Consider the following 72,089-nt stretch of genomic DNA (forward strand, 5'->3'; position numbering starts at 1 on the left):
GCACTAGTTCTAATTAATTAAAAACTACTTCAATCCTGTTTAAACTAGTTCACAACAGCTTATACCAGTTCAAACTAGTTCAACTAGTTTAAACCAGTTGATGCTTTCTTTGTGTCATTGATCTGTGAGTGATGAGAATCTAGAAAATCCTGAATGACTGGAGACCAAAAAATAATTTAATGCTGATTTTTTCCCCCTGATAATCCCTTGAGAGCAGGCACCTGCTCTATTACTCAGCACTTAGTAAGTATTCCATTCACATATATATATATATATACCTTTAGCTTGCTTATTACAATAATAATTACTTAGGGCAGCTAGTTAGTACAGTGATTAGAGCACCAGTCCTGGAGTCAGGAGGACCTGAGTTCAAATCCAACCTCAGACTCTTGATAAGTACTAGCTGTGTGACCTTGGGCAAGTCACTTAACCCTGACTGTCTCACATCCAGGGCTGTCTCCAGACATTCTGATTTATATCTCTGGTCACTGAACCCCAATGACTCCAGAAGAGAAAGTGAAGTTGATTTAACACAGCACCCCTTCACTCAAATCCAATACATGTGCATATCATGGCATCACCTCCCTGATGTCATTGTCTTTTTAGAGAATGCATTGTTGGTGAAGCTGTGAACTGATCCAGCCTTTCTGGAGAAAAATTTGGAATAAAGCCCAAAGGGCGATAAGACTGTGCCTACACTTTGATCCAGTAATACCATTACTGAGTCTGTATCACAAAGAGATCATGAAAAAGGTTTAAAAAACCCACACATATAAAAATATTTATAGCAGATCTTTTTCATAGTGGCAAAGGATTGGAAATTGATGTCCATCAATTAGGGAAAGGCTAAGCAAGTTGTGATATATGTATGTGATGAAACACTGTTGTTCTAAAAACAAAAACACTATTATTCTAAAAGAAATCTTGAAGAACAAGACTTTAGAAAAGGCTGAAAAGACTTGCATGAATTGATACCGAGTAAAATGAGCAGAACCAGAAGAACATTATTACAGCAACAGCAACATGGTGAGTTGATCAACCCTGATGGACTTGTTCATTTCAGCAGTACAATAATCAAAGACAATTATAAAAGATTTGTGATGGAAAATACCATCCATATCCAGAGAAGAAACTGTGAAGTTTAAATGCAGACCAAAGTTTACTATCTTCAACTTTTAAAAGATATCTTTAACGGGGGCAGCTAGGTGGTATAGTAGATAGAGCACCAGCCCTGGAGTCAGGAGGACCTGAGTTCAAATCCAGCCTCAGGTATATGATGCATACTAGGTGTGTGACCCTGGGCAAGTCATTTAACACCACTCCCCCACCCCCCAAAAAAGAATGAAGGACAAATATCATTAATACTATAATAATATTGGTTAACACTTTTTATAGAATCTTGAGGTTTGTGTAGTACTTTACATATATCTTGTTTAACCATATAAATGCCCTGTGAGTTAGGCATTACAAATATTATTATTTTCTCTTTATAGATGAAGAATTTCAGGCTCAAGGAGATTGTGAATTGCTTATGATGATAAAAATTAATATAATGGAGTAAGACTCTCTATAGAATTCAAGTTTAATGTGCCTCTAAGCTCAGAGTTCTACCTCTCTCGTTCTCTTTGTCTATCTGAAAAAGGAAAGGATTGAACTGGTTTGTAACTAAGGCCCTTGCCAACCATGCATCCAATACTCTTCACTAATCTGTGACATGTCATCCCTTTGTTACTTCCAAGTTGGACCGTACAGCAAATAAAACTCACTGAGTATCTTATTTTGGCACTGAGAGCTGGAGTAAGGGCGGGGGGAATCAGGGAGGATGTATGAAATGTGGAAACAAAAGGCTCATCTCAGTCTGCACTCAAGTACAACACAGGAATCAATCAAAATGTCCATTTGGGACTGATTTCGTGGTTCAGAGAGGGGATTTTCAGTCTACCTTTGTTTAGCTTTGAAGTCTGGAAAGGAGAAGAAAGAGAAGAAGAATAAGGAGGAAGAGAAAGTGGAGGAGAAAGAGAGGAAGAAAGGAAGGAAGGAAGGAAGGAAGGAAGGAAGGAAGGAAGGAAGGAAGGAAGGAAGGAAGGAAGGAAGGAAGGAAGGAAGGAAGGAAGGAAGGAAGGAAGGAAGGAAGGAAGGAAGGAAGGAGAGAGAGAGAGAGAGAGAGAGAGAGAGAGAGAGAGAGAGAGAGAGGGAGGAAGGAAGGAAACCACTTAAATGCTTTGTGATTGAATGATTGATCGGTGGTTGATTAACAAGATCTGACTGTTTTGTACATTGTGCCCCAATGACACAGAGCACAAAATGAGGCAAGATTAGGAGTGGGAAGAAGTATCACAGGAAAATTCTAGGGTATGGTTTGCTTCCACCGAAATACAAACCCTAGGAACTGTTTTCAAGTGCTACTATGGAGTTTAGATTCCTATAAGAAAGAGGGCAGGATCAAATTCTTCATGGACCAGCTTCTTACAACCTATTGGAACAGACTAAATGAGGAAGCTTTCTTCTTAGTCTCTATGTACTCTTGTTTTTCTTCACAGTCCTTCTCCAGCATCAAGGACATTGGCACTGCCTCGAAAGCATCACTACTCTTACTGGACTCCAAACACAGTTATAATGAAGAAATAATTTTCTCCAAGTGCATGTGGAATTCTCTTTCTGTTCTTTGGAAGACAAAAGGGTTTTAAAAGTTGTGATGAAACCCACTTACTCCCAGGCAGTACCCTTGACTGAGAAGCCAGTACAGAAGAGATCTAACTTAACAGATTCTATGAAAAAATCAAATCTCTTCAGTGCTGCCCCTTGCCCTTTCAGACTTCATGAAATGCTCAATGCAAGACAAAGAAGAACAAATATTTTATCAAAAGATTAATTAGGTGAACAAAATATCATTTCAATAGTAAAAGTCATTGTAAATAATAACAGGATCAATCTCTATGAGGATGAGGAAAAGGGTTATTTGAGTATTGCATGCAATACTCAATCATTTGACTTAAGTTGATGGGAAAGAGGGAAGGAAAGATAAAGGAAAATCTGTTAACACTGGGGCTACAATTCTATCTGTGTCTGCCCTTCTGCTGGTCCCCTCTTCTGTTGAGGTTCTTCCTCCCTTGTCCGTCTGTGCCACTAAATTTGAAAGCAAGATTTCATAATTCCCATCCCCAGTAACTGGCAACTATCCCTTCAAAGAGAGCTATACAATCTATATCTGGAAGGTTGTGGAAGGGGCTACAATATTATAACAGGAATTTGAGACTTGAAAGAATATTAGGAACCATTTAACTTTAGAGATGAGGAAACTAGGGTACCATGGGGTGAATTAATTTGTCCTAGGTAACACAGTAAATGACTAGATAAATTGCCAATATCTGTCAGAAACATGACCCAAACCTAAGTCTTCCTTTCTCTGAGCCTTTCTCTCTATCCACTATACCAGAAGGGTCCAACATGAGGCTCACAACACTCCTAAATATGATCTGAATCACATTAAAATATAATTGGGAGGCATCTAGGCAGCTCAGAGAATAAAGCATCAGCCCTAGAGTCAGAAGGACCTGAGTTCAAATTTGATCTTAGACCCTTAATAATTACCTAACCCAGTGACCTTGGGCAAGTCATTGCCTTACCAAAAACATCAAAACAAAAACAAAAAAAAAGCTAAAAAAATGTAATTAGGAAATACTTAGCAATATAAATGAAATACAATTAAGATAGATTCACTTAAAAACTAAGACAATACATATAATATATATATATATATATAAACTATATGGTTATATAAGATTTTTTGCTGTTGTTCAGTTATTTCTGCCTCTTCATGAACCCAGTTGAAGTTTTCTTGGCAAAAATTCTCAAGTAGTTTGCCATTCCCTTCATATTACTGATGAAGAAATTGAGGCAAATAGGATTAAGTGATTTGCCCAGAGTGTCATACAGTTAGTATATATATATATACATATATATATATATATATATGTATATATATGTCTGAGTTCAGATTTAATTCAGGAATATTAGTCTTTTTGACTTCAGATCCAGCACTCTATTCCATGAACCACCTGGCTGACCAGTGTGTATAGTGGCCCTATTTGTTTCTATTTGAGTTTGACATCCCTGGCTACACCATGTTGCTTTTCTACCCTTAATCTATATCCTTCCATAAGTCTTACACAATGAAGTACTTCTGTGTACCACAGAGAGATCTTCTTCTAGATCTTTTCATATTTTATGGATTCTGGTACAGCATTTAGGCTTGTTACATGAGAAATTAGTTTTGTTCTGCTCAGCTCCAAAGAATTGAAGTAGGAACAATCACCAAGATAACTTTTTCTACAACTAAGATCTCAGTTTATACTGACAACCAAGAGGATGAGAGGATGACACAATGAGAAGATCAGATGTAGAAAATCAAATTGTTTAACATGGAAAAGATTTGAAAATGTGATGAGATTGGGGCTATATGTGCAGAAGGAAGAGGGTATGAGAAATGGTCTTCAAGTAGTTGAAACCTGTCAGGTGTAAAAGAAATAGAAGAAAAATAGACTTGTTCTGTTTGTCCAAAATGAGCATAGTAGAAGAAATTCTTGTTCAGATCAAGATGGACAAAGTGACTGTTACTGTCCTTTCTAAACTGCTCTGATTTAATAATAATAATCATGATAGCTAGTATTTAAATAGTCTTTACTATGGCACTATGCTAAGCACTTTACAATAATTCTCTCATTTGATCCTCAAAAGAACCCTAGGTTGTAGATGCTATTATTATCATCCCTATTTTACAAATGAGGAAATTGAGGCAAACAGATTAAGTGTCTCACCCAGTGTCATACAATTAATAAGTGTGTCTAAGTCTAGATTTGAACTCAGCTCCACCTACCTACCTGGTGATCAGATTAAGAGCAAACAGTGAGTTCTTCTGTTGGAATGAAAAAGATAAGTGAAGAGTTTGATATTTAAGCCTTGTGTTATTTGCAAGGACTTCTCAATGGGTACAGCTTGTGAGAAACAACATGGGCATATGTGGATATAAAATTAATTGATAGATGTGACATTTATCAAGAAAATGGAGCAATTAACTTTCCAAACTATTGTAAATATAATAGGTTCTTCATATTTGGCTTTGAAACTATGCTGTCAAATTATCTGATAGAAAAAAAGGCAATATGCCAGGAATTCTGTAGTAATCTCCAAATTCCAAGCAAGCTCTCCCCTGCTTATCCAAATATTCTGATCAGGATGCCAAATTACATTTTCCTAAAACCTAAAAATCTTACTTGACTCCTCCTTGCTAATAGGATGAAGTTCTTTTCTAGAAATATAACCTCCCCCATCCCATAATATTCTCTTAATTTGTATTTTCAGACTTATGTTCAACTACTTTCCCAACTCAGACCTTGGTCTCCTACCAGATTTGTCTCTTCATATTATCCTGTATGACCATGTAGTTTATAGATAGATTATCCATCTATCTATCTATCTATCTATCTATCTATCTATCTATCTATCTATCTATTTATCTATCTATATGGATATATGTAATTATATATTGTCTTAGTTTTAAAATGGATCTATTTTAATTATTTCATTTATTTTCTTATTTCCGAATTACATTTTTTAACTTTTTTTTTAATTTTTGCATATTTTGAATATTCCCACCTTGCTATGGTCCTTTCCACAACCATTTTCCTGGCCTCCACCCCACCTCCAACCCATACCTGTTCATCTTTCTATGAATATTAGATTTGTCTTTTGATATTCTGAGTTCAAACCCCAGCTTTGTCACTTACTATATGTCACTTACTATATGGACCTTGGAAAATCATTTCATTTCTTAATTCTCCAAGTTTCCTTAACTAGAAATCTAGAGAAGTGTTTAAGAATCCTTAAGATTCTTTCTAGCTGTATTTTCTATGAGCCTAGGAATCTCATGAAACTACTCAACTCTTACTCATTCTTCAGGGTCCATAGGAAGTCCCAGTCTTCTATGAGAAGTTTTCTTTGTCCTCCTAGATTGGCAATATCTGCCTCCTCTGAGTTCACATTAACAGTTAATATTAGCACTTTCTATACTGTACTCAAACTTTACATTTGGGGATGTCTTGTCTTCTGAATTAGTGTGGAAAATCAAGACAGCAGGAATATATATGGTGTGCATCCTTCACAGTCACTAACACATAACTGGTCATGAATAGATAGTAAAGTTAGGAGTTTTTATAAAGTTTTATAATGTGCTGGGTATCATATAAAGTACTGGGAATTTGAAGAATTCCTTCAAAGTGTTGAAAAGGAAAGATTGGAAGTTCACTAAAACTCCAGATGTTTTTATTTCCAACTTCCTGCAGGAACCCTCCATTCCAGCCATTCATTTTCGATATGTTCAAAACTGATTCCATGTTCTTTTCCTGAAAATCAGCTTTCCCTGCTGACTTTCCTATTTCTGTCAAAGACATTACCAATTTCCAATTACTCACACTAGAAATTAGAATGATATTCTCTTCTTCTTTGATTCTACATCAAAAGTTTGCTTCAGATCCTTTTTTCTTCTCCTCCTTCCCCTCTGCCATTACAGTTGTTTTCTAGTTGACCTCTCTTCCTTCCTGCAGTCTTTTCCAACACACATCAATCCATTTTTATATACTATTGCTAAATTAAGTTTTCTAATCCATGGTTTCCATTTTTTTAACCCCTTGCTCAAAAGTTTTCAATGGCTCCCCATTATCCAAAGACTTAAGTCTTTAGCTAGGTGGGTAGCTAGGTGGCACAGTGAATAGAGCATCAACCCTGGAGTCAGGAAGACCTGAGTTCAAATCCAGATCCAGACACTTAATTGCCTAGCTGTGTGACCTTGGGCAAGTCATTTAACCCCATTGTCTTGCAAAAAGAAAGACTTAAGTTCAAATTCCTTAACATGACATTCAATACTCTCCTTGATCTAACCACAATCTACCTTTCCTATTGCTGTTACCCCAGAAACACTACCTGCATTTCATATGGTGAGTCCATATTTATTTGCAGATATATTATCTCTCCTAGTAGATAATGAGCTACTTGAAAGTAAAGTAAAACTATTTTTTTTAATCTTCTATAGTACCCAACACAGGATCTTATACATAATAGGTCCTCCATAAAAGTTTATTGAAATGGAATATCTGAGGGGAAAATCACTAAAAGAATTGAATAAGAAGACATCAAACAATAACAAGCAAGTTTAAAGTTTGCAAACATTATCACATTTGATCCTTATAACATCCTTCCTGGGAGGGTAGTTACTATTATTGTACCCTTTTACATATGAGGAAACTGAGGCAGTCAAAAATTATGAAGAATGTCTACCAACAAGGTTAGTCTCAGGGGAATGTGGTTGAGCTGGAACAGAGAGCAGAGAGCCAGCACAGAGGTGGTGGGGTGAGATATAGATTAACCTAAGATCAGCTATGGAAGCTTTTGGCTTTGTAATCAGTGAGGAGAACTCCATCAAGGTTAGAGGCAGAGTTCTAGCACAGTTAGACATCAATTCACTCAGCCCTGCTGGCCTGGAAGACCAGGGCTACAGCTGAGTACCCCTGTTTCCAGTTAAGCCACCCCACCCCATCCCTGTGAGAGAAAGGGACTCTTCCCAGAACAAACACAGTAACGACCTTCCCATCCCACCAAGATTAAGGTATGGGCAGCAAATCTCTTTCAGTACTGAGAGTGCATACTACTACTACTACTACTACATAGTACTGAGTACTGAGTACTGAGTACTACATAGCCTGAGAGCACAGCCTACATTGTTCTAGAATAATTCAGACCCTGCTGCTCCCCTCAACCACCCCCAGGCCTAGGGAGTGGGCAACAAATCAAGGTTATAGACATTCCAGAGAAAGCCTCTAGCATCTCTAGTGGCCAGTCCATTTGGACTAAACCCAAGCAGCAAAGCCTCTAGGGTTTTCAAAACCAAAGGTTCTGTGAGCCAGCCTCTCCCCCAAACAAGAGCCTAGGAAAATGAAGAAAGACCAGCATAATGGGGGTTCACTGAAAACTACCTTGAAGACAAAGACCCTAACTTAAAAAGAGCTAGAACTTGTGAGGAGATTATATGAATTGGTCTCCAGCTCAGAAAGACTTCTTAAAAGAGCTCAGGAAGGAGTTTAAAAACTAATTGGAAAAATTAGGAAAAGAAACCCAAGAGAAAATTAACACCTTACAAGAGAAGATTGATATTTTGCAACAAGAAAATGGAAAACTCCTTCCAACTGGAAAAGGAGTTGCAAAAGGTAAATGAAGAAAATTCTTCTCTAAAAAAAAAGAATGGAATCTGTGGAAATTAATGACTTCATGAGATGACAAGAATCTGTTAAACAAAACCAAAATGGAAAAATAGAAGAAAATGTAAAATACCTCATCAGCAAAACTACTAGATAGTGGAGAGACAACTTAAGAATCACTGGGCTTCTTGAACACATTGAGGATAAAAGAAGCCTGGATCAAGATTTCAAGATCTTTTGAAGGAAGATTGCCCTGCTATCATGGAACCAGAGGGCAAAATTGTTACTGAAATAATACATCGATCCCCTCCTGAAAGGGGATCCCAAAATGAAAATACTAAGGAATATTGTGGTCAAATTTCAGGACTATCAGATAAAAGAGAAAATCCTGTAAAAAGCCAGAAAGAAACAATTTAGATACCAAGGAGCCACAGTAAGGATTACAGAAGACCTGGCAGCATCAACATTAAGGAATTGAAGGGCCTGGAATACTATATTCTGAAGAGCAAGGGAGCTTGGAATGCATCCAAGAATTCACTATCCTGCAAAAATAGCCTTCTCTTCCAGGGGAAAAGATGGATGTTTAATGAAATAGGAGACTTCCAATTTTTCCTGATGAAAAGACCAGAGCTAAATAGAAAATTTGGACTTCAAACAGGAGACTCAAGAGACATATGAAAAGGTAAAAAGGGAAAAGAAAAAAATTGCTATCCAATAAGATGAAACTGGCTATGTCCCCACCTGGAAGAAAGATTCTCATAACTCTTGAGAAATGTAACTCTATTAGAGAGACTATACTTAACCAGAAGTAATGGACACTCATGACTTGTCTGTGACTCATAATGATTTAAAAACTATATCTTCTTAAAAAGGAGGACAGTAAAGGGACAGGAAGATGGAGGATATTGGATGGGGAAAAATCACATTACATGAAAAGGTACAAAGGACCTATTGGGAAGAAGGGAAGAAGGAGAGGGGTAGATGGGAGGATGTGAAAACTGCCTGAATCTTTCTCTCATAAGACTTGGCTCAAAGAAGGATTAGCATATACACATTCAGTTAAGTTAAGAAACTTATTAACCTTTCAAATATTAAAAGGGGAAAGGTGGGGGGAGGAAAAGGGGAACAGATGGAAGTGAAGGAAGAAGGGGCAAAGGGAAAGGGGAAAGATGGGGAGGGGTGGATATAAAGAAGCAAACACATTGAAGGAGGTGGTATTCAGAAGTAAAATACTGGGGAATATGTATAAAGTAAAAAAAATGGAGAAAATACAAACAAAGGGAAGAAAACATGGAGGGCAATAAAGAGTTAGTAATTATAACTTTGAATGTGAATGGGATGAATTCTCCCATAAAACATAAGTAAATAGCACAGTGAATTAAAAACCAGAATCCAGAGGCAGCTAGATAGCATAGTGGATAAAGCACTGGCCTTGGAGTCAGGAGTACCTGGGTTCAAATCTGGTCTCAGACACTTAATAATTACCTAATTGTGTGGCCTTGGGCAAGCCACTTAGCCCCATTTGCCTTGCAAAAATCTAAAAAAAAACCCAACAAACCAGAATCCTAATATATGCTGCTTACAAGAAATTCATCTGAGGGGTGGCTAGGTGGTGCAGTGAATAGAGCACCAGCCCTGGAGTCAGGAGTACCTGAGTTCAAATCTGGCCTCAGACACTTAATTACCTAGCTGTGTGGCCTTGGGCAAGTCACTTAACCCCATTGCCTTGCAAAAAAAACTAAAAAAACTCATTTGAGCAGAAAGATACATATAGAGTAAAGGTAAAAGTTTGGAGAAGCATATATTTTGCTTCAGCCAAAGGGAAAAAGGCAGGGGTAGCAATCCTTATCTCAGACAAAGCAGCTGCTAAAATAGATTTCATTAAAAGAGATAAGGAAGGAAACTATATCCTCTTAAAAGGTACCATAGACAATAAAGCAATTTCAGTACTAAATATGTATGCAACAAGTGGTATAGCATCCAGATTCTTAGAGGAGAAGCTTAATGAGCTACAGGAAGACTTAGACAGTAAAACTCTACTAGTGGGAGATCTCAACCTCCCTCTCTTAGATTTAGATTAATCTAACCATAAAATAAACAAGAAGGAAGTTAAGGAACTAAATAGAATGTTAGAAAACCTAGACATGATAGACCTTTGGAGAAAATTGAATGGGGAACGAAACAAATATAGTTTGTTTTTTTTCTGCAGTATATGGCACTTACACAAAAATTGACCATGAACTAGGACATACAAAAACCTCATAATCAAATGCAGAAAGTCAGAAATAGTGAATATTTCTTTCTCAGATCATAATGCAATAAAAATCATGTGCAATAAAGTGCCATGGAGAGAGAGAGACCTGCAACAAATTGGAAACTAAATAACCTCATTTTAAAGAATGAGTATGGGGTGGCTAGGTGGTGCAGTGGATAAAGCACTGGCCCTGGAGTCAGGAGCACCTGGGTTCAAATCCGGTCTCAGATACTTAATAATTACTTAACTGTGTGGCCTTGGCAAGCCACTTAATCCCATTTGCCTTGCAAAAAACCTAAAAGAAAACCCGAGTATATAAAACAACAAATCATAGGCAGAATTAATGATTTCATCCTTGATAATGACAATAACAAGACAACATATCAAATCTTATGGGATACAGACAAGGCAGTTATTAGGGGATAAATTATATCTTTGCAACTAACAAAATTAGAGAAAGAACAAATCAAAACCCCCCAATTAAATACCAAATTAGAAATTCTAAAAATTAAAGGAGAAATTAATAATATTGAAACCAAGAAGAAACAATTTATTTCAATTTTATATAGACTCTTTGGAAAAATAAGTGAAACCGGAATTCTACCTAACTCCCTTCTATGACACCATTTTGGTGCTGATACCTAAACCAGGAAGAATCAAAACAGAGAAAGAAAATTATAGATCAATTTCTCTAATGCATATGGATGCAAAAATCATAATTAAAATCCTTGGAAAGTGATTACAGCAAGTTATTACTAGAATAATACACTATGACCAAGCAGAATTTATCCCAGGAATGCAGGGTTGGTTCAATATGAGGAAACCTGTTAGTATAATTGATTATATCAATAAAAAACCTAACAGAAATCATATGATTATCTCAATAGATGTTGAAAAAGCCTTTGACAAAATACAACACCCATTCCTACTAAAAACACAGAGAGAGTAGGAATAAATGGATTGTTCCTTAGAATGATTAGCAGTATCTATCTGAAACCATCAACAATCATTATATGCAATGGGGATAAGTTAGAGGCATTCCCATTATGATCAGAGATGAAACAAGGATGTCCATTATCACCACTGCTATTCAATATCATATTAGAAATGTTAGCTTCAGCAAGAAGAAATTGAAGGAATTAGAATTGGGAAGAAAGAAACAAAACTTCCACTCTTTGCAGATGACATGATGGTATACCTAGAGAATCCTAAAAAAAAAAAATCTAAAAAACTACTAGAAACAATTATCAACTTTAGCAAAGCTGCAGGACATAATAACATAAACCCTCATAAATCCTCAGCATTAAGAGCTAGAAAGAGAAATTCCATTTAAAGGAACTTCAGACAATATAAAATACTTGGAAGTCTGACTGCCAAGGCAGACTCAAAAACTCTGTGAAAACAACTCTGAAACACTCTTCACACAAATAAAATCAGATTTAAATAACTGGGCAAATATCAATTGCTCATGGATAAGCTGAGCTAATATAATAAAAATGGCAATTCTACCTAAATTAATCTACTTAATTAGTGTCTTTCCACTCAAACTTCCAAAAAATTAATGAACAAGAAATTGTAGCTAAATTCATATGAGAAATAAAAAGTAAAAAATATCCAGGGATTTAATTTTTAAAAAGTGCAGAAGAAGGTGGCTTAGCCTTATGAGATCTAAAGTTATACTATAAAGCATGAGTCATCAAAACTATCTGGTACTGGCTAAGAAATAGAGTGGTAGATCAGTGGAATAAATTAGGTGTAAAAGAGACAGCAGGAAATGATTATAGTAATCTGCTAATGATAAACCCAAAGAGTCCAGCTTCTGGGATAAGAACTCTCTCTTTGGTAAAAATTGTTGGGAAAATTGGAAGTTAGTATGGCAGAAAATTGGATTAGACTGATACCAAGATAAGATCAAAATGGGTACAGGATTTAGACATAAAGACAATATTATAAGCAAACTAGATCAAGGAGTAGTTTACCTGTCAGATCTACGAAAAGGGAAACAGTTTATGACCAAGGAAAAGATAGAGAACAACATTAAAAACAAACTAGATAATTTTGATTACATTAAATGAAAAAGCTTTTGCACAAACAAAACCACTCTAACCAAGATGAAAAGAAATGTAGTAAATTGGGAAACAATTTTTACAACTAGTATTTCTGACAAAGGACTCATTTCTAAAATATATAGAGAACTGAGTCAAATTTATAAAAGAAAAACAAGGCATTCTTCAACTGACAAATGGCCAAAGAATATGCAAAGGCAATTTACAGATGAGGAAATCAAAGCTATTTGTGGCCATGTGAAAAATTGCTCTAAATCATTACTGATTAGAGAAATGTATTTTAAAGCAGCTCTGAGGTACCATCTCACACCTATCACATTGGCTAATATGACCAGAAAGGACAATGTTCAATGTTGGAAGGGATGTGGAAAATCAGGGACACTAATACATTGTTGGTGATGCTGCAAATTCCAACCTTTCTGGAGAGCAATCTGGAATTATGCCCAAAAGACAATAAAAATGTGTATACCCTTTGATTCATCAATACCACTACTAGGTCTATACCCTGAAGAGATCATGCAAAAGGGTAAAAACATCACCTGTACAAAACTATTCATAGTAGCTCTGTTTGTGGTAGCAAAGAATTAGAAATCAAGTGAATGTCCATCAGTTGGGGAATGGCTGAACAAATTGTGGTATATGTATGTCATGGAACACTATTGTTCTATTAGAAACCAGGAAGGATGGGAATTCAGAGAAGCCTTTCAGACTTGCATGAACTGATGATGAGCAAGATGAACAGAACTAGAAGAGCAATGTACACCCTAACAGCAACATGGGAGTGATGATCACTCTTACTGGACTTATTCATTCCATCAATGTAATAATCAGGGACAATTTTAGAGCACCTGCGACAGAGAATACCATCTGTATCCAGAGAAAGAACTGTGGAGCTTAAAAAAGACCAAAGCCTATTACCTTAAATTTTTTTTAGGTTTTTGCAAGGCAAATGGGGTTAAGTGGCTTGCCCAAGGCTACACAGCTAGGTAATTATTAAGTGTCTGAGATCGGATTTGAACCCAGGTGCTCCTGACTCCAGGGCCAGTGCTTTATCCCCTACGCCACCTAGCTGCCCCTACCTTAATTTTTTTTATAAAAAAAAAAGTCTTATGTGCTACATAATTTTGCTATCTCTAATATTTTATTTTTTCCTCAAGGATATAATTTCTCTCCCAACACATTCAATTTTGATCACTGTATAGCATGGAAACAATGTAAAGATTACTAGACTGCCTTTTGTGGGAAGATGGGGGAAAGAAGGGAAGGTGGAGGAAGGATTCTAAAATTCAAAACTTTACAGAAAAGGATGGGCAGAAACTACTTTTGTATATAATTGGAAAATAAATAAAATATTAATAAAAAAGAAAATAAATAAAAATATATTAAAACAAAAAAGAAAAAAGAAATGATGCTTTTTGTTTCCTTAAAACAAAGAATGGGACAACCTCCTCCCACTCCATTATTTATTTGCTTCTTGGAATATGAATAAAGGTCTCCCTCTCAATACTCTAATAGCCTTTGAATTCTCTTCACTCCTCACATTATTTACTACTTATGGTCAGAGTATTTAATGAATAGAAATTGAGCTATTGTAATGAAACACAATTATGTAAAGAAAGTATTGTATGTATATTTTTTCCCAGGGAATTGATTGTTAAACCTTTACCAACCCTCCCTTCCAATTTCCAAGATTATGATCAAATCCTATCACACTTCAATTAGTAAGAGCAAGCCTATGAGAATAATCAATGCTGAAATTCAAAATGTGCTCTGTTGGAAGCTCGTACTCAACATTTCTAGGTAGGTGCTGGTGCAGATGCTTTTATACCATTTGGCACTGTTACCCATTCTTTTTATTTTATTTTTTCGGTCAACACACTCTTTTCCCTTAGCTTCTATAACAATATATTCTTACTGCTCTGCTGCCTTTATGATCACTCCTTCTTTATCTCCTGTCTGGCTTTTCATTTTCCATTTGCTCCTTAAATATGGATGGTCCCTACTGTTCTGTCCTTTTTTCCTTTTTCTTCCTTCCTTTTTCTACCTTCCCTACTTGATAATCTAATCCAGTCATATGGTTTTGTTAATCACATCTATGCAAATCTATATGTCCAGCTTCACATTCAAGTATCTATTTCTAAATAAATCTCTATTGTTTCAACCCTCTATTTTTGTCAACCTTTCCTGATTCCTCCAGGTATTTGTGCCTTTTCCTCAAGAATTTCTTTATATTTATTTTGGCAAAGAACTAGGCCTCTGATATTATTGGAATGAGGACCTCCCAAGCAAGAAAACTTCCTTTAGTAATTAATGTAGGTCACCACTATTTCTCCAATTTAAAGAATAGTACTAGATGATAACTAACTTGCCATCATAGTATCAGTACATGTTTGAGGTAGGTCTCAAATCTAGGTTTTTCTGACTCTGAGGACAGTTCTACACACTATCCCATACTGCATCTCCATTTTTTAATTTACTTATATATTTAGATTATGAATCCCTAGGTAGAATATAAGCTCCTTGAGGACAGGGATTGTTTAATTTTGGTTTTGTATTCCTGATAGCTATTATAGTACCCAGGCCACTTGAAAGCAAATAATAAATGCTAATTGATAGATGACTGATTGTCTATTTTCAGGAATATCAAAGCCTCTCTTTTTAACTCAGAATAACTTATGATCATAGTCATACAATTCATTTCTCCTTTCAATCATTCACCAAATAAGTTTGTAGCAGAGGGTATATATTTGTTGTTGTTCAGTCATTTTTAGACTTATCTAACTCCTCCTGACCTCTTTTGGGGTTTCTTGACTGAGATACTTCTCAAAGATATGGGGTGTTCAGGAGGACTAGCAGCTCTAGTATGAGAACTACCCAGCCCTGTTCATGACTGTCTACTACTTTGGTGTCTACCTATAACCAACTCTCTTTCATGGCTCCAAGCAATTATAGCATGAGCAATATCTATACCCCAATTAATTAACTGAGCAGATGGGTTAAACCAAGTTGAGAGCAACCAACCTGTCAGCGAGTTAGGAGAATATCTAGCATATGAAGACTTTCTCCATGGAATCTGTTCCAAGGCCTTGAAGGTAGCTGAAGCAAGCTATATGGAATGTTTAGAGATTGGTCAAACATCAAAGATGTCAAAGTCATGCACTGTATCCTGGGTCATCATAAGCCATCCTGACTTTTGTCTTGCCTCTGGACTTTGATGACTAAGAAAGAGAGAGTGGGCCTGATGATTTTATGCAACTATACTTCATGTAAATCCAATTTATTTGAGAATAAAGGTATCATTCATAATGTCATGGGTCCACTTCAAAAAATGAAGGGCCAACAATAAAGAATTGATTTTTCCATATCCTTCTCCAGTTTATTTTACAGGTAAAGACACTGAGATAGATAGAGTTAAATGACTTGCCCAGTGCCATACAACTAGTATCTGAAGCTAGATTTGAAATCTGGAAGATAAGTCACCCTGACTCTAGGCCCAGCACTCTATTCATTATGTTATGTTATATATAGAAAGAGTTTAATAAATAATTTTTATTTAGAAGTCTTCAGGAAGGACATTAACTAGCTGTTGAGTATCCAGAGAAAGATTATCATAATTGGGGGCAGCTAGTTGATAGAATACAGACTCTGGAGTCAGGAGGACCTGATTTCAAATCAGACCTCAGATATCTAATAATTAGCTAACTGTGTGACTTTGGGCAAGTCACTTAACCCCATTGCCTTAAATAAATAATTTTTTTTTAAAAAGAAGAATAATCAGAGGCAGCTAGGTGGCACAGTAGATAGAGCACTGGCCCTGGAGTCAGGAGTCAGGAGTACCTGAGTTTAAATCTGGCCTCAGACACTTAAATACCTAGTTGTGTGGCATTGGGCAAGCCACTTAATCCCACTGCCTTGCAAAAAAACCTTTAAATAAAAGGATAATCAGAATGATGATAGAACTTAAGAAATTCTTTTGAAGGAACTCAGAATTTTTAATATGGAGAAGAGATAGTTTAGAAAGGCCCAAAAGGTTGTCATGGGGAAGACTGATCTGATATGTCATCATCTGCAGAAAAGGGAAGAATTAGGAAAAATAGTCAGATATTACAGATTATTCAAATTTGTTTGATATGAGTAAAATCATTGTAACAATTCAGACTGCTTGAAATAGAACAGGTTACATCAATAGGTAATGAATTTTCCACAAACTGATGTACTGAAGTAGAGAATGGATGACTACTTGTTGGAATGCTGTGGAACAGATTCCTATTATGTGGTGATTGGATTAGATAACTTCTCAGGTCCCTAATTTTCCTGAGACTCTGTGATTTTATTATTAAAAGGTAGATTCTGTTGAGTGAGGAGTAAGAGATAAAAAACCAATTCTGGGCCCCGATGAAGGATCTAGAGAGAAAAGAACTAAAGATAAACTTCAACCACTCTACAATTTTGTCTAAGGCTTCTCAGAAAGCAGACTAAAGGTCTGCTATAGCCTGTGTTTTACTGCCCTCTGCTGGAAATAAGAAGCTACTACCATGCCCATGCTTAGTATATCCACTTGGTTTCTGAGAATTGGGGCTACAGGAGTCCCTTTCAATTGAACACACATTTTCTAAACATCTCCTCTGCATTAATAGCAAATTGCTGTGCCAAAGGGAGAAATGACATGTATAAATAATATGACATGGTAAAAAGATCCTGGGCTCTAGGTTAAGAGAACCTGGTTCAAATTTTCCCTTTGATCCTTACTAGATAGCTTGGAATAGGTTACTTAAATTTTCTGGGTATTGGTTTTGATAAAATAGGATACTAGACAACCAGGAGTATGGAAAATTTTAAATAAAATATACATGCAATGCTTGCATTCATCAGAATGGCTGAAAGTAGTCCAATTTGATTTTGAGCTGAGACCTCAAGGAATACTGGTGTGAAATATGACTTTTCTTTTGCTATCTTTTGAAAAAATAAAAGGGGTAGAGATGGGGAGAGAAGACTGAACATGAGATTCCTTTCCCTGAATGCCAAAAGGATGGGCAGGGTTCCATGCTGATTGTGTATGGGGAATAATATAAAACCTCAAGTGTTTGCTTGCAAAGGCAAAGAGATGGAAGAGATAGAATAGGAAGAAGAAACGAAGAATAGGGAATTTCCTTGTGATATATGGTATTGGAACTCTGAAGAATTTGAAAAATATTTACAAATGGAGACCCCTTAATAAATACCTAGCTGTGTGGCCTTGGGCAAGTCACCTAACTCTATTACCTTGCAAAATAAAAATTAAATAAAGTAAAAAAAAAATGGAGACCCAAAAGTAGAGCTGGAAATAAAAATTTGCATAGATATGATTAATAAAGTCTGTTAATTAGCAAGAAATATTTGAAACAGAACTGATGAACAGGTAGTTTGGAAAAGACTGTGGAAGGACCTGAATGTTACAATAAAGATTTTTGAACTTGAGTTTGTTAATGAGGAGCCACAGAGAGCTTATGAAAAAAGGAGTAACATCAGAGCTGTGAATTACTATGATAATTTAGATAAAATGGAGGAAAAGATGAATTAGAAAGGGAAGAGTTGAGTAAAGAATTAAGATCCTGCCTCAATGGAAACCATATCCTCCCCATCCCTAAGTTTCTGCTCAAGTAGAGTTCCATTGTAGAAATAGAAGCTTTAGTAAGCAAGAGCACTAGAAAATAAAGCAATAATCATAATAATCACTCATATATATGTAACATATTTAGAAAAAGGAAGCCTTTGGAGTCAATAAAAGCTGGGTTCAAATCCTACATCTGACACGTAATATCAATGCAACATTGTAGAATAACTTGATGTCTCTCAGTCTCCACTTGTAAAATAGGGATAGTAAACCTGATAGTATCAATTTCCAGTGTTATATGGAACCTTAAATAAGACAATACAGTTGTCCCAAAATTCTTACTGAGATTTTATGTTTTAATAGCTTGAAAGTATGCTAAGGGGGATGAAGCCAAATTGGAGGCATGAAGGCATTTCCCGGGGAACTCTTTCCCCAAAAAACTCCAAAAGCCAACAAATTATGACTATCACCAAAATTTAGAGGGGCAGAACCCACAGAAAGACTGAGTGAAACATTTTCCCAGTCCAAGATAACTTAGAAGTTCCACAGGAAAGGTGTGTTTCACCAAGACCAGGAGTTGGAAAAAGCCCCAGTTGCAGCAAAGCCCCAAAACAACTTGAAGGGGTGGCGAGAGAATTCTGCTACAACAGAATGAGTATGGAGTGAGGGAGCACTGGCTGCAGAACTTGCAGAGAGAATCTGGAGAAAGCAACCTGCACCCCCAGAGCACAGCCCACAGATGGTAAGGGGATCAGGAAAGACTGCAGAAATTTCTCTGCTCTCCCTTGGGGTAGTACTCTACTTTTTGCCCACATTCAGATCCAGATTGCAGTTTGGGCTTCCATACTAAGTAGCCAAGCAGCACTCCTCCTTACAGCTCCAGGGCAAAGGAAATGAGGTGTTCATCTACATATCAAAGCACAGGCAAGAGAGCATAAGACCTTGGAGGAATAAAGGTCCCAGTGGGGTGCCCCCCACCAAAAAAACCCCAAAGCCTTGGAAGTGCTGTAAATTAGTCTTGGGACCAGGAAAGGAGTAAATAACAGAAAAAGAAGAATCTCACCATAGAGAATTACTTTAGTCCCATGGAAGATCAAAACACATACTCAGATGACAACAAAATCAAAGCTTCCATATCCAAAACCTCCAAGAGAAATAGAAAATGGGCTCAGACTATGGATGAGCTCAAAAAAAGTCTTTGAAAAGCAATTAAGGAAGGTGGAGGAAAAAGTGGGAGGAGAAATGAGAGCAATTCAGAAATCATGAAAACCAAATAAACAGCTTGGTGAAAGAAATACAAAAAAATACTGAAGAAAATAATGTGTTAAAAAAACAGTTTAAGCCAAATAGAAAAAAGCAAAACAAAAGGCAAATGAGGAAAAATGACTTAAAAAAGCAGAATTGGCCAGCTGGAAAAGGAGATACAAAAGCTCTCTGAAGAGAATAACTCCTTCAAATGCAGAATGGAACTAAAGGAAACTGATGACTTTGTAAGAAATCAGGAAGAAATAAAAGTATATGGGGCAGCTAGGTGTCACAGTGGATAGAGCACTGGCCCTGGAGTCAGGAGTACCTGAGTTCAAACCCGGCCTCAGACACTTAATAATTACCTAGCTGTGTGGCCTTGGGCAAGTCACTTAACCCTATTGCCTTGCAAAACCCTAAAAAAAAGAAAAAAAGAAATAAAAAGAAAGAAAGAAATAAAATTATACCAAAAAAAGTAAAAAATTAGAAGAAAATGTAAAATATCTCATTGGAAAACAATCAACCTCGAAAACAGATCCAGAAGAAATATATTTTTTTAGGTTTTTGGTAAGGCAATGGGGTTAAGTGGCTTGCCCAAGGCCACACAGCTAGTTATATTAAGTGTCTGGGATCAGATTTGAACTCAGGTACTCCTGACTCCGGGGCCAGTGCTCTATCCACTGCACCACCTAGCCATCCCCAGAAGAAATAATTTAAAAATTATTGGACTATCTGAAAGCCATGACCAGGAGAAGAGCCTAGACTTCATTTTTCAAGAAATAATACAGCAAAATTGCCCTAATATCCTAGAAGCAGAGGGTAAAATAGAAATTGAGGGAATTCACTAGTCATCTCCTGAAAGAGATCCCAAAAGAAAAACTTCCAGAAATATTATAGCCAAATTCCAAAACTCCCAAATCAAAGAGAAAATTCTAAAAACTTCCAGAAATAAACAATTCAGCTACCAAGGCTCCAGAGTCAGGATTACACAGGATCTGGCAGCATCTGCATTAACGGCTCATAGGGATTGGAATATGATATTCCAGAAGGTAAAAGATCTTGGTTTTTCAACTGAGAATCAACTTCCCAGCAAAACTGAACATTCTCTTTCAGGGGAAAAGATAGACTTTCAATGAAACAGGGAACTTTCAAACTTTCCTATTGAAACAACCAGAGCTGAACAGAAAGTTTGATCTCCAAGTACAGGACTTTAGGGGAACCATAAAGGAGGTGGATGAGAAGGACTAACTGCAAGGAATTTAGTGATATTGAACTGTTTGTATTCCAGAATGGGAAGAAGATATTGATAAGTCATGTGAACTTTCTCATTTATAAGAGCTGCTACAAGGAGCATATATAGACAGGACACAGGAAGTAGCAGAAAATAATGGTATAATATAGTAAAAAAGATGGAGTCAATGGGTAATAAAGGAAAGTACTGAGAGGAAGGGAAAGGAGATGAAGAAGAAGCTAAGAAAATTCACATAAGAGTCAAGGAAAAAGTTTTTTCAATAGAGAGGAAAGAAAAAAGGCAAGGGGAATGAATGAGCCTTCATTCTCATCAGAGAAGAAATAACATGCACACTTAATAGGGTGAGGAAATCCATCTTGCCCTAGAGAAAAATGAGAAGAAAGGGATGGGATAAGGGGGAATGGGGGGAGGGAAGTGGGGAATAGGTGATAGGAGAGAGAAGATTGAGGGAGAGGATACAATACACTTTTGGACAGGGTCAGGATGAAAGAAGAGAGAGAATAGAATAAATGAGAGTGAGGAGGAACATAGTGGAGTTACAGCTAGTAATAGCAACTGTGGGAAAAATATTGAAGCAACTTCTCTGGTGGACTTATGATAAAGAAAGCAACTCACCCCAGAGACAGAGCCATTGGAATCTGAACACAGACTGAAGTACCTTTCTCTCTCTCTTTCTCTCTCTCTCTCTCTCTCTCTCTCTCTCTCTCACTATTCTTGAGGTTTCTCATCTTCTTGGGATGGGGGGGAGGAGAGAGGTTTATGTTTACTCTTATAACAAAATTATTGTAATAATTTTATTGTAATAATAAAGACAAAAAAGAAAAAAGTACATTAAGGCTTTTGGGGACTTCCTGTATATGTAAACTTGCAAACTTTAAAGTGTTTTTTAAAAATTAGTAACTTCATAAATATGCAGTTATCCTTTGCAATTGCAGATATTGGCAGGCAAGCATTGTACAAAATATAATAATGGATAGAAAGAATGCAAATAAACATAAATATGGAATTCACAAAACTGCCATTTGCTTTTTCAAAAGACAGCAAAAAGAAAAATCACATTTCACCCCAGTATCCCTTGAGATTTCAACTCAAAATAAAGTTGGCTAATTTTAGCCATTCTGATGAATGAAAGCATTGCACTTGTATCAGAAAGTCTCATCTGGGCCATCAGGTAGCTCAGTGAATAGACTGGGCCTGGAGTCCAGAAGATCTAGGTTCAAATTCAGCTTAACCAATATATAACTTTGGATGAGTCACTTAATCGGTTTTTTGTCTGTCTCAATTTCCTCAGTTATAAAAAAGGAATAATCTATTAAATTAGAATATTTGAAAAGCAGTTTATACAGTGTCTGCTTTCCTTTTTTCTTTAGTTTTCAACTGCTTTTTAGCTTACTAAATGAAGGTCAGAAAATCACTTTCAGAAGAATTCAAATTCCAAGTACCCAACTGACAAGGAATTTTGTCCTAAATTTAGCAAAAATCTTGGTTTCAAGGGTTTCTGTACTCAGAGATGTCACTGTCTACTTGCTAGTTACAGGTGGTGAGCCACATTACCTTCATGCATAAGTGGAGTGAGAGAGAGAGAGAGAGAAGAGCACATGGACAAGAGTGTTTCCTATGGCAAATTTGACATCAAAGGAGCCTCTTCTAGAGTTAGGAAGGTCATTCATCTGACCTCATCATATAATATCGGTAAAGAAATTAATACAATGCCAGATAATCCTCCCCACATTATCATCAATAAAATCTTATTTCCTCCTTGGCCAGCCTTAAATCAGAGTTGACTTTTCTGAACAGCCATCTTTTTTCTTCTTTCTTATTCTCTTAATTATATAATGAAGCATACTATTTCTAAAGGACCTTAAATTCTATTAGTTTAAGTAGCATAGGTCCAAGGACATACCCTGGGATGGTCTTACTAGAGACCTTTTCAAATTTATACCCATTAACAACATTCATTAAAAATTACTCTTAGCAGCCAGGTGGTATAGTAGATAGGGTGCTGGGCAAGGATTCAGGAAGATTTGAATTCAAATATGGATTCAGACACTTATTAACTATATGCCTGAGGGCAAAACACTTAGTCCTGTTTGTCTCAGTTTCCTCATCTGTAAAATGGGCTGGAGAAGGAAAGGGTAAACAGTTCTAGTATCTCTACCAAGAAAACTCCAAATGAGGTCATGAAGAGTCAGACATGACTGAAACAAATGAATAACAAAGAATTCTTAGAATCTTATATATAATCAGTTGTGAATCTACTTAATTGTATCAGTCAATTGTCTCTATTAGTCATTAATTATTAAGTGCCTAATGACAGAAAGAAAAACAAAGGACAGCTTCCATCCTTCTTTCCCTCAAATAGAGGAGACAATGAGCAAACAACAATATACTAACATGCTAAATATAGAATAAATGGGAAATTATCAATAGAGGGCAGGGACTGTAATTAAGAAGTATTAGGAAAGGCTTCTGATAGAGGGTGGGGCTTTTGCTGAGACTTGAAGGAAGCCAGAAGGGAGAACATTCCAGGCAGAGGTGACAGACCTTGAAAATATACAGTTTAGATGGAGTATTGTTTGAGGAACAATCAGACCAATGTCAAAGAGTATAAAGTGGTAAGGGGGAAGGTAGAAAAAGACTGGAAAGGTAAAGGAGACAAGGTGACCAGAGTGTGAAGGTTTTTGAACCCAGAAGATTTTGCGAAAGAATTAAGGAGTCACTGAAGTATAGTGAGTAGACAAAGTTAGACATATGACTTAGGAAAATTACTTTTGTGTCTGAATGAAGGATGGATTAGAGTAGGAAAAGAGGCTATTGAAATAATCCAAGCATGAACTGATAAGAGCTGGCATTGGAATGATGTCAAAGGAAAAAAGAGGACACATTCAAGAGACTTTGCAGATCTAAATAGACAGGTCTTGGCAATAGACTAGATAAGGAGAGACTGGAAGTCAGGTGAGAGGTCAAAGCAGGACAGGTACATTTGAGAAGCAGTAGCTTAGAGATGATCATTGAACCCTTGGGAGCTGAAGAAATCACTAAATGTTACTATTGTATAGAGGGAAAAGAGAAGAGAGGCCAGGACAAAGCACTGTGGGACATCCAGTTAGTAGGCAGGAAAAAGATCCATCAAAAGAAAATAATGAGTAGTGATCAGATAGTTGGGAAATGGCCAGATTTAGGGGGCAGCTAGGTGGTGCAATGGATAGAGCACCAGCTCTGGAATCAGGAGTACCTGAGTTCAAATTCAGCCTCAGACACTTAGTAATTACCTAGCTGTGTGGCCTTGGACAAGCCACTTAACCCCATTGCCTTGGGAAAAAAAAGGAAATGGTCAGGTTTGAACCCAGGAAGATACATCTTCCTCACTCCAGGTCCTGCACTCTATCTACTGTCCACCTAGCTGCCCAATTGTTGTTGTTGTTGTTTGTCCTTCATCCTCCCATGACTTCAGGGAGAAGATCCATAACATGCAAGTGAGTTGGAATTAAGTGAGGAAGAGTTGTGCAAAGTCAACACCCTCACTTTCTTCTGTTCACCTGGGTTTAGTGGCCAGATATGGATCAGGAAGATTAAGTATATGCCAGATACTGTACTGTGCACTGGGAGTGCAAAGTAAAAGAAAAAGAATTCCTTCCTTCAAGGAGCTTACATTCTAATGCAGTAAGAGAATGTGCATGGAAATAGGTTCATACAAGATGTCCTCAGAATATTTGGAACATAACCTTAGTATAAGAGATATTAGCAGTTGAGACATCACGAAAGGCTTTCTGTAGAGCAGGGGGTATTTGAGCTGAGTCTTAAAGAAACCCAAGGATTCTACTGGAGAGGAAAAGGGAGAATATTCGAGCATGGGTGGGCAACTAGCACAAAAATATTGAGATAGGAAATGGAGCCTTGTTAGGGAGGAGTAGAAAGAAGGCCAGTGAGAATGGATGGTAATGTGGATATAAAAAGGACCCTTCCATTTTATCCTGGATGAGATGTGTCTGAAACAAAGCAAATACTTATTAAATGTTGATTCATTCATTCATTCCCATGTACAGAAGGGAGTAAAGTGTAAAAAGACTGAAAGGTGAGTAGGAAGCACACGTGCCCAAGTTCTAGGAAGAGGGGGATGGCTAGGGAGAGTCTGGCAAAGCACAAGGACAGGGTTGGAGGCAGAACGCATGCACACCCGCCTTAGCGCCCTGGGTACCATCCTGTGTGTCTTGTTTTACATCAAGGTAGAGGATTCTAGCACGGATTGCCCTTGGCAAAATATGAGGGAAAGGACACCGCAATAAGAAACGATTGAATTACATGGCGAAGATGTCTTCTCTTCTTTCTCCACCGGCAACCCAAACCCTAAACCAAGCAAGTGATCAAGTTTGGAAAACAGAGCCAAAGAGCAATGAGAAACCACACCTGGGGCACTCAACACTGGAGATCTGCGAAAGAAAAACAGAGAGAGAGAGAGAGAGAAAGAGAGAGAGAGAGAGAAATGAAGGAAAATGTTCGCACACACGAACATGTGCATTTTGTGGTGGTGGGTGCCATCGGGACAGAGGAAGAGATTTTGGAAGTTGGGCTTTTAAAAATCGAATGTGAAGAATTGTTTTTGCATCACGGGGAAGGAGGGAAAAGAAGAAAAAAAAGACTACAACGAACCACAACCACCACCACCACCACCTTCAGCAAAAAAAAACAAATAAACATGGTCAAAAAGCTGGCAAACAGTTCCTGAAGCATTTATTAAATTTTTAAAAAGACTTAAAGGGTACAAAAGGGTTTAGTTAAGAAGAGTTTTAAATGTCAATGAAAAAAGTTTATATTTGATCCTGGAAGTAATGGGGAGTCACAGAGGAACTGAGGAAGAGAACATAGTCATAAGCTACTAGAAACCTTTCAACATGTCCTATGATTCTGAAGTTATAAGTTCTGTCTTCAAATCCTACTTCTCTTTTGCTGCTTTGTACCAGTCACAACCCTTCATGGGTCTCAGTTTACTCATCTGTAAAATAAGGAAGGAAAGGGGTTTATCAGATGGCCTCTTAGGTCTCTGCCAGCTCCAGTGTTATGATCTTGAAGTTGCCAGAAAATGAACTTTAGGGGAGGAGGCTTAAGAATTTGTGGGCAGTTAGGTAGCAAGCACCAACCCTGGAGTCAAGAGGACCTGAGTTCAAATCTGATCTCAGAAGCTGAATAATTACCTAGCTTGTGACCTTGGGCCAGTCACTTAAACCTATTGCCTTGCAAAAATAAAAAAAAGAATCTATGTGGGTTCATTTTGGATGATGAAATCACCAGATTCTCTGACTCACAAGGGTAAGGAAAGGCTTTTACTGCAAAAATCCATAGGTTACAACAAAAAGTTCACAGGTCACATTTTTTTGGAGAAGTAGCAAAATAGTGAGTTTTGGTAGGGTTTTGTAAGGCAAACAGGGTTAAGTGGCTTGCCCAAGGCCACACAGCTAGGTAATTATTAAGTGTCTGAGGCCGGATTTGAACTCAGGTATTCCTGACTCCAGGGCAGGTACTCTATTCACTGCACGACCTAGCTGCCCCTCTTGCCAAAGTGAGTTTCAATAGAAGTTGTGAAGTTAAAAAAAAAGAAGAAAGAAGCTGGGCTGATAAGAACATCAAGAACAGCAAAGAGGGAGGAAAGAGAAAGAACCACTAGATGGTTCCTGGGCTTTGAGAGAGTAGTAGCAGAGGAGATTATATCCCCCAAGAGCAGACTCCTCCAAAGGATGATGTGCCATCAGGGTTTAGTAAAGAAGAGCATGGCTATTTGTGAGGTTATTTGTGGGGATGATGTACCCTCAAAGCAAGCTGCCCACCAAAGGAAGAGGAGCAACTAAATTGAGGAGAGATTTTAAGGAGTATGTAGGTAGACATAAGGAGCTGTAGGTGAGGGTAGGTAGCTCAGAGAGTAAAGAATGAGGTAATGAGAGGTATATTGATGATGTTTATGGGAGCAGAAGGGAAGGGTGAAGTCATGAGAAGCACATGAATTGGATTTGAGTGAGGAGTGTTTTGCTAAGTCATCAGTCTCACTTTCTTCTCCAGAGTCATCTGGATCCAGCAGCCAGCTATGGATCAGGATGATTGTAAATAGCTGGGCAGCCAGGTGGCACAGTGGATAAAACACTAGCTTTGGAGTCAGGAGGATGGGAGTTCAAAACCAACCACAGATACTTGACACTAGTGTGTGACCTTGAGCAAGTCAATCATTGCCTCAAATCCAGGATTGCTTCAGATAGGCATGTTGATGAGGGGTGGCAGGTCAAAGACTTAATCTTTTCAGGCTATCAGGGATCCATTATGTTGTTGATAGCAGCTGTACCAGAGGACTGGGATTTCCTGGGAATTTGTCAGGGTGGGGCAAGATACTTTACTAAAAATTCATTGATCTCAACTCATAGTTTAGAGGATGGGACATAGGGGAGGTCAGTATTATATGTCCATGGTCAGTGAAGAGGGAAAAGATTAATTATGGCATATATTGGGGGCGGCTAGGTGGATAAAGCACTGGCCCTGTAGTCAGGAGTACCTGGGTTCAAATCCCCTCTCAGACACTTAATAATTACCTAGCTGTGTGGCCTTGGGCAAGCCACTTAACCCCATTTGCCTTGCAAAAACCTAAAAAAAAATTATGGCACATATTTCTCTTAACATTTTAGCTACTTCAATTCTATATGCTTTACAAATCATAAAACCTTATGGAAATGTAAAATGTTATGTATTCTAACATAGTAGGATTGGTGACTAATCTAGATTCACCTAACCCTTAATCTGTATCTTCTCAAATAAAAGAATTAATCTTTTTTTTTGTAACTCTCATTTTATTTTTTAATTTATTTTTATTAAAGATATTATTTGAGTTTTACAATTTTCCCCCCATCTTACTTCCCTCCCCCGCCATGGAAAGCAATCTGTCAATCTTTACTTCATTTCCATGTTGTACCTTGATCCAAATTGGGTGTGATGAGAGAGAAATCATATCCTTAAAAAAAGAGACAAGAAATCTAAGAGGTAACAAGATCAGACAATAAGTTATCTGTTTTTTTTCTAAATTAAAGGGAATGGACCTTGAACTTTGTTCAAACTCCACAGCTCCTTATCTGGATACAGATGGCACTCTCCTTTGCAGACAGCCCAAAATTGTTCCGGATTGTTGCACTGACGGAATGAGTGAGTCCTTCAAGGTTGAACATCACCCCCATGTTGCTGTTAGGGTATACAGCACTTTTCGGGTTCTGCTTATCTCACTCAGCATCAGTTTAATACAAATCCCTCCAGGCTTCCCTGAAATCCTGTCCCTCCTGGTTTCTAATAGAACAATAGTGTTCCATGACATACAGTTTGCTAAGCCATTCCCCAACTGAAGGACATTTACTTGATTTCCAATTCTTTGCCACCACAAACAGGGCTGCTATAAATATTTTTGTACAAGTGATGTTGTTACCCTTTTTCATCATCTCTTCAGGGTATAGACCCAGTAGTGGTATGCACATTTTTGTTGCCCTTTGGACATAGTCCAAATAGCTCTCCGGAAGGGTTGGATGAGTTCACAGCTACACCAACAGTGTAATAGTGTCCAAGATTTCCCACAACCCTTCCAACAATGATCATCATCCTTTCTGGTCATATTGGCCAATCTGAGACCTGTGAGGTGGTACCTCAGAGAAGCTTTAATTTGCATTTCTCTAATAATGATTTAGAGCATTTTTTTCATATGGCTATGGATTGCTTTGATCTCCTCATCTGTAAATTGCCTTTGCATATCCTTTGACCATTTGTCAATTGGGGAATGGATTTTTGACTTAAAAATATGACTCAGTTCTCATATATTTTAGAAATGAGTCCTTTGTCAGAATCATTAGTTGTAAAGATTGTTTCCTAATTTACTACATTTCTTCTGATCTGGGTTACAGTGGTTTTATCTGTGCAAAAGCTTTTTAATTTAATGTAATCAAAATCATCTAATTGGTTTTTGGTGATGTTCTCTGACTCTTCCTTAGTCATAAACTGCTCCCCTTTCCATAGATCTGACAGGTAAACTAGTCCTTGATCTTCTAATTTGCTTATAGCATTGTTTTTTTATGTTTAAGTCTTGTAACCATTTGGATCTTATCTTGATAAAGGGTGTTAGGTGTTGGTCTAAGTTCCTTCCATACTAACTTCCAATTATCCCAGCCGTTTTTATCAAACAGGGAGTTTTAACCCACTGGCTGGATTCTTTGGGTTTATCAAACGGCAGATTACTATAATCATCTCCTGCTTTTACACCTAGTGTATTCCACTGGTCCACCACTCTATTTCTTAGCCAATACCAAACAGTTTTGATGACTGATGCTTTATAATATAATTTTAGATCAGGTAGGGCTAAGCCACCTTCTTTTGCACTTTTTTTCATTAAGCTACTGGAGATTCTTGACTTTTTATTTCTCCATATGAATTTACTTACAATTTTTTCTAACTCATTAAAGTAATTTTTTTGGAATTTTGATTGGTAGGGCACTAAAAGATAGTTTAGTTTTGGTAGAATTGTCATTTTTATTATATTAGCTCTACCTATCCATGAGCAGTTGATATTTGCCCAGTTATTTAAATCTTATTTAATTTGTGTGAGAAGTGTTTTATAATTGTTTTCAAAAAAATTCTGAGTCTGTCTTAGCAAATAGACTCCCAAGTATTTTATATTGTCTGAGGTTACTTTTAATGGGATTTCTCTTTCTAGCTCTTCCTGCTGTATCTTGCTAGACACATATAGAAAAGTTGAGGATTTATGAGGGTTTATTTTATAACCTGCAACTTTGCTAAAATTGCTAATTGTTTCCAGTAGTATTTTGGATGATTTCTTGGCATTCTCTAGGTAGACCATCATGTCATCTGCAAAGAGTGAGAGTTTTGTCTCTTCCTTCCCAATTCTAATTCCTTCCATTTCTTTTTCTTCTCCAATTACTGACACTAACATTTCTAATACAATATTGAATAGTAGTGGTGATAATGGTCACCCTTGTTTCACCCCTGATCTTATTGGGAATGCCTCTAGCCTCTCCCCATTGAATATAATGCTTGTTAATGGTTTCAGATGGATACTGCTAATTATTTTAAGGAACAGTCCATTTATTCCTACACTCTCTAGTGTTTTTAATAGGAATGGATGCTGTATTTTAACAAGAGCTTTTTCAGCATCTATTGATATGATCATATGATTTCTGATAGGTTTGTTGTTGATATAATTGAGTATAGTAACAGTTTTCTTAATATTGAACCAACTCTGCATTCCTAGAATAAATCTTACTCGATCATAATATATTTTCCTAGTGCTAACTTGTTGTAGAATTAATCTTTTTAATGACCTCAAAAGACAGCGCCTCCTTTTTCTCTTGTGATCATTTTACTGGTCTTTGAAACTATGGCCCCAATGTAGTTTTATAGTATATATTTGCTTTTGTTTAGTTTCTAATACTCTACCTGACCCATACTCAATACTTTACTATTCAAATGGCAAACAGTCCAAGGTCTTCAACTTGAACCAGTAAGTGAATCCCTTTTATTAACCATACCTAACCCTTTGGCATAGATCTTTTGGCCACATTCCAAATTCTATCCTTGAATTTCTTCTAAAGTCTAGGGTAAATGCATTTGTTCTGCTAATTTATCTCTGACTAGTTTATTGAGGCCAGGTTGCTCAATGAGCCCACATTCTAGCATCTAAAAAAACACATACATAAAGGAAAACCATAGCTGGGCAATTAGTTGGTGGAAGAGTCCTGGCTCTGGAGTCAGGAAGATTTGAGTTCAAATCTAGTCTGAGACATTTACTAGAAAATGACCCAAGGCAACTCACTTAACACTGTTGGCCTCAGTTTCCTTATCTGTAAAATGAGCTGGAGAAGGGAAATGGCAAACAACTCTAGTATCTTTGCCATGAAAACCTCAAATAGGCTCATGAAGAGTCAGACACAACTATAATGACTGAACAATAATAATATAGGGTATAATGTCTTAATTGCACAAATTCTTCTCTGGCTTCCTTTATTAACACAGTCCAGACCAGTTATCAGAAATACAATTTTGGATTTCTGACCTCAAAATCTAGAAGACCTTGGCTTAAGTCTTACCTTTTACCCATACTGACTTGACTTGATGATCTGGGAAAGTCTCAGTGTTCAAGGCAAATATTTATCACTATATATAATTTATAGTTCAGTTACTAATCTGCATTGGTGTAAGAGGTTTCTTCATCAGAATTTTTCCCTATCCATGAAATCACAGGTCTGATTAAAAGCAAAAGGTGGGGAGGAGCAGGCAGGGAAAGGAAGATATATTGTCCCACTGGTAAGCATTTAGTCAAAAGAGAGATTCTAAGAGCTAGAAAACAATTGAGTGAATCTCTATTCTAGGGTAGTTTGTAAATTATTTCTGATACTTAGAGATTAGAGAAGAAGCTGAAAGAATTTGTTGAATGACTCTAATGCTATTGATCAGAAATACAATAATCACCCAGCATCTATGCATGGGAAAACTATGATGGATTGGGAGTCAGAGAGAATGGGTTTATAGTCCAACTCAACTTGGGAAATTCTTTTTTTAAAGTCTTCTCATCTATAAAACTCCTCCTAAGATCTACTAATCTATTAAGACAAGAAGACTGAAATAGAACATTTCTTTTTTAAATAGAATTTTATTAATATCTCTTGCTTTACATTTCCTAGATGTACCCCCTCTTAGTGTCTGTGTCCTTCTTTCTCCCCTCTCTGAAGTATCATTTTATTGCTTGCTTATTTTTTAGTTTTTGCAAGGCAATGGGGTTAAGTGACTTGCTCAAGATCATACAGCTAGTAAATATTATGTGTCTGAGGTTAGGGATTTGAACCTAGGTCCTCCTGACTCCAGGACTGGTATTCTATCCACTGCACCAACTAGTTGCCCCATGACAATTTTAAAAGAAGAAGAATAGGGGAAAAAAAATCAGCAAAATCAACCAAAACAATAGCAACAAATTATGTTACCCATGGATCCCCCTCTCTCTGCAAAGTATTATGTAAAGGTCATTTCTTATATCTCTTTTTAGGGGACAAACTTGTTGTTTATAATTTCACAGTTTTCATTTCTTGAAGATTTTGGTATGATTGTCTTTTTCTATTGATATGATTGTAGTGATTGCGTACATTGTTTTGCTAGCATTGCCTGTTTCCCTCTTCAAAAGTCCATGTAGATCTTTCCATATTCCTCTGCATTCATCATGTTCATTATTTCTTACAGTGCAGTAATATTCCATTACATTCATTTACCACAATCTGCTTAGTCATTCCCCACTCACTGAGCATCTACTTTGTTTTGTTAGAGTTCCTTCCTACCATAAGAAATGCTTGGAGTAGTTGCCTAACCATGAAATTTCCAGATCAAAAGATATGACATTTTATTCTTTTGGTCTGTATAATTCCAAATGCTTTCCAAAATGATTGCATTAATTCATAGCTCTCCCAAGATTGCACTGATATACATATCATTCCATAAGCCCTCTAACATTGACTATTCCTATCTTCTGTCATCTTTGTTAATTTGCTGGATGTTAAGTAAAATTTTAGGATTGTTTTGATTTGCACTTTTCTTGTTATAAATGATTTGGAGCATTCTTCCATAAGGTTATTAATGAACTAGATTATTTCTAAGGAACTTTCTAATTCTAATTTTATCTTATCATCCTACTTAAAAATCCTCAATGGTACCCTACTACTCACAAGATAAAATCTAAACTTTAGTCTACTACCTCTCCCATTTTATTTCCCCTCTGCTTCCCTACATAAAAACTCTGCTCCAGTCAAATTTGTCTCGTGTTTTCCAAATCTGTTATTTGCATTTCTTCTTCCCTTTCTTTACTCATTCTGACCTGGAATACCTTCCTCATTCTTGTGTATTTTAATCCTACCCTTTCTTCTAGCCCAAGTGAATTCCTATCTCCATTTCCTTAGTTGCTCCAATCTTTAGTAATCATTGCCTCATAGAATTAGTTTTTATTTTATTTTATTTTTATTTAAGGCAATGGGGTTAAGTGACATGCCCAAGGTCACATAGCTAGGCAATTATTAAATGTCTGAGGCCAGATTTCTGACTCCAGGGCTCATGCTCTATCCACTGCACCACCTAGCTGCCCCAGAATTACAGTTTTTATTCTCTGAATCTCTTCTGATGAGATTCTCTGAATCTCATCTTGGTATATACAATTCATTTTTCAATAATAGTACAATTAAGGGTAATGGGGTACTTATGGGAGTCAGCTTGTCACAGTCAAAGGACGGATAAACTTGGAGTCTGGAAGACCAAGCAAATCATTTACCCTCCTTCAATTTACTCATCTGTAAAAATGGAGATAACAATATACCACCTCAGACTTATTGTGAGAATCAAATGAGATAATATATGCAAATTCCTTTACAACCTTAAAGTACTATTTAAATGTTAGCTGGTAGTATTATCACTTAAAGTTAGCAACTTGGTATTTTGAAAAAAATCTGTTCCTGTTCTTATCTAGATCGTGAACTCTTAGGGGATAGGTATCATGTCTTTTGCCTTAGCACTTATAACCCATATATGTGGCAGGTGTTTAATAAATGTTGTAGAGGTTGCTAGAATAAAGTCTTAATAATTATTATATTCACTCAGTTTGTTTTCTTTTAATTTCTATATAGAGTTTAAAAGGACAAGACTTTGTTAGTAATCAATATTCAGCTTTTTATAAATATTCTTCCATTTCACTTAAATTGTTAAATTTATTGACATATAATTAGGCAAAATAAGTCCTTGAAATTGCTTTGATTTCAGTTTCATTGGTGGTATATTCACCCCTTTCATTTTTAATACCAGCGATTTGGTTTTCTTCTCCCTCTTTTTTTTAATCATATTAACTAATGGTTTATCTATTTTATTGGGTTTTTTCAGAAAAACCATTTCCTTAATTTATTAATTCAATGATTTTCTTACATTCAATTTTATTAATCTCACCTTTAATTTTTCATTAACAAGTGTAAAAAATTTCTCATGTTGCTCCACTGTAGATTTCTGGGTATCTTTTTTTCTCATTTCTTAAGATACTTAGTTAAGGCTTAGTTAAGGCTTCTAATATATAGAATGGGTAATATATAGTAATATATAGAATGGCAATATATAGAGGGCCAGATTTGAAACCAAAATCCTTAGATTCTCCTTCCAGCATCTATTTACTACTTAGTTGACCTCAGGCAAGCCTCTTCTTTGTAAAAAAGAGGAATTTTGACAAGGTGATAGCTGTCCTTTAAATCCTCTGTTCCATATGAAAATTGTGAAAGCATAAGGGGCTTGAGCTGTAAAGGCTCCAGGATACTGCTGTCATTTGCAAGGTGGTAAAACCTGTTTTACCACTATAAGGTCAGAAAAAGAAGTAGATTTGTGACTAGGATATAATATTTGTAAAAGTCCTAGCACAGTGTCTGGAGTATAATTGATACTACATAAATGCTGTCTATCTATTCTTATTGTTGTTATTATGAAACAGACAATTTCATGAACAGCCTTCTCAACCCAGCCAGAAAAGACCATATGGGAACATATTAAATGAGAAAAGCAACTGCCTCCAAAGGCTAGAAAGGAAGGCAGAACATTAGGAATGCCCTTGAATTACATGGCAATGAGCACAGTAGGCAGCCTTTCTCCTCCTGGTGCCTCTAGACAATATGTGAATTCTTTCTGTGAACTGCTCCATAACAAAGCCTTTGTTCTGGCATTAACTCAAATGCCCAATTTCCAAGCTGCTACAAACCTGAGGATCAACTCAGGGATGATAAGATAAGATTCAACATACCTTGAGAATCCTAAAATATCAGATTTGGAATTGTTAAGAATTAGAGGTCATCTAATCCAAAGCTTTCATTTTATAGATGAAGGGACTCAGGCCTAGAAAGTAAAATAGCTTGCAGACAATAACAGATAGTAAGAAGCCAAATGAAGAGCTCCAGTATGAGCCTGTTATATGTTTTAGGGATTGAGTTAAATAAAACCTGACCTATATCCAATGCTTTGTTATCCTAAATGATTGCTGAAAAACCCTTTAGGAATAAAATAGCTAGATATCAATGTTTCCAAGGTTTTCTTGAGCTGGAGATTTTTGTAACCTATTTCCCCTGTCCTCCTAAAAACAAATCAATGTATGTGGGTCCATTGTGATTAGAGTATAACTGAAACAAGCTACATGTGAAAAGTAAAGTCGGATTCACTCTAGGTTGGGAATCCAAAAAGAACAGAGGCCCCCTGTGCCCTCTGGATATCTCCCTATAATTAATGCTTTCCCTGCACCCTCTTCTAACAACTCTTAGCAAAGAATGCTAATGCTTGCATTTAATCAATTTCATAATAGCCTTTTAAGGTAGGAATCACTTCCCCACTCCTTCCTGGAATAATGGGTCAAGCAAAATATGTGTAGGAAAAGTCATTTGATACAATAGAACCGACAGGTCTAAGTTCTTTTCCTTCCTAGGCAGTGATAGAAAAAGGAAGAGTTCCAGGACAGAATATTTAGAAGGCATTTTGTTCTGTATCCTTCAGAATTGTACTTCTCAGAGAAAGGAGGAGACATTTATATGGAACAATGCCCACCAGGTCCCTAAAGCAGGAGTCTCCTTATCTATTCCTCACTTTCTACTTCCTCTTCACTGTCCTCACTCAAGGGAAATTCTCTTTGGGACTTCTGCAATCCATGGAACTTTGTCTCCATTGGGCATTCCTGGTTCAGAATTGCCTGTGGTAAGAGACAGAAGGAGAAAATCTCATCACTTTGTCTGTAGACTTTACTTCTGATAGATAAAGAAAAAGGAGAAATAAGAGGAGAAAGGCAGAAACCTTCAACAGAAAGGTGAACTATTATTGTTATAATTATTATTGTGAATCTATGATTTCATCAGTGTGGGTTCCCAATGTGGAAACTTTATATACCACAGTGTCTCAGCAACTTCTGGGTAAATTACTGTCATGAGTTGCTTGAGGAACTCAAAATTAAATGACTTGTCCATGGATCACACACAACTAGTATGTGTCAGAGACAAGAATTGATCCCAGAACTTCCTCATTACAAGGCCAACTCTCTACCCACTAACCTGTAAGACCTCTCCTCATAATTATAATGAAAAGTGGAGAGAAACTCATGAGAGAAGAAAGAATAGAAAAAGAAAAAGATAAAAACTGAGGAAAAGAGAGGGGGAAAAGAAGAAAGAAAAGAAGGAAAAGAGAAAAGAGAGATTCTTTCAACCACAGTTAGAATCAGTCCCTTACAATCTTTTCTTCCTTGGCTGGGGGGTTTCGAAGGCAATAGCAGAGTGGTGCATAGGCAATATTGATGACTCCAATGATGACCATGAGCCAGGGAAAACCAATAGCATGGACGATAGCACCCCCAGTAGATGGACCTGCAAGGGTTAAATAAAACATTTATTGTAGATCCACCAGACAGACCAGAAAGAAATTGGGTACTGTGCTATAGTAGAGGAAGGATATAGAAATGAGGTGGTCATATGTGTCAAAGGTCCCAAGACTGACAGTTAGCCATGAGAAACAGAGTGCTTTGTATACTCTATCTAGGTTTAAAACTGACTGACTAATCAAAATGGGACTGGAGAGATGGAAGAGGATTCATTGCTTTTAGGGAAGCAGGTCTAGAATATTGTCCCTACAGGAGTCATACCAATAGCAAATCCCATACAGAAAGCCACATCAGCAATGGCATAGACACTCCCATACACAGATGTGTGGCGAAGGTCCACTAGGTGTCCCATGATGGGCATCATAGAAGAGTCCACCATACCTGTGACCAAAGTAAACAGCATGGTTTAGTCACTATCCTCCCTCCTTACTTGTTGGACTCTGTCCTATCCATCCTTCTTCCTTTTGCATTTTGCCTAGTTTTTCATTTTACCTCTTCTCCATCCCCTTTCCTTCTTTCTCTCCTCTACCTTCCCTTCCCCAAGTAGGAATTATAAAGTCTTTCCCAAATAGCAACTCTTCATTACTGCTTTTACCTCATCTCTTTCTCCCTAAATCATTCCCCAAACCCAGGCAGGATCAAAGTTAGGATCAGGAAAGTCAGCTGACCTAGAACTCAATACCAAGGTGGGTTCCCAGGCCCAGGAAAACTAAGATAGGGAGACAGGATGGAGTAAGAATTGCATGCTTAGGGGCAGCTAGGTAGCACAGTGGACAGAGCATCAGCCATGGAGTCAGGAGAACTTGAGTTCAAATTCAGCCTCAGACACTTAATATACCTAGCTGTGTGACCTTGTACAAGTCACTTAACCTCATTGCCTTGCAACCCTCAGCCCCCCCAAAAAAGAATTACATGCTTGACTTCTTCTTTGAGAGAAAGTTCTTACCAATAGCAAAGCCTAGACCTCCATTGGGGCCAATGAGACCAAATATATTCTGAGCAAGAGGAACCTTTGAGGAAAAACAAAAGCAGAGAGACTTCATGGTAAGATATGTTCTGAGTATTATCCAAAGGACTTTGATGGTTTTATATAAAGATAAAATATATATATCTTCCCACATCTAAACCATTACACACTTTCTTCTCCATTGTTATTGTTATCCTCAAAAGGTTTTCATTGAGTTGCTAATTGTCTGTGTGTTTGTGTGTGTGTGTGTTTGTGTGTGTGTGTGTAGATAGGGAGAGTAGGTAGGTCTTCAACAAACACTGAACCTAGAGAATTACACATAGCAAAGGCTGACAACTTATGGCAACTCATACTAAAAACGGAATAAAAGATTATTTTAAAGTATAAATCAAAGTGACCCTGGGAAAAATGAGGAATGTTACTTTCCTGTAACATTTTTATTATGGTCTATAGCCATTAACCTGGGGTCAATGGATAGATCTCAAAGTGGGGGATAAACTTGGCTTGTAAAAATTTTTTTTTAATATAATTGATTTCTTTTGTAATTCTATGTGTCTTATGCATTTAAAATATTAATATGAGAAGGGATTGATCCATAATTTGCATTATATAGCCAAAAGAATTCATGACATAAAAAACCTAGAACCTTTAAACACACACACATACACACTTCTCAGTGCTTTCCCCATACTTAGTCTTTGTCCCATTCTTTTGAGGGTATACTAATCTCCCATGACATATTAACTAACAAGTAAAGTATTAACTGACAACTTATCAGATATATTTGCATTTTAAAAGAAGATTCTTTTAAAAAAACCAATCATTTTTCTATTCTCTGATATATTTGGAATGTCTACTTAGGAGTGGAAGGGACCTTTCCATTCCAGATATTGTTACTAGTCTCCTAGTCTCAGGAGGGACTGAATAAAGGACAACTAGTCATACCTCCTCTGAAAGGTTGCCAACACCTCCATCTTCATTAATCATAGGTCACAGGCTATACTATACTGATTCTCAGTCATTCTGGCTTTTCTTCCCTCACCATGCCATTCTCTTCTTATCTTCTTCCCCTCCCACCTTCATAATTTATGATTACCCAAGCTAGTTTCAACCTGTGTTATCACCTCTTGCCCAGATCTTGAGCCCCTGAATAAGGCCTTTGTTTCAGTGAAGGTCTTTCCACCTGGGGATGGAAGATGGTTATTGCTATCCTGCCCTATTTTTCAAGAGAATCAACTTTGAAACCAGGTCCCCAGGGGCTAGTCCTACCCAAAGACTCATAGTTTTATACTCACACATAGCAGGCTGGTACCTACTACCAGCATTCCAATCAGAGAGCATAGCCACCTATAAAAAGGAAGCAAGCAACTACTTTAGGGAGACATCCTTCACCTCCAGTCCCAGTCCCAACTCCGTCACTAAAAAGATGACCAGTAAGGATACTTACTGTCTGAGTACCATTTACAGGAACTACTTTCTATCTAAACAAAATAACATATAACTGACTTGATATAGACATTGCTTCATCTGATGGAAAGAAAGCTACTCTTGTCTCTTTATCTTTCTAAAGGGGATGTGATGGATATATGAGCTATGAAAATGACTCTTTTTTTTGGATTTTTCAAGGCCAATGAGGTTAAGTGGCTTGCCCAAGGCCACACAGCTAGGTAATTATTAAGTATCTGAGACTGGATTTGAACCCAGGTACTCCTGACTCCAAGGCCAGTGCTTTATCCACTGCGCCACCTAGCCGCCCTGGAAAATGACTCTTGAACCTTTCTTCAGGCCATTTCCCTTTCCAAAATGCTCTCTCTCCCTTCATTGACCTAAATTCTAATCATTCTCCAAGGCCCAGCACAAAACCTTGATAAGTCCTTCCCAGATCACCTTTAACCCATGATGTACTTTTCCTTTTTAACACTATAAACTGAGTTCACTATTCCTTTTAGTATTTTTTGGTCATGTCCTACCTTGTGGCGTTAGTGATCTTTTGTCCTTCCCAGCCCCCCATGCCTCTCCAATCTAAATCATAAGGCCCTAAGGAATAAGCACTGTGTTTTATATTTCCTGTGTGACTTTTCAGAAAGTGCCATGAACATGGTAGGAGCTCAATAAAAACATAAATCAATAAATCCTCCATCCTTATGTAGCCTTCCCTTAAATCCTATCCAATGGAGCTTTGATAGTCTAAGATGAAAAATCCTGTTGATTAGAAGAAACTAAAATTTCAGAGATAAAAAGACCTTCAGAGGACATCAATATTTGAAAAAGAATTCCCTGCAATATATCCCAGACAAGTAGCCATCTACCCTTTGCTTAAAGATGTCAAATGATGGTGAACCTGGTGCCTTATGAGGAACTCACTCCACTTTTTAGATAATTCTAGTAGTTAAAAAGGTAGCTATGTAGTCAAGTGAATAAAGTTCCAGGCTTGAAGTCAAGAAGACTCATCTTCCTGAGTTTAATATACTAGCTATGTGGCCCTGGGCAAGTCACTTAACCCTATTCTCATCTATATCCTCATCTATAAAAATGGACTAGTAGAAAATGGCAAACTGCTCCAGTATCTCTGCCAAGAAAACCCCAACCGGGGTCATAAAGAATTGAACATACCTGAAATGAGTGAACAGCAACAGTAAGTGGTTTAGAGCCTTTTCTTTATGTTCTTCCTTTCAGTTCTAACTTTGTGTGATTTCATGATTGCCTTAACAGATGCTACAACCATATCTTTCCTTTCCATATCGTCTTCAACTCCACAGATTACTTACCGACCCATCTTGTTGGCCAATACCCCAAAGAGATTGGTGCCAATGAGATAGGACACACTGGCAGGTAGAAAGGCTAGACCTATAGGAGAAAAACATTTCTTAGGGCTTTCCCATTTTTGCTTCCTTAGGAACTTCTCCCTTTGACGGAAGCATGCCCCTATTCTACACTCTACTCTCTAGGATAGTCAGAGAAAACTTTTTCTCTATTTCACAAAGCTCCCATCCACTCTGGACCCCATATAACAAAGGAAATCCCTTGTAAAGCAGGTATATTTTGCCTTCTCACCTATTCCTTGCCCTGTAGCATAGAATAACTGATACGCAGGGAAAATATTAACTCAATCACTGTAGCTCTTGTCTCAAATTATAGGTGAAATGAGCAAAAAAAAAAGTAGAGAACATTCTTCCTTAAGAGGTAGAGGAGAATACTTACTATTCATGTTAACTATCACCGTTGTATTGTAGATACAGGGATCCAATTTCTATAACTTGGTAGGGATTTTTTTGCAGGGGGGTCCCTTTTTTATTGACTGTTTCCTAAAATCTGTAATTCTCTCCCTCCTTGATGCCATCACTTGCCAGCCTTGACTTCCTTCAAGTCCCAACTAGAATCCCACCTTCTTCAAGAAGTCTTATCTAATCCCAGTTAATGCTAGTGCCTTCTTTCTGAGTTCACTTCCAGTTTATTCAGTATATATTTTAGTTGTACATTATTCCCCATTAGAACTCTTTCCTTGAAAGTAGGGATTATTTTAAGCATAGAAAGTATCTGGCAAAATGTGTTTAATAATTGCTTGTTGTCTTGGCTTGATTAAGAGTAGCATTTTTCTTTTTCACAGCATTGTTGTGAGGGGAAAATGAGATATGAATTATAAAAGTATTTTATAAACAGAAAGGGACTATACAAATGCCAGTTATCATTTTTTCCTTTTCATCTGATGTCCCTGGACCTGTGGTGCTCAAGAACAGCACCATTTATGAAGGTAATCCCTAGTTTCAATAGTAGGAAAATTCAGAGCTTTATGTAACGCTCCACTTTCCAAATCCCAACACTGTGGATGAATTTTCATGGAGCCATTTATCCACTTTCTCTCCTAGCCTTCCTTGTAATAAGGGCACACATGCCAGAGAGCTGTCCAGAGCTATGGGTAAGAGCAGCCATACTAAAAAGGAAGGTTAGGTTTTGAGCAAATGACACTTCTGTCATTCATTTCAGTGTTCTCACAGTGTGAGTTGTCCCAAAAGGGCAACAACAGCACCCAGAGAAAGACATAGCCTTGGAATTCATGGCAGGGAGAAGCAGTAGAACATTAACCTATGCTTGGAACTCAATAGACTTTAAGGGATCATGTGTTATCTAGTGAGAAATAAGACACTATGTGTATCTCCCACTGTGTATGGAAGATAGGGAGAGGAGGAGAAAGAGAGAGACAGACAGACAGACAGACAGACGAATTTTGTCTTTTGAACCACAGCAGGATTAAATAAGCAGCCTAAATCACAAGGCCTGGTTTTTCTCTTCTATGTCTCAGAGCTCATCTCCTACTTCTCTTTGGTTCAAAGGAAAACAATACTGCCATACTTTAAAAGATCACTGAAATTATAATTAGACCAGAGATAAATATTTCACAAGTTACTGGGTATGACATTTATTTTTAATATAAACTTTCAATAGATAGGAAGCAAAGTGCCTTTGGCATGGTTTGTTTAAACTAGATGACAGCTATTTTAGCTGATCCTGTTGGTGTATAATAATTAACCTTTTTAATAAAGGCAATAGCTCTCCTATTGTGCCTTGAATGAAGCGACTTCCTGGAAACCTCCTGGTCTCTTAGCTACATCTGTGAATCTCAGTTATTGCTGCAACCTATTTAATGAACCTGAGGTCTATCCATCAAAAAGAGTTTGTCAACATCCTGCGCTGTGTCATCCATTTCTTTTTGACCAGCATTCAGTGAATAAAGAGGTACCAGAGTGGGAGGATGCTACTTATAGTCATGGACAGACTGCATCACAAACCCTTTGTAGTGGTAGGAGTTTGCTTTTTAGTGTTCCTCAGATACTCGAGTATAATTGATTGTATCACAGGAATGTTTCTTAGGCGGAATTCAGGGCAAAATGTTAGAAAAAGGGCTTATGGGACCTAAATATTTCCTACATGTAAATCTGCTAATGTCCTTGCCCCCTTTCATGTTCAACAAAATGACTGCAGCATCCAGAAGACCAGAGGAGATGTGATGTATAAGGAAAGTATTGAATGGGAGTCAGAAATTCCTAGGTTCTGATTCTATTTCTGTTGCTGTGTGACCTTGAGCAAGTGATTTTCCCTTCCTAGATTTAGTATCTTTCTCTGGAAGATGAAAGGGCTTCCATAAGAACCTGAAGTCCCTTCCAGTTTTAGAATTCTATGAGTTAGTCTAGAACAAAATGCTGTCTCTGGAATTCCAAAAATTCAATACAAATTCTAAGTCTCCTTGCTCCTCAGTTTCCTCATCTGTAAAATGAAGAGGTTGGATTAAATGAAATGTATCTTTGACCGTATGAGTTTTGGAAATGCTTCCTCAAGGCCTTCCCATGACTTGTCCTCAAGCAGGGTAGCCACAGTTCAGTGAAACTTGTATTTGTCACTCACCCTCCTCCAGGAGCCTAAAGAACCAGCCAGGAGGAATATTATCTGCACAAATGGTACCTCCTGAATAGGACCTAATCTGATTAATGGTCATGACCAGAGCCAGCTTCTGGTGAGGGAAATTCAATTGAGGGGTAAATGGGGAGTACAGATGGGAGTCTAACCTCACATTGTCCCCCCAGAAAATTAAATTTGGAATATTATATTGGGCACTCAGCAAACAGTGTATAGTTATCAGTTTCTCCCGTCCCCACTGCCACCACCCTCAACTCTCAGCAGCTGTGACTAATTGGCACATAGCCCTGTTCCCCTGCCTTAGACTTCCTGGAAAAGGTTGGAGCCCCACATATGACCCAAACTGTGTCACAGAGGTTTCTTCCTGAAAGGTAGTCAAAAGAACGGGGCAAGGAGAACTTGGAGTTACTAGCCCTGGATTCACAGGCTTACTTACCTAAGGAAAATCATCCTGTCCTATCCCTTTTCCCTGGCATTCTCACTCAGGCAAGATGAACTTAAAAATTTAAAAAAAAATCAAGGTCTACTTTTGAAGCAGAAAAGAAATCATAACAGAATCATCTGAGGATCTAGACCTAAGATGAGCTAACATTTTTAATAAAACACTTTGAGCTTTGAAAATTACTTTATATAAATTATTTCGTTTGACCTCACAACAATCCTGTTAGGAGGGTACCATTATTTATTCTCATTGTATATATGAATAAACTGAGGCCTACAAAAGTTTAAGTGATATGTCTGGGGTCTCACACAACTAGTAAATATTTGAGGCAAAATTTGAACTCAGGTTGTCCTGATACTAACCAGTGAACTATCCTCTATGCCACATAAGTGCAATAACAAAGGGAAGGGGGGGGGAGATCAAAGAGAAGGGAGAGTAATTTGAGTAGATATAGAGGAAAAAGAAAAGAAATAATGGACTGTTGATATGAATACAAGCCTTAGTAATCCCTTACCTCCTTCAGTTAGCTAGAAATACCTCTTTATCCTCCACCCTCCTCATTGTATTTATGCAACTTTGAATTGACTGGGGCTTGTTCTCATTTTATTTGCAAATATTTGCAAATCCTTGTTCATTCCAACTGCTTGGAGTGACTTAGATTTTGCTTCCTTTTCCAAAAATCCAAAATCTAGATCCAGATGTGTCTTACTTCTCCTTCCCTCCCTTCACTGCCTCCCCCCCACCCCGCCCCAATATACTCAGTCTAAACTCATATATACCAAACATAGGAGAGAATTCTGTTCAAGAAAACTCAGTTCTACTCAACCATCGAAGGAGATAATCCATCTCTTTAAGAGAGACAGACCTCTAGACCATTTGGGAAGTATCAAGGCCACAAAAGGAGACCATTCTTGTTATCACTCCCTCACATTACTTCGGAGATGTTAATGGGGGTTATACTTACCTAGTTGCCACTTGGGGGAACACATGGTCTGCATCATCCAAATAGGTAGTGTGGGTTCCAGTATGGCCACTCCCATGTTGGCAAAGCAGAGGGAACCTGCAGAGACAGTCCTGATTGAGCTGTCCAGTTGCCTCAGGCAAAGTCCCCCATTCCTTTCTTCCCCACCTAGAATGGTTACCTGCAGCCACCAGGATGTAAGGGTCTCTCAGAAGAGTTAAGATTGGTGTGCCTTTGGAACTCTGGAGAAAATAAAAATTCCTTCTGAAGAAAATGAAAATTTCTTCTGATTGTATAGGATTTTGTTTTTCTCAAAACATGAATATGTCTATTAATCTACTTTGTATGAACTAGATAAAACAGATTGTATTAGATTTAACCAGTGAACAAACTGAAGCTTTGAACAAGTGATAGGTCATTCATTCATCTTTTCATTCATTTATTCAACAAATATTTGGTAGGTATCTATAATGAACAAGATGCCAGACTTCCTATCTACATCAAGGCAATAAAGAACTAGGTATAATCTTAAGGAATTTTTAAATCTCATAGAATACAGTAATCTAAAAGATTACTTAACTTTTAGTGACAGAGTCAGGATAATGTCTAGTCCCAGACTCCTACAGTAGCATGGAAAAATGGATAGAGTACTTGGAAAACCACTGCCTACAGGTAGTATTCTAATCAGGGTTGGGGAACCTTTTTTCTGTTAAAGGCCATTTGAATATTTATAACATCATTCATGGATCTTACAAAATTATCAATTTAAAAATTAACCTGCTATATTTTGTCAAAGATTTAATTAATTCACTCCTAAAAAGCTCCTAGATTTATTGATTTGAGAGTCTTAGCCTGCAGTTAATATGGTATTAACAGACCAAATGATTTTGTGGGCCTATCCTGACCTCTGGCAGGATACTCCCCACTCCTGTTCTAGAAGGTAGATCTGGAATCAGGAAGTTCAAATACAAAATCAGAAACTAGCTGTGACATGTCTGCCTCAGTTTCCTCCGTAAAATGAATATAATAATAGCACTTACCTCCTTGGGTGGTTGTAGAGACAAAATGTTTATAAAGTGCTTTTTAGACCTTAAAGCATTGTATAAATGCTAGACTTTGGGGCAGCTAGGTGGTGCTGCAGATAGAGCACCAGCCCTGGAGTCAGGAGTACCTGAGTTCAAATTCGGTTGCAGACACTTAATAATTATCCAGTTGTGAGCCACTTAACCCCATTTGCCTTGCAAAAACCTAAATGCTAGATATTGTTTATATTACATAGACCTAGGTACAAATTCTACCTTTGTTATTTACTAACTTACTGGCTGTATGACCACTGGGAGATCCTGCTTGGTTAGTGCCTTCCAAGTGACCCACATGAAGTAGATCTAGCCCAGGTTTCTATTCAATTCCTCCCCACCCTACCCCCTAGCCATCTTCTACCTTAGCTGACTCAATCTCCTCCTCCCACATTCTTTCCTTTTCTGTAACCAAAATCAAATCTATACTAGCCATTGTTCCTTAGAAAGGGTGTATCTATGCTTCTATCTTGATTTGTCACCAGAGCTCTACCTACCTGTCTTGTGACTGTCCAAACAAAATGCCCCTCTTGGACCACCAATGGCCAATCGGTGTTTTCTCCTGTTGGGGTGTAAACTCTGAGGATAAAGACCATCTATGCTTTATATTATTGTTTTTGTGTCCCTGGTGCTTAAATGACTTTTCATTTTTTAAATCTCTCTTACCTAAACTAAAGGCAGCCAATTTGAATTTAGTAAGAACTTAATTCAAATCCAGCTTCAGACATTTGCTAGCCCTGTGACCCTAAGCAAGACACTTAACCCTATTTACCTCAGTTTCCTTATCTATAAAATGAGCTGGTGAAGGAAATGGCCAGCCACTCCAGGATCTCTGCCAAGAAAACCTCACAAGGGATCACAAAGAGTCAGACATGTCTGAATAATAGAACACCCACTCTAAGGGAGTAATAAAACTCATAATGCTTACCTCACTAAGTTATAGTGAGTCAAATGAATCAATGTAGGTAAAGTATACTATCAGTTATTTAAATGTCAATACTCTTATCCCAGAAGGCAATATGGGAAGCACTTGGAGAGAGCTGCTACTCTAGTCCTTGGACTTCTATATATTGAAATGTCTTCATTAGTCCTGAGCTAGGGTCTGAATTTCTAACTTTTTGAGGTCTTAGATTTCCTGAGTAGGTAGATAGCCCACAGAAAGCTGAGCTTAACTACTTGCAATTCTTCCCGGGTTAGAATCCCATAAGGGAACTGTGGTTTGCATTTTAATCATACTATTTTGCCCTCTGGACATTCCAACTTGCCATTTCAGAATCATAGAATGTTTTAGCAGGAAGGAAACTTAGAGTTCATATAATCCAACACTTATTTTAAGAGGAGAAAACTGAGGACCAGAAAAAGGGACATCATCAAGGTCACATGGTTAATAAGTAGCAGAGCCAGAACCAAAACCAGAATCCACATCGTCTGACTCCCAGTACAGTATTTTTTCCTAGGATACCATATGACAGTATCTTATTTCTCAGGTGTGCTCAGGCAATGTGGAAGAACTGATATCCATCAAGCCATTAGTTTCACAAAGGTCACTCCCTACCAGACACAGTCTGATAAATTGCTTTGGGGCACTTTTATCTGCAGGGTACCACTCTGGGGAAAACTGGAGAACAACTTTATCTTGGCTCCAGCCTCAAGGTAGGGGGAGGGTTATTTAAGTTAACTTGCCTAATGAATCCATTGCAATTCCCAGAGTCTTTGTAGTAGGGAGTAGATTTCCTTATGTGCTATGGAACACAGATTTCTGGTGTTTGTCACATCTCCATTCCCTGGTACAATAGGCACTACCTCAGCCAGACATTCTATTCTCTAGTATCATTTGCTAAAATCCCTGAAAATCTCAAAAGAAAAATATCTATTCCTTAGGAGTTGGCATCATCGCAAGAGAACAAAATAGTCTTGGATATCATGGACAAAAAACCTTGGAGAATTGTCTAGCTTAGATGAAAAATAAGGATGGGAGCAGAGATGAGATCCTTGCCCTCACATTATTTATTACCCTATTTCCACTAAACCCTGACCCCTCTCTCTCTGAGACTTTCTCCTATAGGTACAATACCACTGATATCAGATAAAGAGTTATGACACAAACCCACATACTGTTGTGACACCAATTTGTGATGATCTGGAGTTCTCAGAAAAGGCAAGGCATTCTTGATTCTGAGTCGCCTCTCTCAAACCTGCCTTTTATCCTGGCCTTCTTAAAAATTACCTACAAATTTACACATTCTTGTATTCTATTCTTTTCTCATATGAGACTACTCCAGAAACTAAAAAACAAAAAACACAGTTATCCCACTTTCCTCACCACCCAAGTATCAGTAATCTCCACCTCCTTTCATTATATTCACCCAGGTTTGATATAAGAATTATAAAGACTGGGCTAGTATGCTCTTCCCAGCAGATCAACTATTTAATGTACCCTCCTACAACAGCTAATGAAGAGTTCAGTTCATAGTAAGAGCTAAAAATAATCAAATGGCATGAGTCCTGGACAAATGGTCAGAAGACTTGGATTTTGAATACTTTATTAGCTTTCAGACTATTAGCCTCAGTTTTATCATCTTTAAACAGAGTATGATGAAATGAACAGAGATTGCTTCATTTTTATGTTTGTGTCTCTAGAGGTAATATTATGTGCCTAGCAAACAGTAAGCACTTAACAAATGCTTGGTGATTGATTAATAATATCACATTACTCACCCAATAAGAGGGGGGGAAAGCACCTTATGAACTGCAAAGAGCTATGTCAATATGAATTGTTACTGTTACTTAATAGTAGTAATAATGCCATCCAAATGCTACTAGAATTGTCATATTTTTTAGAGAAACAAAAGAAGATGTGCTTACCCCATCCCAGCAGAACCCTAGGTAGGATCATAGATTTAGAGCCAGAGGAACCTCAGAGTTCATCTACTTCAATTCCTTTATTTTACAAGTGGCTAAAGTGAGGTCCAAGGAATTTAAATACCTTGTCTGAGTTCATGCAGGTACTGTCAGGAGCCAGGTTTCTTTTGATCATACCAGGTAACACTTCTATTTTTATTTACTTACAAGAGAGAAGTTCTTTTATAACCTGTGAAACTGAACATTAACTGTAAAATAATTATAGCACTGCAATGACTTTTCTAAAGAAGCTTCTATCTGAATTCCATACATAAAAGATGAGAATGAAGTGAATTGAAATAGCAACATCAACAACCAAAGGAAAATACAAGTATCACTTACCTCAGGGCAAATCTTGGAGGGTTGCAGAATGCTGAGTTGTAAAGCTAAAACAGGGAAAGATAGCTCAATATACACACAAAATACCATGATATAAAATGTTTCTAACCCATAACCTTTAAGGATGATTCCCTTACCTCCATCCATTAGGGCCAGCAATGCCAGAATAAGGAAGGGAGCAGCTTTGCCAACAAACTCATACATCAGACTTCCAAAGGGAGCCCCCACTGAAAAGCAAAGGAACAGCAGTCAGGTGCAACAGCACCTGAATTGAAGGGTACCTCTCAATAATGTTTCGTGTCTGTGTAAATAGGTCTTTCTCTTTCAAGACTCCCTTGTCCTTGGGGACAGAGACTATGTCCTCATGCTAGACATGTTAAACACAGGAGCAAATAGCAGATCTTCAGATTAAGACTAATTTGCTGAATTGTAGAATACCAGAACTATAAAGCATTGGAGTAAGAGATGAAGCCCACACAAGGTCTAAAACACTCAAGTTCCCTTAAATTAAAATGCAATTGGAAAATATTTAATGAAATATAGATAATAGTAAATGTTTTTAAATATAGCAATATTTAGATAATTAAAATATAGATAATATTACATTTTTAAAAATAATCTATATGGAGCCAGCCAGGATTTTTATGTATAGATTAGTGGCCCCAATTCTATTTGAATTTCATACCACTATTGGAAACCACCTTAGAATTCATCTTCCAAATTTTCCACTTTATATAGATCAGGTAATGAAGGCTTAGAAAGATGAGTTTATTTTCTCTCAAGGTCAATCAGCTAATAAAAAGAGAGTCAGAAGTTAAACCTGGATATCCTGATCCTGGTCTCCTGGTCTTGCCACTAGAGGAAATTATTTAAAGACTAAGTTAGAAAGAATTCTGTTTAAAAACAAACAAACAGGGATGATAAGCAAAAGGGGATGGGACTTGGCTGGTAATCAACCACAGGACCAATCCATTATAGATTTAGACCTTCTTGGGACCTTGACAAACATCAAAGAAACCTCAGAGAGATGGAATATCTTGCCAAAGGTCAGCGAAGTAACTAAGGAACAGTGTTATCATTTGGTGGGATAGTATCTTGCTTAGGAGAAGAAAGAAATTTGAGGAGAAATCTTGGCTTACTGGATCAGGATTCAATCATTTTAGTGACTCTTGTTTGTTCCTTTTAAAAGGTATTCTGTTTCTTTGTTTTTATATAATATGGAAGATTATTCAAAATACTGGGTGAGTGAAGACTGCTTTCCCTGACACCTACCCATTCCAAGAAGGATCCCCCTCCCCAACCTTGGCTGAATATGGGAATAATTATGTCAGTATGCTCCAAATCCAAGTAGTCATTGGCTTTCTAACCAATGACTGAAAATAAAGAAGTATTTACCTAACACTCCCAAAGCCAGACCTCCCAGAGCAATGCCCATAGCACTCCCTCTCTCATAATCATCTGTGTATACACTGGCCAGCATTCCAAGTCCTGGAGATGGAGAAACAAAAAAAAAGATAAGAAAGCAGATTCTTAGCACCTAGGAAGTTGAGGGATGGGGAAGGTTATGGGGAAAGAAAAACAAGGAGAAGGGGATGATGGATGAAAGTTGAAATGCTAAAATGGGTGTGTTGGAGCATGACAGGAGAAGGAGACATGCTGAAGATCTCAACTTAAATTAGAAAAAAAAATAAATTCCAATAGCCCTTCCCTGGGATTTATCCTTAGACTTTTTCAAAATCAAGATTTCTTTTGCATCATAGAATTTAAGTTGACAGGGGCATCATAAGTTATTTAATTCATCACCTCATTTCAGAGTTAATTCAAAACTATGTCTTCTGTCTTCAAATTCAACTCGAGATGAAGAGATATCTAATTCCTATCCTACTGCTAACATGTAGGGATCTGAATTCCAAGGTTTGGAAAGGGAACTAAGAAGAAAGGAAAGATAACACTAAGGGTAAGGGGAGAGGAAGAGAAAGTTGAGGAAGAATGTGGAAATGTTGGATATACCTGCAACTGATGAAAAAGAGGATCCAATGCCTTGAAGTGTGCGGGCCAAGAAGAGAAGTGTATAGGTTCCTGAAAAAGCAAACACTAGGCAGAGAGAAGAAAACACCAAGAATGGCCAAATCAGCAAATCAGTCATTATAAGAACAATCACTGCATCATATAGCCTTCATGCCTATCCTTGCTTTATAATAGATCTTTTAATGAAGTTAGACCAAAGAAAATTCATTTATGTGAACAGCTATGTACCATAAAATGTAAGCAATACAAGATAGTTAAAAGAATTTGAGAAGCTTCCAACCTAAGGTGGGGGAGATCTATTCATATAAAAAATATTAGAGAGTAAGGTGGAACAAGGGCTAGCTTAAAAGACACACATAATAAGAGACCTTGACAATGACCTGTTTGACTTATATTCAATTCTTGCTAACAAAGAGAAGTCAATGAAAAGAATACAGAATATGAAAGCAGATGATCTGAGTTATAATTCTACCTCTATCACTTAAAAATGTGACTTTTGAGGTTTGATTTCCTCGTCTATAAAATGGGGATATTAACTCTTTGTTTTACCCCCCCAGGAGATTTTAATGAAGATGAAATGGACTCAAAATTCTCTGACTTATGCTTCTTTGTCAAAAACTTGGTGCTTAAGTTTATGTAGATGTCATCCATGGAGCATCTTGTGAGTTTGATCTGGGGATCATAGTTACTTCATAGGCAACTGAAGTTAAACCACTTTCAGTTACTTTTTAATGTTAGCTCCTTTAGAGCTAAGACCATCAATTTAAACATCATTGAGTCTTCAATCTCACCTCACATTTGATCTGTTCTATGAATTCTACCTATATAGCATTCCTCTTATCCTTCCACTTCTCTCCTCTGATACTGCCATAAATACTGGTGAAGGTCCCTATCACCTCACACCTGAACTATTGCAATCCAATCCATCCTCTACTCAGCTATCAAAGTCATCTTCCTAAATTGTAGCTATGATCATCACACACACACACACACACACACACACACACACACACACACACACACACATTCGATAAACTTCAGTTGTTCCTTCTTACCTCAAGGATAGAATATAAAAAGTCCTATTTTGTCATGAAGAACTGTGAATAATTAGCTATTGTCAGCAATACAATGATCCAAGAGTATTCCAAAGTACTCATGATAAAGTAAGCTATCAACCTCCATAGAAAGAACTGATACTGTCTGAATACACACTAAAGCATGCTATTTTTTAGATCTTTCTTTCTTTCTTTCTTTCTTTCTTTCTTTCTTTCTTTCTTTCTTCCTTCCTTCCTTCCTTCCTTCCTTTCTCATAGAAAATGACTAATATGGAAATGTTTTACATGATTGCATACATATAACCTATATTGAATTGTTTGGGAAGAGGGAGGCAAAGAATTTGGAATTCAAAAGTTTTTAAAATTTCTTTAAATATATATTTTTTGTTTTTGCAAGGCAATGGGGTTAAGTGACTTACCCAAGGTCACACAGCTAGGTAATTAGTAAGTGTCTGAGGTCACATTTGAACTCAGATCTTCCTGATTCCAGGGTGGGTGCTCTATCCACTGCATCACCTAGCTGCCCCTTTAAATGGTTTAATATATAATTGGGTGAAAGGAGAAATAAAATATTATATATAAAAAAATGAAAACCTCCAACTTTCAAAGTCCTTTATAATCTGACCCTTTCCTATCTTTCCAGGCTTCTTGAAGATTACTTCACTCTACTTACTCTGTAGTCTGGTGATACTGGCCTCCTTTCCTGTTCCTCTAAAAAAACTCTTTATCTCTGGACATTTTCTTTGGCTATTCCCTAAAATCCTGCTTTTTTTCCCCAGCTCCTGACTTTTCTGGCTTTCCCAGCTTTCTTTATGTCTCAACTAAAATCTCACCTTTGAATTTTACGGAGTCGTCTTTAATGCTAATATTTTTCTTCAGGGGTTGTACAGGAATTGTATTAGTACACAGTTTTTTTTTATTTTTAACGTCTCCTCCACTGACTTTTTAAGTTCCTTGAGAACAGGAACTGTTTGGTTTTTGGTTTTTGGTTTGGGTTTTTTTTTCCTTCTGTAAAATATATTTCCAGTTTTTAACAGTTCCTGGCACTTAATAGGGGCCCAATAAATATTTCTTGATTTAATTTGATATTTTTTCTATCCCCAGTGCTTAGCACAATGTCTGGTACATTGTGGTACAAAGCTTAAATGCTTATTTACTAATTATTAACATTGAAAAAATACTTATTTTTAATCATTATTATTGCTTTGTGAATCTTGTTCCAAGAGTATTTCTGTACATTTTTAACAGATATACATTTGTTCATCATTTTCAATTTATATACGTAACTATTATTATTATTATAGAAATTACTTAAGGCCTAAGAGAACATTGCTTTAGTCCCTTTATTGATTCATAATCTTCATCCCATCTTGAATGTCCTCTCCTTCTTTTCTATCATATTTCAAATTTTACCTATTCTTTAAGACTTAGATTAAGTTTTATCTTCTATGTGAAATTTTCCCCTGACTTTTTCCATTTCACTATTATTTGTCTGAGCTCTATTGGCATGTAATATCTAGCAGGGTTGTCAAACCAATTGCCTACTGGGAAATTAGACTTTCTGCAGTTCCCAAAGTACATTATCTGTCCCTTTACTCAGACTAATAAGTAACTGCATTGACAAATTGAAGAGAAATAGAGCTTGGGAGACAAGTTGTACTAATAAATAAGAGCCACCTCAAACAAATGCACCATTTGAATTTGAAACTACTCCTCTGAGATTTAGAGATGTACTCTTTCTCCTCATAGTAACTAGCATAGTTCTGAGGGCACAGTAGATACATAATTAAATCAACAAACATTTATTAAGTACCTAGCTTGTATAAGAAGAGAGGCTTGATGGAGGAGACAAGAGAACCAAGAGACAGAGTCAGTCTTGAAGTTAGGAAGACCTGACTTCAGTTGGAGTTCAGCTTCTGACTCCAATTAGTAGTTTGAATACAGTTCAATTATTTAACCTCTCAGTAACTACCTCAGTCCCAGGTAACTGTAAGTTTCAGATAATATCAATCTGCATTAGTGAAAGTAATTTCTATACCAAGAGTTCCTCATGCCAATGACATCATAGGTCCCTACAAAGAAACAAGCAAACAAACAAAAAAAGAGGAATGAGATATTGTGCTAAGTGCTGGGATACCAAAAGATAAAAATGGTAACATGCTCCAAAATAGCAGATAAACATCAAATGTTTGTGAAAGTTGATTTTTTTAAGGAAAGGTGGCAAAGGAAAATGGGGGATGAAAGAACATTAGGAGCTGAGTTTGGAATAAAAGAAGAAAATGGATTGGGTAAGGGGAAAATTAATATTAATTCATATTTGTATAGTACTTTTAGACTTGTAAAGGGATTTACATGCATTGTTTCCTTTAATCCTTAGTACAACCTTGTACAGTAAGTTTTATTATAATTAACTACACTATACATGAAGAAACAAGCTCAAGAAGGCTGATACTTGCTGGACATTGTTCAACTCACAAGTTAAGATTCAAATTCAGGTGTTTTGGACTCCAAGACCAGCACTCAATCCACCATACCTCATTTACTTTTTAAACTTCTGAACAGTTACATCAGTTGTCTCTAGGTAGTTTGCACCTGTATTAAAGTTGGACTACTCAAAAATTAATAACCCAGCCTTTGACCTTTATCATTTCTTTATTTAGTTCATTTAGTTATTTGTCTTCCCTGAATCTCCCTTCATTGGAAAAACATACTATATTTACTTCTAAGGGGTGATTTGGCTTTCTCTTTGATTTTTTACTATACTTTAGTTGTCTATAACCTTTTTCAACTTTATTTCAACTGATGGTAGAGTTTGTAGAAAAATACCATTAGCTATAAATTTTATCCTGTTCATCAACCTTCACTTTAAACATAATCCTGTAATTTACCCTTCCAAAGATGTGATATTCTTCTATTAACCCTGCCCAAGGTATTAAATAAATAGACAGATGTGAACATAGACAATTGACACATAGATTCCATATTTAAAGGTGATCATAATTTCTTAACAAAAGATAATGGAGTTCTTATTGCCCCTCCCACTTCCCATCTCCTACCATGTTTCTTCTTTATTCTAGGACTGGGGAACTCTTATCAAATTTCCTGGATGCTACATTGACAAAATGGATTTATAGAGGTGCCTTTGCTACTCTCTTCATGCCTCGATCCTGCCCTCACCACAATACATACACAGAGTAAAAAGTTCAGCTGTATGTTGAAAAACTCTGAATTAAAATTTCTTATTCTCTTCTGAGATAATCTGACCCTGTTGTTCACAAGATAGAATTGAAGGATGCCAAAAAAGAGAAGCCCAGTACTTACTGACTGTAGAAAAAAACATGATGATAAAGCCAGCAAACATGGGGATGTGATAGCCAATCCTAAGAGGGAAGTAAAAACAACAAACTAAGAGATTTGTATGTTTTTCATGGTTGAGTAAGTATGCATATTTTATAGGGATTTATGAGGGATATCTATATCTATTATTTATCTTTATCTATATTATATATATATATATACCTCCTTATCATGCTAATTTTTTGGATTTTTTATGTACTTTTTCATACTCATACACTTATATCCCAGGCAGAGATAGCACGTCCATTTGTATATGTGCATGGGAGACCATCTAGCATATGAATCAATTGTATAATTTTCTCTCATTATAATCACAGTCACATATCCATACTCATGTATACTTTGGTATATGTCATTATATTCCTAATCCCTTATCATTTAAAGGTCACACTCTATAGTATTGTGAGGCATTTGCTATGTGTTCTTCCTTCTTGATTAGAAGCTTAGAAGACATCAAACCACTGGATACTAGAGACAGATCTAGAACTCAGGCTTATGAGTTAAATATTTCATGTCATTATTGTAAATATTCAAAGTTGTCTTTTTTCCCTAGGGACCAGAAATGCCAAAGTTCCCCAATTTCTTTGTCTAGCTTAAAAAGAATGTCTTTTGATAGAAGTAGGTAATATCAAAGTCCTGCCTGAGGTCCCAACTACCTTGGGATATTGGGGTCCCCATTAAAATATACCTGTTTGTGAGGAGCCCCACAAAGGGATTGATCAGAAGCTGCATTATAGCCTTTGAAGCAAACAAAAGTCCAACCCGTAGGTTCTCCTCCTCCAGGAACTCAGTACCTTGCAGACAATTGTTCCTAGGTACCACGCTGGGTCCAATGACTTGTGAAGGTAGGGTACCCATAGTACCGTTCATCCATTCCTTGCCCAAGTGTTTGCTTCCTTCAACCACCAATGTAGTATTATCAAAGTAGGAGAAGATGGAAGAAAAGTTCACGTTTCGGTGAATTCCTGGGGCACTGCTGCCAAAGGGCAAAGTCTCAGACATACTGGCACCTTTGAATTCAGTTGCATAAAGGAAGGTAGGTACGATGGGCACTAGATTAAAAATTAGAGACAGATGATAGTTGACAGGGTAGGTGACAGATGACCAGATAGTTTGAGATTCTGTCACTATCTGGTCTAGATGAAAAGCTGGGAAAGCAGGCTACTTGTCCATGTAAAATAGGTCTTACATGATGAGATTTGAAAGGGTGCTTGAAACAAAGACTTGCCTACCTGAAACCATTCTATCACTGTGCCTAAAATCATCCCCCTTTAGAGTTGCTCCTTCAGACTTAGATAAATTTTTTTAATAAAACATCTAGAAAGCCACTCTTTAAATGTATGTTACTCCAATTACAACATATTGGTATTTCTTTCTGCATGGGAACAGATTCAGTTAAACCAGATTATTTGACTATAATCTGGAGGAGGGAAACAAAGTACAAAAGGAATGAGAACCTAGACAAATAATTTGATAGAATGACAGCTGAGAAAATTCAGAGAATAGAATTGGTAATCTCTGTTGGGGTGCCACATTTGGAAGTAATAGTCATCTGGGATGAGGCTGAGGAGAGTAAAAACCTACAGGCACTTTGGGAGGATGAAGAAGAAGGAATAAAAGGGTAAGGATGGAGTAATTGGTGAACTTCACAGTTTTGCCAGTGCCAGGCTTTTCTTTTAATCCCTTCTCTTGTTCTCTAAAATTCCCTTTAGCAAATAGCTCAGATGACCCTGGAGGAGAAAGTGAGGCTGGTGACAGCACAACATCCCTTCACTCAAATCCAATTTACTTGCTTGTCATGGCATCACCTCCTTAATGTTGTAGTCTTCTTAGAAAATGAAGGACAAACATTATTATTATTAAAAAAATTCCCTTCACACCCAACTGTCTTGATGCTGACTTCCACAATTTGGGATGCTTAAGAAATATCAATCTTTTTTTTTTTAGGTTTTTGCAAAGCAAATGGGGTTAAGTGGCTTGCCCAAGGCCACACAGCTAGGTTATTATTAAGTGTCTGAGACCAGATTTGAACTCAGGTACTCCTGACTACAGGGCCAGTGCTTTATCCACTGTGCCACCTAGCCACCCCAAGAAATACCAATCTTCATCCTTTCCTCCTTAACCACAGCAACCTCTGAGCCAGTATTCCTATAGTGAAAGATGTGACCAACACAGATAACAGGACAACTTCACCCTACCCACGGATGATCCCAGAACATACCCACCACAGTCAGTAACATATTGTCCAGCAGGAGTGCCACAAAAACCACCACCAACACCAGCTTTCGGGATTCTCTTCCCTCCTTCAGCCATCGGCAAGAAGTACAGAGGATAGCCTAGAACATGATAGAAAATCCAGTGAGTTATTGTCTTTTCCCTCACCCCCACCCCAGAATCTAACAATTTTTATCAGAACTACAGGCCTCCCATTTCCAGTGTGGAAATGGGAAGAAACCGACTATTGCCAAAATTCTTTTTTAGATATCTATCCAAAGTATAATGGACTCCAAATCTATTAGTTTAACTTTATTTTTTAATATTTTAGTTTTTAAATATTAAAAAATAAAGTTAAACTAATAGAATTGGAGTCCATTATACTTTGGATAGATATCTAAATATCTAACAAAACTAAACTTTATTTCTGTATCCTGGTTTTTCACAATCCTCCATAATTACCATTTACTCTACTTGGATCTCAGATCACCCTCTTGGTAAGCAATTGATGCAGACAAATCCTACACATTGAGGAGACTGAGACAACAAGATCAGTAATAGCTTTAAGATTATAAAATTCATCATAGAATGTAAGTATTAGGGAGAATTTCAATTAGGGAGAATCTCATTCTGCAAAGGAAAAAGTTAGGACCCAGAGAAGAGAAATGTGCTAAAAGACACAGCTATTTAGGAGCAGTTAGAACTAAAACCCAGGGCTTCCATCTCTCTGGCCCATTCTTTTTTCATTATATCATGATGCTTTTTTACTTGTGCTAAGAGAGCTACAAGCAGAGACCAAGAATCTCAGCTCCTTGGTTTTTACCATAAAAAACGCCCCTCAGATAAATTCTCTTATTTGGTATAGCTAAAACACAGAATCTGATAGTCAGTTATTTTTTAATGTAAGTAGATATTGTTTGGTTATCCCCTACTGGCTCAGAAGCACACATTAAATCTTTGCCAATTGAATAGATTCTGGGGCTAATTTCATTTTCCTTATTTTAATGATCAAGGTAGAATCAAAAATGTAATTTAAAAATGAAAAGTAAGATCAATGGTAGGGTTTGACAACAATTTTGGGGGTCAGGGATCCAAATTAATAAGAAAACCTCAAACTTGCAAGAAAAATTGTTTTCTTCAAATGCAAATAGAGTTTATTCTAAAAAGTGTTAGAAAAGTGGAATATTCCTAAAACTACAGAAGACTTACTGGATCAATTAATTTACAAACTGATTGATACAGGATCAAAAATTTAGAGCAAGAAAGGACCTAAGAAGATATCTAGTTCTTTTGTAATGGACATATCATAAAGAATGTGATCCACTCGTGACAGAACTGGAGGTGATGGAACACAGACTGAAGCACAATTTTTATTATTATTATTATTTTGGGGGGGAGTTTCAGGGCAAATGGGGCTGGGTGTCTTGCCTGGGACTGCACAGTTGGGTGATTGTTGAATGTCTGAGTTCGGATTTGGACCTGGGTGCTCCTGGCTCCAGGGCCAGTGCTCTGTCCGCCACCTGACCACACCTACTATTATTATCATTTTTTTCAATTTTAATTTTAATTTTTTTCTCACTCCTTTACATTATTACTTATGTGTGTCTATATTTGGGGGAGGAGTATTTATTATGTTTACTCAAATATTTTAGTAATGTATAAAAATATTATTTGTACAAAATAAGAATAAATAAATTTAAAAAATAAAAAGAAGATATCTAGTTCAACTCCTTCATTTAAGAGATGAAGTAACCTAATCTCAGAGAAGTTCAGTGAACTTCTCTGAGGTCATACAGTTAATAAAACACAAAGGCAGAATCTGAACTAAAGCCTTCCTAACTTCAAGTCCAATAATCTATATCCACTATGCGACAATGATGGCATTAACTTCAGTGCCTTTCTCTGATTAAAAATAAAGTATAATAAATTTTTGCAGAAAACTCCCATGAAATACATTATTATTTTCATTGATATTCAGAGATCAGACTTAAAGTTGCACAAGACATAAAGCAACATAAAACAGAGAGACATAAAGAGACAGAGATACAGAGAGACATAAGAAAAGAGAAAGAAAAGTGAGTGATGAGAACTACTCAGACTAAAGGGAAAATGGATGAATTAGGCTAGTGATTAAAAAAATGACAAATTTTAAGTCAAATCCTTCTTTCATTTTGGATGGGGAATCACAGTCAAGGACTACATTATATCCAAGAAAATAAAACTCTTACCTTAAAGCACATTGTGACCTGATGTCCTAGATGTTAATAGCAGAAACTGTGTTCTGTGAAACTGGCAGTATGCATGGATTTATTATTGTCCTTTATCTTACAGTGAGTGTCTTTCTCCCACAAAGAATTAATTGGAACCTCCAACAGGTTCCCTTTAGACTCTCAGCATCCTACGTCAGAAACAGGAAGGCAGGACAGGGAAGAGGAAAAAAAAGGGAGTAATTATCCTAAGCAAAGATACATTGATTCTTGGCTGGCTTTCATCAATGCTTATCTATCATCAGACTCTTAATGATTGCCCAAGTCTCTCTCCATACAGGTTTTTAAAATAGATGAGATGTTTTGGAGAATCAACTACCCTCACAAGGCAATCACTGAGACATTAATGAAAATGAAATTACATATAGTTTTCCAGAAAAATAAAAAAAATTCAAATAATTGCCCACCAATAGTTAGCTCAGCTCTGCCTGAGCAAGATATGGTTTACAAAATCCCAAAGCTAGATGAGATATTGAAAATAATATAGTTCAAACTATATTTACAGGGCAGCTAGGTGAGGCAGTGGATAGAGCACCAGTCCTGGAGTCAGGAGTACCTGAGTTCAAATCCGACCTCAGACACTTAAAATTACCTAGCTATGTGGCCTTGGGCAAACCACTTAATCCCACTTAATGCCTTACAAAAACCTAAAAAAAAAACTATATTTACACAGGAATCACTTATGCAACAGGTCTGACAAGTGGTCCTCTGATTCCAATTTGAGTGTTGTGTCAGAAAATGTATTCTTTTTCAGAGTAACATTAGACTTTGAAACACCACTAACTGCATAAAAGAGTTTCCTTTTGTTGAGCTTAACTCTACCAAAGCAACTTTCATGGATTCACCCAGGTCTGCCCTCTGGGGTCAAATAGAATCAAGTTATTTCCTTTACATTTAGAGCCTTTCAAATATTTGAAGACAGGTATTATGTTTCTCCTGTCTTTTCTTCAAAAACATTATCAGCTTAGTCCCTATTCGCTTTAACATAGATGAAGAAAATAGAACCAAGAAAACAATATTCACAAACATTCATTTGTTCATTCTTTCATCCATTCTTCATTTTTGAAGACGATCAATGATATCACAGTGTGACATCTTGACTTGTATGTGAATTGGATTTAAAGAGGCAGAATTGCACAAAGTCATCAGCCATATTCTCTCATCCAGAGTCATTGAAGTCCAAAGAGAGGAGAAAAATCAAGACAATTGGCAATGGCCCAGCATGTAGTAAATGATTTTGGCATCATTGATATGTAACCAAGCTCTAAGACTTCCACAGATCCTGCTTCATCTTCATGGTCATTGGTTCTTTGGGGGCGGGGCAGGGAGAGGAAAAGAGCAATTGATGTTAAATGGTTTGACCAGGGTTACAGAGCAAGTGAGTATCTAAGGCCAGATTTAAACTCAGGTCTACCAGTACTCTATACACTGTCCACATAGCTGCCCACTTCATGGCCTTTGGAACAAGTTGTTTTCATCCATCCATTCCACCAAAGGAAGTCTTTGCATGCTTGGGGTATACATCCCTTTAACTCACCACAGTTTTGAGACCTATAGTTTACCCTGAACATGGTCTAGCCTGTCTGTTGAGACAGCAAATGGCAACACTAATAAAATTCAGATTAATTTCGATGAGCAATCATAGCTCTGAACAACAGAGTATTTAATATATATATATATTCTTCTTACAATAGTAGGGGGGAAATGTTATAGGAACTGTCTAACTTGATTCCTTTCTTGTTTCTTCATGCTTAACTTTTCCTTTGTCACTATGGAGGGTTCAGTGTGATGTGGAAATGAGGAGTGTATAGCAGAAAATGGCCATTAGGGTTTTTTTAAGACATTGATTTAAAAATGGGAGAGAGAGATGGAGATATATGCCTCACAGTAACATCTGCAGATGTTTCTGTGATTCTAGCTATCAATAGTTTATTCGTTCTATAAACAATAATTTTTTTAAAGATTTTATTTGAGTTTTGAATTTTATAATTTTTCTCCCAATCTTACTTCTCCCCCCACCACAGAAAGTAATCTTTCAGTCTTTATTTTGTTTCCTTGTTGTACATTGATCCAAATTGAGTGTGATGAGAGAGAAATCACATTCTCAAGGAAGAAACAAAAAGTATAAGAGATAACAAGATCAGACAATAAGATATCTGTTTTTTTCCCCTAAATTAAAGGGAATAGTCCTTGAAAATTGTTCAAACTCCACAGCTCTTTATCTGGATACAGATGATATTCTCCATTGCTGACAGCTCCAAATTGTCCCTGGTTGTTGCACTGATGGAACGAGCAAGTCCATCAAGGTTGAACATCACCCCCATGTTGCTGTTAGGGTACACAGTGTTTTTCTGGTTCTGCTCATCTCACTCAGCATCAGTTCATGCAAATCCCTCCAGACTTCCCTGAGTTCCTGTCCCTCCTGGTTTCTAATAGAACAATAATGTTCCATGACATACATATACCACAGTTTAGCCATTCCCCAATTGAAGGACATTTACTTGATTTCCAATTCTCTGCCACCACAAACAGGGCTGCTATGAATATTTTTATACAAGTGATGTTTTTACCCTTTTTCATCACGATAAACAATAATTAAGCATCTAGGTGTTTAATAAAGTACCTAGGCAGCTGGTAGGACAGTGGACAGAGAGTTTTGGGTTTGAAATCAGAAAGACCTGAGTTCAATCCAAAATCAGACACTTCCTGGGCAAATCATTTAATGTATCTCTCAATTTCCCCAACAAAAACACCAGAGATAATAATGGCACTTACATCACAGGATTGTGGGGAGGATCAAGTCTGATAATATCAAGTGACATAGTATTTTAAAGCTCTTAGTTTATTCCCTCATTCTTCTATGTACTAAAACACCAGGCATAAAAAAGAAAAGCAGCAATTCCTCCAGAAGTTTACATTTAATTAGGGGAAAACAATAGATTGGCAGAAGAAAGAGTAAAGCATTTATTAGGCACTTACTACATACAAAGAATGGTGTGGGCACTGGGGATGCCAATTGGAAAGTCAGATAATCTCTACTGACAAGGAGCTCACATTCTAATGGAAGGACCAACCCATATAGCAAGTTTCAGCTGCAAGTTGGATGGAATGGTCTCTTCCTCCTTAAGGTGCAGTAGCAAAGCCGATGGAAATGTCTTTTCTTTAATGTCATTCCCACTGATCAAATCTGATTAATATGTAGTCACTATCCTAAGCAACTATAAAAAAATTAAACCAACTATAAAGAAATTAAATATACAAAGATGTTGGGAGGGAGTAAGATACCAACAAATAGTAGCATTAGGCTTTATTTAGAAAGTGAAACCTGAGTTAAGGTTTGAGGAAAATTGAGGAAGTGGAGGTGAAGAGGGGTTATGTTTCATGCCTTGAGAACAAATGTTGGAAAGAGTTCTTACTTTTCAGTGCCTTTTCATGCCTTGAGAATGAATGTTGGAAAGAATTCTTACTTTTCAGTACCTCTCACCTTGAGCTCAAAGGTTCATAGCTGCACTCAACAAATACTGAACCATTTCCCATTTCCTTGGCTAACAATTAGTAGTAAGAAGAGTAAAGGACTACTTATGAGAGGAAGGTCAGATGTTTGGTTACCAGGCTTCCAGGTAGGTGGAGTGATTTGGCTGTCTCATCAGCTGAGGTAATTCTCAGATGAATCTCTTTCTCCCAAACCTGGCAACATGTTTGACTGGATTACACTCACCTCTCTTTAATTGATACAGTCTCTGCCCAACCTAGCTTAGTAAATGACTATCTTACTTAGATCAGGAGTTACAGGTTGCTCCTTATTACTTCCTGCTGCAGCTGCTGGTCAAATATTTAGCCGGTCTGGATTTCTCCTTATGTCAACAAGTAGATGTCTGTGTTTCTGACTAATTGGATATGAGGAACAAAAGATAGTTTCCTTCTTTGACCACCAAAAAGAGGACTAGGGTGATGTGACATTGAGTTGTGCTGACATTATGGGCGTGGATCTGTAACAGAAGGAAAAGGCAGACTGTGAAATGAATTTAAAGTACAGAGCAATGAATGAAGCTCCTTATAATAATCTTGGATTTTTCAATCTGGGAAGGGGAAGGACAATGGATAGACTGAAAGTGCAATAAAAAGGTCACCAAAAAATGAAAAATAATGATAGAACTTAATATATATATATATATATATATACTTGAGAGACGCATAGAATTAAAAATGAAAGACAATTTTGAGGTCATTAAATATAGTGCACTTATTTTATAGATAAGGAAAGTGAGGCACCTAGCCTATATGCAACTATTATTTCTTTGCAGATGATTCTCAGTTCTATTTATTCTAGTCCTGACCTCTCTCTTTCCCTTTACTTTTACCTCAAATACCTGTTGTGTATTTCAAACTGAATGTCCTGTAAACAATCTTGTACCCAACATGTCCAAAACTGAACTGTTATCTTTTTCACAGACTCTCACTGCTTCTTAACTTCCCTATTACTAGGAGGCACCACCATCCATCATCATTCAGTCACCCAGGCTCATAATGTGTCATCCTCAACTCCTTCCTCTCTCTCAGCCTCTACATCCAATCTGTTGCCAAGTTTTGTCAATTCTAACTTTACAGCTTCCCTTCTATATGATACTTTCTCTCTGACATTGCCACCTTCCTGGTACAAATCCTCATTATCTCATGGTTAGACTAGCTCCACATCGCAATGGTTAGGGGTATGATATGGAAAATCTATGAAAAAAAATAAATAAAGGTCTTCCCCTTTCACACCAAAGAAGTGGTCTAGTTTTTTCTTTTTCTTTTCCTTTTTCTTTTATGGAGTGTTTACAGTGTTTTACTGTAAAATTTGGGTCAAGTATCTGGTCATAGGTTTTGTGTCATCTGCTGACCTTGGCATTTCATACAAGACTTCTGAAAAACTCCCCCCCCCATTCCCATTTAATTTCTTATGCTATAACATGATATATCAAAACTGCAATGGAAAAAATTGTGATTTGGCAGGCATTACTTGTAATACCTTTCTGTTTCGTCTCCCTGCCTTGTTCCTCCCTCCTACAATCCATTCTCCTTTCAAAAAGATCTTCCTAGAGCCCAGCACTTCTTGCTCAATAATCACTAATGAATTTCTATTCTTTTCAGGTCAAATATAAAATCCTTTATTTAACTTTTAAGCTCTCTCTTGCCTTTATAACCTGAATCCTTCCTACCTTACTAATATTCTTTTAACTGATGTCCCTTCATGCCTAGAAATCTTTCCCTCCTTACCTCTGCTTTCTAGCTTTCCTGGCTTCCTTCAAATCTAATTAAAGTCCTACCTTATAAAGAAACCTTTCCCAGTCCTTTATGTTAGTGTCTTCCCTCTGAGATTTCCTCTTTGCTTTTGTTTCCTCATTTGTAAAATGAAAACTTATAATAGCAACTACCCCTCAGGTTTGTTATAAGGATAAAATGAGTGTTTGTAATTCATTATGCAAGGGTTATATTATTGCACAGTTGTTTGCATGTAATCCTCCACATTAGACTGACCTTTTGAGAGTAGGTTTTTTGCCTTTCTTTTGTAGCTCCAGGACTCTGCCTTGGGCTCTATCTTGAACTTACTGATGCAAATTTCCCAAAAGTCATGAACCCTGATGAAGTTTACAAAATCAACCTTGAGACTTCAAGGACAGTTTCAGTTTCAGTTGAGTAGGTTCCTGTTTTTCCTTATGTAGAAATCTTGATCTCTTTTTGCTATCTGTAAAATTCCATTAAACTCATCCCTTTGAATTATCTATGTAACTGAATGGTATAAAAGAGGCTATGATACCTTTGTGGGTTTCTGTATCATGATCATTGATTGATTGAATGAATAAATAAGCTGCAATAAAAATCTATCTCTGACTGGCAACTGATGGAACAGTGAATAGAGCTCTGGGCCTTGAGTCAGGAAGACTTGAGTTTAAATCCAGTCTCAGATACTTACTAGTTGTGAATCTCTAGGCAAACCATTTATCTTCTATTTGCCTTGTTCCCTCAACTATAAAATGAGGATAATAATAATAGCAAATATCTTCCAAGCTTATTAGAGATCAAACCAAATAATACTTTTAAAGTGCTTAGTATAGAGCTTGGTCCATAAAACTGCTTTTTTCTTTCCCTAGTAGTCACTCAATAAATGCTAGTTGACTGACTGATGGACCTTGCTCCTGGTCCACCTAAGTGAGAATCCAGTTGTATTGGTCTCCTTTTCTAAAATGTGACAATCTACCTTTTGCTCCTGGGACTTCTCAACAAATAATTTGAGTTTAGCTATTGAGATAATAATGTCCCTGCCTTTTCCACCTTAGAAAGGAATCTCAACCACAGCAGATTCTCAGCCTCTGGGATTTTCATCTTGGAGCAACTGGTGGCTTGGGATCTCTGTCTCTTCCTCTGGGCAGTTCACATCCTGGGCTCTTTCCCCTTAAGTGAATTTATTAAAATTTTGATTTGAGATTACATATTTGTACCTCAGCAAGGGAAAAAAAAACTCTAGTTGCTAGTTAAAACTTGAGTCTACCCTCTAAAATGTAAATACCTGCATGTCAAGATCTTATCTTAAGCTCTGAGTCCTCTATAACCCAAGTGCAGAGTTCTCTAAATAGAAAGTACTCAGACTGATAACAGTGACTCAATCTTTCCTCCAAGAAAGTCTCTGGAGACTAGTAATTTTGAGATCCTAAAGGAGACTTATAATTACCTGAGACTTAAATGCCTAGGAAAAAGAAGGAGAAAATTATGCCCTCCCCCTCAATCTTGACCTCCTTGCCCCACCTTTTTCTGGCTATGTGGCTAGTTATCCCATTGTTTGGTAGACCCCAAAAGAAACTGCGGGAGAGAAGAGATATTAGGCTGCTACCGGAGTCTACAGAGCAGTTGTGCTGAGCTCTTTGTGGTTTGCCTGTGAAGCCTAGACTGTAAACCAGCACCAAGTAAGGAAACAGAATCACTTCCATTTGAATTGTTTTAGGAAGATAAGGTACCAGACATTTAAGACCTTTCTTGATTTGGACAGTCAGGCATTCAAACCCTACTGATTGGACTCGCCATAATAGTGTTTTTGTTTTTGGTTTTTTGTATTTGCAAGGCAATGAGGTTAAGTGATTCACCTAAGTCACACAGCTAGGTAATTAATAAATATCTGAGGTCAAATTTGAACTCAGGTCCTCCTGACTCCAGTGCCACTTAGCTGCCTCCAGCAATATTGTTTGAATGCTAAATGTACCTTTGCCTAAAATAGTATTTTACAGAGAACTCACAAAAGGCAAGTGCTCACATGTAGAAGAAGTAATATAGGGGTGGCTAGGTAGCACAGTGAATAGAGCACTGGCCTTGGAGTCAGGAGTACCTGGGTTCAAATCCAACCTCAGACACTTAATAATTATCTAGTCGTGTGGCCTTGGGCAAGCCACATAACCCCATTGCCTTGAAAAATCTAAAAAAAAAGAAGTAATACAAGGACACTCTCAAGACCTCTCTGAAGAACTTTGGAATTGATTGTGAGACACTAGCACAGGCCTGTCCAGCATGATGTGCCCAACTCAGAGAAGGTGCTGTGCTCCATGAGCAAAGCAAAATCACAGTGGCTCAAAAGAAATGTGACATGTGCAAATTTAGAGACATCTCTACTCTAAAAGTTCATATAGACCATTTGTGACCAACCTGCTGTAGAACCTTCAGAGTTTATATTGGTTTGATCAACCATAGTTGGACACATTGGACCTTGACTCAATATCATGATGTCATTTTAGTCCTCTTCAGTTATGAAGAAAAACAATGGGTCAGGTCTCCTGTGGCACAGTTAAAAATTGTAGGACTGACCAAGACAATGGTCAAAAGGCTCCCTTTTGTTTATGGAATCATTCCAGACAGAAGCATAGTGTCATGGTGGATCAAGTTCTACCAGAAATGGCTTTGAATTCTTGCTCAGACAACTATTGGCAATATAACTCTCACTTCACTCATCTGTAAAATGAGATTGGGTCACTAGCTGGCTCAAGGGATAGAATGCTGGTCCTGAAATCAGGAAGACCTAAGTTCAAATCAGGCCTCAGACACTTACTAGCTATGTGACTCCAGTCAAATCACATAAACCCTATTTTCCTTAGTTTCTTAATCTACATAAAAATATATCTCATCTATATAAAATGAGCTGAAAAAGGAAATGACCAATCACTCTATTATCTTTGCCAAGAAAACTCCAAATGAAGTCACAAAAAGTCAGACATGACTGAATAAAAAAAATGATAATATTAATAACCTGCCTCTGCATTTGTTATAAAGGTTTTGTCTTCTTTTTTCATTGGTAGTAGAAGAAAGAGAATAAATACTTGTTAACTGAAAAAAGATTTTAAAAGAAAAAATAATAATAATAGCAGCTGCTTCACAGGGTTGTTGTGAAGATCAAATGAAATAATTTATATTAACTACCTTACAATTCCTAAAGTATTTTATAAGTATAATTATATATAATTAAAGATTATCTATTTTAAATACCTCATTTTGTATATGTCTTCACCCTTAGTGAGACCAAATAGTTAACTTCATGCTGTATTAAAGATATTAATTTCCTATCAAGTGAGAAGGAAGGCTTACTAACAATTAAATAAAATGAGTTCATGTTTTTGGGTTTCCCCAAGAAATATACTTGATATTTTGACTGTAATCTGCTTTTGTAACTAACCTGTCTATCCCTTTCTTATTGACAAGCTCCTAAATTTCTATTCCTTCCTTCCTTTCAGACCAGAAACCAACGTTCCCATTTGACTTCACTTCCCACATCCAGCTCTTTCCAGTTCATTGATCAATTCCCTGAAGTTCTGGTATTGCTTTCCTCACTCTCTTTTCTCCTCAAGTTCTCTGAGCACAAAATGATTCAAGGAGTACCATGGTACCCACAATAAAGCCATAGTTCTTTCCAGACTCCTGATCTTCTGGCTCCCTGCCCAGGAACTGAAAATCATAGTACACTATTTTCCCACTCTCATTATGTGACCTCACTCTGGTACAGGGAACTGATTACCATGGGGAACCCTCTCCAAATGAAACTGCCAGATATACAAATCTAAATTCTTGTTAAATCAATATTCTTGTAATTTTTTCATTTTTCCTATTGATCCCCATTAATTCCTCAGAGCTACTGAAAGTAATCAACTTTCTTAGAACTGAACTAAAGCAAAGCATATCAATACACTGAACTTGTCTAAAAAATGTTTTTATGGCATCCCTCCTCTATCAATAGCATGCTTCATGAACATTCTTCTGATTTAATGATTGGTCACTGTCTCAATTAGAGTTCTGAAGTTTCTCAAAGTTGGGTTTTTTTTTTTGCATAGTTATATATTTTCCTGATATATGTTAATTGGGAGAAAATTGTTTAAATAAAAAATTGGTCTTCAGAGTTTACTTGTTTTATTCAGTGCCATTTGTTGTTGTTGTTATTTTGTCATTTTCAGGCATGTCTGCCTCTTTGTGATCCTCTTTTGATGTTTTCTTGGTAAAGATATTGGAGTGATTTGTCATTTCCTTCTCCAGCTCATTTTATGGATGAGAAAACTGAGGCAAACTGGGTGAAGTCTAGGATTACACAGCTAGTAAAGGTCTGAATTCTGATTTGAACTCAGGTGTTCCTGACTCCAGTTATTCCTGTCTCCAGGTCTGATACTCAATCTATTTTGCACCATATCAGTTCAGGCAGGTCAAGTCTTCTATGGTGTGTGTGTGTCTGTGTGTGTGTGTGTGTGTGTGTGTGTGTGTGTGTGTGTATGTGTGTGTAGAGTGGGATTTCTTTTTTTTTTAAGTTTTTGCAAGGCAAATAGGGTTAAGTGACTTGCTCACAGTCATAAAGTCAGGTAATTAAGTGTCTGTGGTTGGATTTGAACTCAGGTACTCCTGGGCCAGTGCTCTATCCACTGCGCCACCTAGCTGCCCCCTGAGTGAGGGGTTTCTACAGCACTCTTTGATACCTTCTATTCAGAAACTTCAAACAATGAATTTGTAAAGTCCATAGAGTAACTACTGTGAATTTTCACACCATTTTCCTAATGTTTTCTCCTGAATTCCAATAGAAAGAGTCAGCTCTCATAGATCAATTAATAGAGATCTGGCAATTATGATCTGAATTGAACTATCTAGAATTAAACTGACAAAAGCTTAAATATCATACTGGTACCTATTTCAATGTACAACTAGAACAACAACAAACCCTCCTCGAGGACCACACCCACTTCATTCTCCAATTGATGTGTCTATCTCCAAAAAACTATGTAATTGAGAGACCTATTGAATGGCAGAGTAGGAGTGCTTATGTTGCCATGGTCCCAGATACATGGTCATATAAAGGTCAAAGAAAATGGAGTTTTGTGATGAAGGGACCTCCAAAATTAAATCTTTCACCCTTCTGGAAATCCAAATCATTTATTTTTGAAATTTGACCTACATTTTTCTAGGAAAATGGATACTTTAAAGCTGGCATTTGATATACTCAGAGTAGTTTTAAAATTTTTTAATACCCCTAACTCTGGAATTGTTCAATTAATCTTGTCCCTGTAACCCTCATCCCCACAAATTCTATTTATACCTTGAAAAGACCTAGGAAGGAAACAGATAGGTGATATAATAAATAGAGCACCAAACCTGGAATGATGAAGATCTGAGTTCAAATTTGGTCTCAGACACTTACCAGCTGTTTAAGCCTGGGTAAATCACTTAATCCCTATTTGCTTTTATTCCTCATCTATAAAAATGGGACTCACTAGAGAAGGAAACTGCAAAGCACTCCAGTATCTTTGGTTTTGTTTTGTTTTGTTTTTTTTTGCAAGGCAATGGGGTTAAGTGACTTGCCCAAGGCCACACAGCTAGGTAATTATTAAGTGTTTGAGGTCAGATTTGAACTCAGGTCCTCCTGACCCCAGGGCCAGTGTTCTAGCCACTGGGCAACCTAGCCACCCCCTCACTCCAGTATCTTTGCCAAGAATACTCCATGAACAAAGTCCATGGAGGCATGGAGAATTGGATGTGACTGGATGACTGAACAACAACAAAGGCCTATGAAGGAAGCATGCCAGAAATTGTGGGCAAAAACCCTGAAAAAGAGAAAATCCTTCGACTCCACTTCTGAATCCTTCATATTATTAGTAGGGAAGGGGTTGGGAAGACCAGGGGTTGGCTAAGGTTCTTGACAGACTTTAAGATTTATACCCTCTTTTAGTGATGGTTCAACATATTTTCCTCCATTGTTTAGAGAGATACATTGAAGATTCAGTTCACCAAATTAGAACTAAACAGGGCCTGCAACCTTTTTTTTTCAGATTCAAGAAGACAAACTATTAACATTTTATAGCCCTTTAGAATTTACAGTGTTTTACATATCGTAGTCAATGAGCCCCATAACAGCTCTGTGAAGGGGACCTATTTAGGTCTTATACTCATTTTTATGAAGATAAAAAAATTGAGGTTTTTTGGAAGTTTAAGCAAATTGCTTGTGGTTACATATATAAATATTCCGGGTAGAATTTGAACCAAGTTCTTCCTGATTCCAGATTCAGGGAAGATAATGCACTGTCAGAACTCTCTGTTTGGAGTGTATAGTGAAACAATAGAGATTGGAATGGTTTTGTTGTTGTTGTTTATTTGTTTGTTTTAGTCATTCATGAACTCAAATTTAAATGTAGTACTAGGGACTTTCTTACTTGGAGGGGGGCCTACAAACACCACCCCAGGTTTGAGGAATATTGAGTGAGCAGGGACATGGCAAGAAACACCAAAATATAATGAAACCAAAGTTCACAAACTCCCTCCAAAGTGTGTGTACTTTTTTTTCTTTGAAACTTTTACTTAGTAATCTACTTTGAATTGCCTTCAGTAATTTAAAAGCTGTGACAAAGCCAACTGGAGAAATGAGTAAGAGTCTTATAGCATATAATAAGTTATAGAAAAAGCTATTAATGAACTTAAGATAGGTGAAACCAGTTTGCCAATAAGGGACATCCATGACAACAAAGGATTTAAAACATTTTACTATCTGTAGGCCTCTACCAACATTATATACTGTACTTTTTTTAAAACTTATTTTTTATTCTCATTTTGTACAAATGTTTTTTTTACATTAATAAAATATTCTTGTTTACAAGTAAACAAAATACCCCTCCCCCCATGAATATAGACTTGCTTGGGCAAAAAAAGTAAAGGGGAGAGAAAAAAAATTAAAATTAAAAAAAATAGTAATAATTGTAGGTATGGCCAGGTGGCGCAATGGACGAAGCACCAGCCCTGGAGCCACAAGCACCCGAGTCCATATCCAGCCTCGTAAACCCAATAATCACCCAGCCATGTGACATGCAAGCCACCCGATCCCCACTGCCCTGCAAAAACCAAAAAGAAGAAAAAAAAAGACCCAAAATAAAATAAAATAGTAATAATAGAAGGGGTGGCTGGGTGGCAGACAGAGCATCGGCCCTTGAGTCAGGAGCACCCGGGTCCGAATCTGGCCCCAAACACCCAAAGATCACCCTGCTATGTGGCCCCAGGCAGGCCACCCAGCCCCACTTGCCCTGCACCCTCCCCCAAATAATAATAACAAAAAATGTGCTTTAGTCTTTGTTCCAACACCAACAACTCTGTCATGGGTGGATCACATTCTTTATGGTAAGTCCATCGCAAAAGTTACTTCCATATTTTTCCAACGTTGCCATTGCTGATCGCATCTCCCTCCTTTCTTATTTCTCCACTACCATGTACTCTATTTTCTCTCTCCTTCCACTCTGACTCAGCTGTAGGGTAGCTGAGTGGTGCAGCAGACAGATCCTTGGTCCTGGGGCCAAGAAGCCCTGAGCCCCCATACCACCCCTTAGGCCCAGAATCCACCTGGCCCTGTGGTCCTGGGCAGGCCTTCCAATCCCAGTCCCTTGCAAGAAGTAAAAAAGAAAATGTGTTATATCTGACCACTCTCCCCCC

The 72,089-nt window shown here is 37.2% G+C and overlaps 1 protein-coding gene across 1 annotated transcript; it reads right to left on the bottom strand.

Moving 5' to 3' along the window:
• Nucleotides 1–33,198: 33,198 nt before the first annotated feature.
• Nucleotides 33,199–59,239, bottom strand: SLC18A1 (solute carrier family 18 member A1). Its single transcript, XM_074225207.1, has 16 exons — nt 59,085–59,239; nt 56,864–56,978; nt 55,331–55,694; nt 54,607–54,665; nt 50,213–50,296; nt 49,598–49,690; nt 48,340–48,429; nt 48,206–48,249; nt 44,068–44,128; nt 43,890–43,985; nt 39,840–39,918; nt 38,367–38,418; nt 37,051–37,114; nt 36,366–36,485; nt 35,957–36,090; nt 33,199–35,426 (listed from the first exon to the last, which is right to left on the bottom strand). The coding sequence occupies exons 1-16, from the start codon at nt 59,094–59,096 to the stop codon at nt 35,313–35,315; spliced, it is 1,581 nt and encodes a 526-aa protein (XP_074081308.1). The 5' UTR covers nt 59,097–59,239; the 3' UTR covers nt 33,199–35,312.
• Nucleotides 59,240–72,089: the final 12,850 nt, after the last annotated feature.

Source organism: Macrotis lagotis, chromosome 1 (assembly GCF_037893015.1).
Source record: "Macrotis lagotis isolate mMagLag1 chromosome 1, bilby.v1.9.chrom.fasta, whole genome shotgun sequence".
Classification (NCBI taxonomy): Eukaryota; Metazoa; Chordata; class Mammalia; order Peramelemorphia; family Peramelidae; genus Macrotis; species Macrotis lagotis.

Excerpts from the sequence above, each read along its gene's own strand:
- SLC18A1 (XM_074225207.1), bottom strand. Across the intron at positions 50,297-54,606 it reads CATGTTTTTTTCTACAGTCA|TGTTTGCTTTTTCAGGAACC; the intron begins GTAAGTACTGGG and ends CTCTCTGCCTAG. Across the intron at positions 44,129-48,205 it reads CCTCCAAGATTTGCCCTGAG|AGTTCCAAAGGCACACCAAT; the intron begins GTAAGTGATACT and ends TATTTTCTCCAG.